This window comes from Henckelia pumila, chromosome 3, assembly GCF_033568475.1.
Source record: "Henckelia pumila isolate YLH828 chromosome 3, ASM3356847v2, whole genome shotgun sequence".
NCBI classification, from domain to species: domain Eukaryota; kingdom Viridiplantae; phylum Streptophyta; class Magnoliopsida; order Lamiales; family Gesneriaceae; genus Henckelia; species Henckelia pumila.
The window spans coordinates 57,201,761-57,272,814 of NC_133122.1; the positions used below are offsets into that span (position 1 = coordinate 57,201,761).

General features: G+C 37.2%; 9 protein-coding genes across 11 annotated transcripts; 5 read left to right on the plus strand and 4 right to left on the minus strand.

Annotated features, from left to right (window-relative positions):
- Positions 1-17,477: 17,477 nt before the first annotated feature.
- LOC140886898 (vesicle-associated membrane protein 721-like) lies at positions 17,478-20,390 on the plus strand. The gene is made up of 5 exons (XM_073293807.1): positions 17,478-17,833; positions 18,945-19,086; positions 19,164-19,284; positions 19,393-19,455; positions 20,071-20,390. The coding sequence occupies exons 1-5, from the start codon at positions 17,644-17,646 to the stop codon at positions 20,215-20,217; spliced, it is 663 nt and encodes a 220-aa protein (XP_073149908.1). The 5' UTR covers positions 17,478-17,643; the 3' UTR covers positions 20,218-20,390.
- A 678-nt stretch (positions 20,391-21,068) lies between these two features.
- LOC140892312 (uncharacterized) lies at positions 21,069-23,568 on the minus strand. The gene is made up of 8 exons (XM_073301161.1): positions 23,391-23,568; positions 22,869-22,949; positions 22,692-22,780; positions 22,457-22,531; positions 22,154-22,260; positions 21,998-22,075; positions 21,859-21,918; positions 21,069-21,673 (listed from the first exon to the last, which is right to left on the minus strand). The coding sequence occupies exons 1-8, from the start codon at positions 23,511-23,513 to the stop codon at positions 21,477-21,479; spliced, it is 810 nt and encodes a 269-aa protein (XP_073157262.1). The 5' UTR covers positions 23,514-23,568; the 3' UTR covers positions 21,069-21,476.
- A 602-nt stretch (positions 23,569-24,170) lies between these two features.
- LOC140892259 (uncharacterized) lies at positions 24,171-27,005 on the plus strand. The gene is made up of 2 exons (XM_073301099.1): positions 24,171-26,830; positions 26,911-27,005. Exons 1-2 carry the CDS (start codon positions 24,240-24,242, stop codon positions 26,921-26,923), a joined length of 2,604 nt encoding a protein of 867 aa, XP_073157200.1. The 5' UTR covers positions 24,171-24,239; the 3' UTR covers positions 26,924-27,005.
- Positions 27,006-27,213: 208 nt separating this feature from the next.
- LOC140888768 (serine/threonine-protein phosphatase 7 long form homolog) lies at positions 27,214-29,207 on the minus strand. Its single transcript, XM_073296466.1, has 4 exons — positions 28,573-29,207; positions 28,391-28,503; positions 28,223-28,310; positions 27,214-28,134 (listed from the first exon to the last, which is right to left on the minus strand). The coding sequence occupies exons 1-4, from the start codon at positions 29,146-29,148 to the stop codon at positions 27,214-27,216; spliced, it is 1,698 nt and encodes a 565-aa protein (XP_073152567.1). The 5' UTR covers positions 29,149-29,207.
- A 2,175-nt stretch (positions 29,208-31,382) lies between these two features.
- Positions 31,383-32,661, minus strand: LOC140888769 (F-box/kelch-repeat protein At3g24760). The gene has a single exon (XM_073296467.1). It carries the CDS (start codon positions 32,526-32,528, stop codon positions 31,383-31,385), a length of 1,146 nt encoding a protein of 381 aa, XP_073152568.1. The 5' UTR covers positions 32,529-32,661.
- Positions 32,662-32,997: 336 nt separating this feature from the next.
- On the minus strand, positions 32,998-34,517 carry LOC140888770 (uncharacterized). Its single transcript, XM_073296468.1, has 5 exons — positions 34,430-34,517; positions 34,262-34,346; positions 33,676-34,157; positions 33,188-33,467; positions 32,998-33,017 (listed from the first exon to the last, which is right to left on the minus strand). Exons 1-5 carry the CDS (start codon positions 34,433-34,435, stop codon positions 32,998-33,000), a joined length of 873 nt encoding a protein of 290 aa, XP_073152569.1. The 5' UTR covers positions 34,436-34,517.
- Positions 34,518-36,932: 2,415 nt separating this feature from the next.
- LOC140887042 (uncharacterized) lies at positions 36,933-38,970 on the plus strand. The gene is made up of 4 exons (XM_073294053.1): positions 36,933-37,071; positions 37,156-37,313; positions 38,307-38,373; positions 38,599-38,970. Exons 1-4 carry the CDS (start codon positions 36,940-36,942, stop codon positions 38,695-38,697), a joined length of 456 nt encoding a protein of 151 aa, XP_073150154.1. The 5' UTR covers positions 36,933-36,939; the 3' UTR covers positions 38,698-38,970.
- A 613-nt stretch (positions 38,971-39,583) lies between these two features.
- Positions 39,584-46,631, plus strand: LOC140887040 (sterol 3-beta-glucosyltransferase UGT80A2). Of its 3 annotated transcripts, none has more exons than XM_073294051.1 (14): positions 39,584-39,915; positions 40,134-40,242; positions 40,735-40,974; positions 41,189-41,300; positions 42,224-42,394; positions 43,063-43,126; positions 43,273-43,330; positions 43,442-43,619; positions 43,815-43,945; positions 44,518-44,620; positions 44,727-44,803; positions 45,172-45,219; positions 45,301-45,450; positions 46,142-46,631. In XM_073294051.1, the coding sequence occupies exons 1-14, from the start codon at positions 39,758-39,760 to the stop codon at positions 46,307-46,309; spliced, it is 1,767 nt and encodes a 588-aa protein (XP_073150152.1). In that variant the 5' UTR covers positions 39,584-39,757; the 3' UTR covers positions 46,310-46,631. The 3 variants fall into 3 exon arrangements, with proteins under 3 accessions (XP_073150152.1, XP_073150151.1, XP_073150153.1); XM_073294050.1 differs by having other exon boundaries at positions 39,758-39,905; positions 40,043-40,242; XM_073294052.1 differs by lacking the exon at positions 39,584-39,915 and having other exon boundaries at positions 40,073-40,242; positions 40,752-40,974.
- Positions 46,632-47,139: 508 nt separating this feature from the next.
- LOC140888771 (uncharacterized) lies at positions 47,140-48,643 on the plus strand. Its single transcript, XM_073296469.1, has 2 exons — positions 47,140-47,226; positions 48,113-48,643. Exons 1-2 carry the CDS (start codon positions 47,140-47,142, stop codon positions 48,641-48,643), a joined length of 618 nt encoding a protein of 205 aa, XP_073152570.1.
- Positions 48,644-71,054: the final 22,411 nt, after the last annotated feature.

The window sequence follows — 71,054 nt, forward strand, 5'->3', positions numbered from 1 at the left end:
CAGTCACACTGCCTACAAATCTTAGCAATGACACCCTTGCTAAGATAGTAATTAATCAGCAGTTATCTATAGATATGTACGAACTCCATCGCAGTCCAACTAGAGAACAAGATACAACACATTGTATCTCACTGGTCTAACGGTAACATCTCATCTCTTGATGTTATCGAAAAGCCCTAAACAATCGACCTAGATTCAACTCTCGGTCAAATCCTAGATATCCTTTTTCCAAGAACTCGTGTGAGTTACTTTTTATCACGAAGGATAAAATATATTTTCCAAAACAGTACCTTATGCGAATAGAAATGGCAGCTACCGGCCACCCGCTCGCAGAGCAATCGCACCACTGCACGCGACTCTAACCATTTGAAATCCTTAGAATAATTGTGATAAACCTTGATCCGAATCTTGCCATCGTAGATAGCATCTACTCGATTACATTAGTCATCCTGCCATGGATAACAACAAAATCCTGATAATTCCTGGCGTCATAGTATGTACTTTCAGTACTCACCCTGCCATTGGCCAACAAATGTTCCCAAAGAACAACAACTAGCAAACAAAGATTACTAACCCCAATTGTGATAAGATCCTTATACACAATTTCTTGTCTAAAAGCATTCTTCGAGGTCTTCGTCTCGAAATTCACTAACATCATGCTGAAACTCCCAGATAGACCACACCATCCTCAGCAGTAGTCTCAATCAGATGTTTACTTCCATATCAGAACTAGAGATAGTATCAACGAAAACGATTCCGGTTAATCCTGTTCCAGATAACCAAACCCTTGGCTCCCTAGCGGGGATAACCAAACTGATTTATCGCGATCCCGCACAGAATCTATCAATACGGATGGCAATTACGTTATCAAATCCTTTCAATGACACAGCATATCAGAACGCACTGGGATATCAGTGACAACAATCCTTCCAGACTCAGAAACACAAGTCTCAGCTGTTGTCTCATCCCATGAAACAACTAATGCTATCATGCTAATGCTCATTGAAATCCAAAAGCACTTGTCGAATTACCGCTCAAGAACAACTCTTGAGAAATCTGCTGGAAGCACCCAAGCTGATCATTCCGACTAACAGTCTCCAAAATTCGTTCACTGACAACCCTGGAACAATCACTGAATCCTTTTTCCGCAACTGAATAAATCATTGCTAAAACCAAGCAATGTTCAGATCAAAATCCGTCACTGGTAGCCAAAGAAACGTTACCAACAACTACGATCGCAAAAGAAAACTAATGACCACTTTCGTGATCCGCAGAATCCAAAAGTCTCGATTCCCGCATCCCTGGAGATTCCTTAGCGACTAAAGAATTTCTTAAATGCACTTGAATCGCTATATCATAGCATACCATACTTAGGTACTATTCCAGCACTTCTTGATTCACTATATCCCCATCAGTACCAATTGGAATATTCTGATCAATCAAGTTGATCTACTGTAGCTCTTGCTATGCCTGACGATACAAATTCTAATCAGACAATCACAGATCAAAGAAAAATCCCATGGCCGATCACTATCAATGATCTCAATGCCACACGTCCGCAGATTCCAAATACTTGAAATCAAAAGAATCACAGCTAATTCAATCACTCATCTTTGACAGAGTCAGACAACAGTTACAAGTAGTCACTAGTGCTAAACATGCATCAGTCTAGACATACTATCCACTGTCTATATTCATCCAAGATGATCATAAGGACTTGTTCAACTCAAGCCGCAATACAAGTCCGAATGATTTCAACTATCGTTGAACATACTCCTGATAATTATATCTCTTGCTAAGACTGCAACAAATCGAGACTGAGGTTGCTTGCCGCGGTGTCCCACCTGAAATCACCACCAAGTGTACACTGGCATAAATCACGCTATCCTCACGCCTCAAATCGTCATGTACAATCCTTAGCATCGGATATAATCTATCACTGAAGGAAACCATCAATGCTGAAAGAAATACTAATCCTCGAGTCAAACGTTATAGGAAGTTCACAAACCAAACTCCTAGTTAGCCCCTATCACCAGAGCATCCAAACACCGACTAGATCCACTAGTCTAGCAGCAACCAATAGTCTAAAACTATCTGCTCAGAGTACGCACTTGTCAAGGAAATCCCTCCAAGACTGGTCCTTATGACAAAATCCAAAGCAATATCTCTGACGACAGTCAGAAGATATCTAAACCACAGATACTTAACCAGCCAATATCTCTGACGACAGTCAGACGATATCTAAACCACTGATACCTAACCAAGGCAACTAATCCAAATTCATACCCCGTTGTGACTGTTACCACAACTCTAGACTAGTAGCCTTACCACCGCCAATCCTGAAGCACGAAGGCTTCCAGACATTCTCCAAAGTACGAAAGACTCCCAGAGTAACATTGGCATAGGGTCGCGCTCCATCATGTCTAGTCATGGTCATAGTCCACAACTCTCGGTATATATATACTCGACTTGGTATCCCGATGAAATCCCATCATCACGAAGTCTCAACCTATGAAGGTTAATCAAGTTATTGATCTACGGAAATCACCTAGAACGAAACTCAAAATTCCAAAACAAGATCAATAATCCCATGCCCCCAGATGAATCACCTCATCAATGGCACTAACCCAGTCAAATGACTAAATAGGTCAATCCTAGAAAAACACCTAGACTAACCACACTTCAATTCGTTACCGCTGGCTTACCCAAAATCCATGAGCTAACCTAGTTGATTACCAATCAACTAATTCCAAGCCAAACTTTATAAAATTACTTGCAATCAATCACGAATTGCTGAATAAATAAAACATGTATCATTACTTCAAGTTATGTACAATTTCCTTTATTACAATCCCATGTAATACATACAGTATTCAAAATACAACAAATGTACATCCAATAACTTGAACTGATACAACCACATTCTGACGATTTATTACAACTGAAATACTGTTTACAACTACAACAATACAGTATTTAAAATCATCAAATCTTGTCTTCGTTCCTTGAGCATGAAGCTTCCCATCGACACACGCATCGATACAAGCATACTCTCGTCCAAGTCTCTCTACATGTCCTCCCGCGAAGAACTCCGGAGAAATGGCACGCAATAGCTAACCAGCTATGCTCTGCGTCAGTGCATGTCGGTCGATTTCTTTTGCTCGCGATCTACCATCAGCGTTCTTCTTGTATCCGAATCATGCTTTTGAACATGAAGTTTCCCGTATGCCTAACAAAAGCATCAATGCAAGCATACCGGCAAAACCATGTTCTGCATGAGTTTACAGACCTTACGCTAGGAACCTGCCATGCCTTAGGCACTCGAAGCATTCCCTGGTAAAGATCTATCTGACAATCTCTCCAACTACGAGTGGAGAATATTCGAGGACTGGAACCACATGGATTATTAAACACCATTCGTTCCAAAAAGCCCTCAGAGGTATCTGACGCGATATACTCGATCTTCTCTTCCAGTCTTCCTTGGCTGGAATGCATATATTCTTCGATCAACATCCCAATGCATCGAATGATGAACTGTCCACAGCAGTCAGTCTATCTATCGATATGCTACTACTGGTGTTCTCATCACTGTTGCATTCCTTATAGTAAAGACTTATGTCGCAAACCTCGGCAATGAAGAACCAAATCTTCTTTCGCTGGGCCTCAATCAATCCTACAAGGATAATCAAGAAGACTTATTATCAATTTCCTAAGTCCCTTGCATGCATTGCTCTGATACCAATAAATGTAGCGACCCATCCCGGATCCACTACCTAATCAGAGATAAGAGCATAATAAAGCATGCATTAAATAACATCGTTGCGGAAGACTTAAATACAAAAAGACCGGCGGAATACAACCGGCTAAACAGATTCGATCATACAACCCAATCGAATAACTTTAAATAAAACCTACAGCTAATCCTGCTGTCTTCAAGGTCACTGATTACTCCAAGCTCCTGGTGCTCAAACCCTGCACCTAAATCTGCCCCGTCGAATAGGGTGTCCAGATATACAGAAAAGACTGAACGTGAGCTCTAAGCTCAATACGCAAATACGGATAAATGATGCATGCAAATGACAGGGTATCCATATCTGGGATAACTGTATACAAACTGCTCAGACTGGCGCCTGGAATATAAGCTCGTCACATCGGGGTAGCTAACCACTGTGTGCGACCACTCATTCCCAAATCCCGGACGCAGACCGCGGAGTCCTCTAGATATCAGTACCTAAGGGTACTCAATATCAAACGTCCTAACAGGGCTGAGCAACCCTAACTGGCTCATCTCGAAAGATATACAGATGTACAGGCACAAGATGACATGCACATGCCGCATAACAATAATAACATGCAAACACATAAATGCAACATATAAGCATGCATATCCGCTGGCAATCTCAGTCAGTACTTACGTACCTTTCTAAGGCAGTCCTAGTAGTCCCACTCTAGGTTCCAAGCCTATCATCAAGTCTACAATGCAAATACCCATGCATCATTCAATAAGCGCTAAAAGCCTTAACTAAGCTATTGCATACTCCTAAATAATTTAAGAAGACCATAGCTATACCTGCGTCCGTCGTCAGCCCACTGATGGCGACTATCCCGCAACTAGGGGCACACCCCTGCTGCAGCTCCACAGCCTCGAGCACTGCTCCGCTAAACGAGTACTGCTCAGCTACTATGTCAGACACTGTCTGACTATGCTAAAATATATTCTCTACTCCAACTCTAAAATAAGAGTACCCAAGGCCCTAAAATAGAGCTACTACTAGGCGAAGGAGAGGAACTCGGAATTGACAAGAAATGAGGAGCTCGGACCTCATATTTATAGGCATCGATCGGAAGCTCCGTTCCTCGATCGGAAGCTCCGTTCGTTTAGATCGGAAGCTCCGTTCCCCGATCGGAAGTTCCGTTCGCTACGTGTCAATTCGGTCCACATGCAACCACACACCTGTCACCGACAGCCATCGGAAGCTCCGATCCTGATCGGACGTTCCGATCTCCCTGCTTCCGATGTGGTTCCGAACTCACCAAGATCGGAGGCTCCGATCCTGGATCGGTGGTTCCGATCCCACTCGAGTCATGAAACCCTCTAAGCCATTTTCGAGTGTCCTGGATCCATTTCTGGAATCCGTTAACCCTTCTGGAATTTCCTTAATCATGTTTTACTTAATCCCGACATGATTATACGATTTAATTACTCATTACTCATTAGTTTTGGATACGGGCCACTACACAAACCCTTGTGAGAAGCATCACAGTATACAAAAAAATCACCCGTACCTGATGGAATTGTCAAGACAGGTGCACTTGTAAGCCTCTTCTTTAATTCCAAGAAACTAGTTTCACATGCTTCAGTCCAGACATACGGCTAATTTTTCTGAGTCAATTGCGTAATAGGATTTGCAATGCTGGAAAAATCTCTGATAAAGCGTCTATAATAGCCTGCCAAGCCCATAAAACTTCGTATTTCTGGCACTAATGTAGGTCTAGGCCAATTCAAGACAGCCTCGACCTTGCTTGGATCCACTGAAATCCCATCACCTGAAATAATATGCCTTAGAAACACAACTTTCTGCATCCAAAATTCACATTTCGATAACTTGGCATATAATTTCTCATTTCTCAACGTCTGTAAAATGATTGTGAGATGTTCAGCATGCTCATGTACATTCTTGGAATAGATCAAGATATCATCGATAAAAATAATGACAAAGTCATCCAAGTATTTCTGAAATACCCGATTCATCAATCCCATAAATACTGCAGGAGCATTGGTTAAACCAAAAGGCATGACGATGAATTCATAATGTCCATACCTTGTTCTGAAAGCAGTTTTAGGAATATCTTCATCTCGTACTCTCAGCTGATGATATCCAGATCGTAAATCAATCTTAGAATAGATAGCTGAACCCTGTAGCTGATCAAACAAATCATCTATTCTAGGAAATGGATATTTATTCTTGATGGTTACCTTGTTCAATTGCCGATAATCAATGCATAAGCGCATGGAACCATCTTTCTTTCGTACAAACAGTATCGGAGCGCCCCAAGATGAAACGCTTGGCATAATGTACCCCTTAGCCAACAAATCTTCCAGTTGATCCTTCAACTCCTTCAATTCAATAGGTGTCATTCTGTAAGGAGCTTTGGATATTGGTTGCGTACCTGGCATTAAATCAATACTGAAATCTATCTCTCGGACTGGAGGTAAATTAGGAATTTCATCAGGAAATACATCAGCAAATTCATGTACAACTGGAATATCTGTTACTGCTGGACTGGATTTCAATACATCGACTGCATAAATCAGAAATCCTTCTGCACCTCTTTGTAATAAACGGATCATAGATAATATAGATATCAAAGGGATCTTGGCTCGAGAACCCTTACCGTAGAATTTCCATTCAGATGCCATTTCTGGTCTAAATCTAACCACTTTCTGAAAACAATCTACAGTCGCCCTGTACTTGGTTAACATGTCTATACCAATAATACAATCGAAATTTGATAATCCAAGTACTATACAATCTATATCAATCACATTCCCGTCATATTGCAATGCACAATGTTGAATCATTCGAACAGAGATAATACCTTCACCCAAAGGTGAAGAAATACAGACAACAATAGGCAATGGCTCAGACGATAAAGAATGCATCATAACAAATTTTTCAGAGATGAATGTATGTGATGCACCTGTATCTATCAAAACATAAGCAGGATAACCATAAATAGAGCAGTTACCTGCTATGACATCGTCAGGAGCTGCCTGAGCCTGTTCCTCAGTAAGTGCAAATAATCGAGCCTGTTGTCTAGGAGGTTGAGTAACAGTCTGGCTTCCTCCTGCTATGGTCTGTTGCTGAGGCTGGAATGAATGCACTGATTGCCTTTCTGCCTAAGGTGCTGGTCGAGAAGAACTTTCACCCATAGCTCGTTGAGGACATACTTTGGCATAGTGACCTGGTTGGAGACAAATATTTCGATTACCTGATACACCTTTGCACTGATCGATAGCATGTCGTCCACCACACTTACCACAAAACACTCCTGATTCTCCAGTTCTCTGACCTGTACCAAACTGTCTCTGTCCACTAGAACTGGAAGAACTACTACCTGCCCGCTTAAACGGTTTCCCTTTAGGCTTGAAACGAAAATCCTTTCTGCCACTGCTTCCTCCCTCAAATCTGGGAGATGGTTGCTGAAACTGTGGCGGATTCTATGGAACTGATGCTGATACAAGCTGTGGAAATGGCTGGGGAATGAACGGTGTTCCTCGTTGTCGTAATATACCTGCTTCTGCTCCCTTAGCTTTGTTCAAAGCATTAGCAAAGGTATTAGGTCTTCCACTGTTCACCAATGTAAACACATCGGGATTAAGGCCATTGATAAACTGATCTGCTATTGCTTCATCAGTTGCTGCGATATGTGGAGCAAACTTCAAAAGACTTGAAAATTTGGCCACATATTCCTCAATATTCAAGTGCCTTGCCTTAGATTGGCAAATTCAGCACCCTTATCCTTCCTGTAGGAGACTGGAAAAAAACGTTGATAGAACTCAGTTTTAAAGACAGTCCAGGTGATAATCGTACCTCGTTGTTCCAATGCCCGTTTTGTTGTAATCCACCAACTTTTAGCAACATCATGAATTTGATGTATTACCAGTCGGATACGACGATCATCGGTATAGTCGAGTGATTCAAACAGCTGTTCTATATCTTCAAGCCAATTTTCACAATCAACTGAGTTTTTTGTTCCTTTCAATTTTGGCGGTTTGAATGACTGAAATCGCTTCAACAAAGTCTCCATTGGAGTAGCAGTAGGATCCAAAGGATCAGCAGATGTACTACCCTGTGCATTCTGGGGTTCAACCGTTGGCGGTGGTACTGGTGCTGGTTCAGCTGGAGGAACCACTAATGGCTGTCTAATGGCCGGTGCTTTACGGGGAGGCATATCTGATTGTCAAACAGATTAGTGCATAAACAATATCATATGCAGCAATTTATTCCATCCTTCTCTGATAAGCATTCTCATGCATTCTCATGAGAATTCAGGTTCTGACTGAGGATAATCTGGAATACAATTGCATATATAGCATGCAGTAGCAATGAAAGCACATAATCATGCAATCATGTAAATCTTGCAATATAAAGCATGCTAGCATATAGTGCACATAATCAAATACAACATGTCATCTCATGTCATAAGATCAAACAATCAGACAGACTCAATCTACCCCGCTCATTAACTTCTAACTAAATCCAGAAACTTACGCTCTGATACCACCTGTTGTGGGGACCCGGGTTGCTAATCTTATCTTAGGGCAATTTATTATAATTAACAATTAATCAAGCACTTAAAAGAATTAAAGAACCAAGAGCTAAAAAAAAAAAAATTTAAAAGTTACAATGTCTCGCTCGATCGGCGAAAGTTGCCCGATCGAGCGAGCTCAAACTAGAAGCTCTCGGGTCCAGGGAATTCTTGGCCTCGCTCAATCGGTGAACTTCAGCCGATCGAGCGGCCAAGAAAATCAACTCCTCTGTTTTGCAAAATACAAGGCTCGCTCGATCGGTGAATTTCACCCGATCGAGCGGGCTTCAATTCTTGAAAAATCTGCTGATAACAAAGTGTTGTCAAAGGTAGAAACAATAACCATAATCTCTTGTACAATCTACCAAATAAGATACATGTTATCTCATAACATCTAATAAGCTTCCATACACAAGCTAAGACATATTCAACTACTTATACAACATTCTTGTATCCTTTCTAACATGGTTCATCAACTCAAAGTACATGTCGTGCTGCTAAAACCCGTGTCCTCACATGCTAAGACTCTATCTCGAGCTATCCATGTCTCTTCTGACCAGCTCCTGCCCCACCTATTGCCATGCACACATACAAAACAAATCAATAGCCGAATACCTCCGGTGAGAATAAAATTCCAGTATAAACAACATAAAGCGCGAGATAATAAACGTGAATGCAATGCATATGACCAAAAGAGGCTATCAAGCTGATATCAATCGAATATAAGTTCTTTGGGATCCCGAGAAAATAAAATCTTTAACGAACACCAACTCACCAATCGAGGTGAAGTCAAATACTTTATTTTCTCTGACTTTGGTGCAACTATAGTGAGTCTGTAACGCCCAGAATTTTCTTAAGTGATTTCGCATGCATAACTAGGAAATAATTAAAGTAAAAATTTTGAAAATGGGTTAAATGACTTTATGTGAATTATGTGATTATATGTTCATGATTTAATTATTAGTTTTAGCATTTAACCCGCATTTATGCCATTTATGGAATTGTTTTTTTAGAAATATTAATTTTGATCGTGTAGACGGGACCGTGGAGGAACGAGAAGTTAGATTTTTAATCAAAATATTTTATGAGGATTTTATGAACCTTAAAATATTATTTTAAGGAATTATTTTCAGAAAATAATGGGTTATGTTTATATAATTATTTATGGAGTCAATTTTTACTAAAATAAGTTATTTTAAAGGCTTGTAAGGAGTATTAAAAATTCTTTAAAATAATATTACGAAAATTATCTGAAAATTTGTTAATTTTAAGAGTTTTATTTTTAATATTATCTTGCTATATTATCTACCCAAAATCTAGATAATTAGATAATATCAAAACTTTTATATCTAGATTTTTGTTATTCTCTTCTTCACGTCAAAATCTCTAGCCGCCATCTTCTTCTTCTCCACCTCTCCTTCACGCTTACAGTAGAAACTCACTTGCACGCACACGATTTATTTGAAGAATTATTTGAAGTTTTGTAGTCCGTTCGTCCCGGAGATCGTCGTACGCGTCGTAGTCAAGTTTTAATTCAAAAATCATCCAAGGCACGTTTGAATTCTCTCTTTTTACCACCATTCAAGTTGTATATTCAGATTTGATCATGAAAACACTGATTTATCATTTTATGATTTGTTTGCATGAAGTTTATGCATCTATTCATGAGCTGTCCACGTTTTTACCGTTTTACATGATAGATACTCATGTTTTTCTTGCATGACTCAGTGATGGCTGATGAATCACGTCTAGTTGGGTGCCTTAGGGTCCCTAGGGTCGAGCTAGGTCGGGTTTTGAGGCGGAGATAGGCTGGAAACGAAGCTTCCTTTGTCTGATGGTCATGGGCGCGCAGGTTAGGGTCACGGGGAAGAAGGGTTCGTCCTCCTTCCACGGGCCATGGTTCGGGGTAATGCTCGATGGGTTGGAACCACCTAGGTGTTGTCTAAGATTGAGAAGTGGTTTCGCATTCATTGGTGGTTGGAGCAGGCTGTACGAACCAAAATACAGACACTAATCTAGTCTGCGCGCGAGGAGGGAACAGCCCTGTTGCGGGGCTTCGTGTGAGCTGCATAGAGCACGATTTTAGGTCAGGTTTGTTGGGTTAGAAGCTCCTAGATGTTGGCTAAGTTTTCCAGGTAGTTTCACGGTCATTGATGGTCTGAGTGAGCGACACGATGGAAAACGCCGCAACTGCTTGCGTCTGCGGATAGGCAGAATTGCAGAGCTTCATTCTCACTCCATAGTCGATGGTTTGGTCTGGTTCTTAGCTTGTTGGAAATGTCTGGAAGTAAGCTAGATGTAGGTAGAGGAGCTCCAGCTAAGGGCGGGCGGAGCTGGGCGGCCGACGGCGAGTAGCATGAGCTGCTCGTGGCCAAGGGCAGCAGGGGTAAAGGGGATCGGGTTTCTGGTTTTTTTGGGCTGGGCTCAGGCCTGGGTGGTCCGGGTCGGGTCCGACATGTCATGGGTCGAGTTAGTTGGGTCCGGGTTCGGGTTAGGTTAGTTGGGCTCGGGTATTTTTAATTTAAAATAATTAATAGTCTAAGTTATAATTAATGGGCTTAATTAGATTGAAAAATTATTTGGGCCACTTAATTAAATTATTTTGGGCATAAATATTTATTTAAGTAAGTCCAATAATTTTTATGGGCCTAGGACCCATGGAAATTATTGGGCCAGTTTATGGGATATTGGGCCTAATGGGCCAGTCTAGATAGTTAATGGGCTTGGATTTCTTTATCGGGCCAGACATGTCTTAATGAGCTTAAGTTAAGTTATTGGCCAGTCTAGAATTTTATGGACCTAAGTCTAAGGAGTCAGCAGCCTGAACCAGTCCATGAAAAATATGCATGGTCCGTAAATATTTATTTAATTATTGCATGAATATTTTACGTAAGAAAAAGTACTATTTTTATCAGTATATATAAAATAATTAAATATATATTTACGGGCAATAAATTATGAAAATAAGACCATGAATGATTTTCTTATGATATGCATGATAATGTATGTTTATGCTTATGATAATGCATGTATATGTATGATGTTGGGCATAAAAATATTTTAAGGAAATTGAAGTGAGTGTGTGATAACCTACGGGATTGGAGATGGGTTGCCTAGGCTCGGATACCTTTCCATATGACACGGGACTGTGGGTCGGGATACTGGGGCCCGATTGCCTTTCCATACGACTATGTTTATGATTGCCTACGGGCCAAGAGGTGGATATTCCCACCGCCACGTACGTTGGTTAAGATTGATCAATCGACATGACACGTCACACAGCATGGATATAACCTTCGGATTTTTTTAATGCCCTAATTAATTGACGCATGATGATTATGTTATGTTATGTTATGCCAAGAGATGATCATGAGTAGTACATTTTAGGACATGCCTGAATATATATGTTAATTATTATATATCTTGCATTTATTATATGTTGCATCTTTTTAATCCTATTGTTATTATAAGATAGAACGTGTTGAGCCTCTAGGCTCACTAGACTTGATTGGTGCAGGTGAGCAGGTAGACCTTGATGTTGAGACTCTAGCTCCGACTGGCGGTGAGAATGTATGAGCTCCCAATAGTGGCTAGCCCGTGACCTATGCTCCAGTTTTTATTTCAGTGATTTTGAATATTATTATATTTTCCGCACAAGTATTTCAAAGTTTCATGATTTATCAGACTGAGGATTTTATGAAGTTTGAATGATGTTATTTTATTGCATGGATATTTTTATGGAAATTTTAATTAAGTTTATTTTCATATATGTATGGGCATATATGTATACGCTTATTTTTAAATTAATATACATAGCTATTTATATTTATTTAGCATCTGTATTTAAAAAAAAAATTAAGTAGTAGTAGGATCTAGTCTTTTCAGAGTCTTCTAGCTCTGGAAGTAAATCTACATTCCGTGTCACTCAACTACAGCCCTCCAAACGTCATATGCACTCTAGGCCTTTCAACCCTATGTGCTTATCTGGCTGGAGTTCAAGATGAATGCAACATGTTCTGTATGAATTTAATGCTATAAAACATCTTGAACAACTAATCACAAAGCAAGTAAAGCAACACAATCATGTAATCACATAAGGTACATAAGCAAATAAGTATGTGATTGACAAGGGACTACTCGAAACAATAACTATTTCGAGTGTTCTATCCTATCTGGATTAGCTGTCATTTATACCTTTCGATGTCGAGTCTGAAAGTACTTCAAATCTGTAAATACAATCAACAACAACATGTCAAAATCTGCTCAGCTTCTCAACTTCATTTCAAATACAATGCTAGCAAACCTTGCTTCAACTCCTTCTCGGTTCGAATCGGGATTCTCGAGTCGTCAATCTTCGAATGAAAGCTGAGAAATAACATATCAAATAACTAACAAGATCAGATGCAACTCAAACCATGCTCCTTTTAATCAATAATATCAAAGTCTTGACATTTTGCGAATCGACGGCGTAACGGCTACAAACCGGAAATCCAAACAATATCCAAAACAATCCAAAAATCAAGATCACTTATAATCTCATATCAATATCATCAAAAGAATCATAATCAGATATGGTAGGGTTCGAATTTTGCTTCATACAAACATAAGAAATTCAAACGATAGTCTTTTTTCCAAACCATCTGCGAATATGTAATCGGTACAGCTCATAAATGCTTATATCTTAAAATCATAAATTTTCATCTTCAACATACAAATAAAGTTTGAGAAAGATTAATGAAACTTGTACCAAAACAAAGGTCTCGGAGCGGTGATCGCAGATATATATTTATCTGGAATTTCTGATGACCGGAGCGCAAGTTATCGGAGCTTGAACGGGACAAAAATGGCGTCCAAAGGTTTCAGCCGTGTACTGACTCTCTACCCTTTTCTTCTGATGTTTTCCACATGAAAAAGATATAATTCAAGTAGAGAATTAGATATATATTGCATATTTGCACTTTAGTCCCTGAACTTTTGGCTATTTGCAATTCAGTCCCCGGAAAAGCGATTTAATTCAATTTCAATCCTTATTTATTTAAGAATATTAGAATTTAATTCTAAACTCTAAATATTCCCAAATTAAATATTTTCGGATTAAAATTAAATAACCCCGGCCTTACAGCATCTCAATTTGATTACTGGTTAATTCCATAGGAATCGCCATTTCCCTTCTGGATACCTTATAAATCAAATTATGTCTTCTTTGTCTTAGCCCTAGGTTTCCTAAAACTCTTTCAACTTGTCCTGCCGAAAATCCTTGGTACTTCTGTAGTGTTGGATTTTCTCTCATAATCCTTTGAACCATATTATGAGATATCGTGGTTTGACTAAAGAACCCAGCCAAACTTTCATGTGTTTCATGTCGAAACACCTCCTCTTTACTCTGATTCTGATTCTGTTTCATCCTCAGAAACTTCTTGACTAAATAATATCTCTTCTTCGTATATGCTTTCATCTGAGGGGATATACTCAAATTGATATACTTGGACTAGATCTTGAAAGAAAACCGCATCATCCATATCTGGTGTTGCTTCAAAGAGTTTGACTCTTTTTTCTCGTTTTCTAGACAATTTGTAGATATATGTTTTTTTGCTCCACATGTCCAGCAGTTGCAATCCTTGAAACTTTCACTTGCCCTTGTATGAGTTCTTCTGAAAGTTCTTCTTGATGGTGTTCTTCCCCTGCTTTGTGATGAGCCTGTTGTTGGGGACGTTCTTGTAGGTCCACTTCTTCTACCTGATCTATAGGATCTGGCTTTTTGTTTGGCCAAAACTTTCTTGGTTTCCAAGAACTCTTCATTCTTTTATTATAGGGATTATTTATGAATTTCTTCCTTTTAAATCCCTGTGTTCTGTTTCCAATGATCGTTGGAAGATCATTTTCTCTACAACACAAAGGTGTACGCTTATCTATACCCCTTATTTTCTTGTAGTTCTTTTGTAATGCTGCCATATGGCACCATTCTGCCAATTTTCTTTTCAAAAAGGACGCGTGTCTTGCCAATGTATCAAGATTACCTGGAACGTATTCTTTAATCAACATTTCTCTCCAGGGACTTGACATTTTTGCAAAAAATAGCTGAATAGCCACATTTTCCTCGACTCCCGAATTCCATCTGTATTTAGTGAATAACATAATGTATTCATCAACTAAACAGATATCATGTAACTTGAGGCTATACAGAGCTTGAGTATATCTTATCTTTTTCTCTGTATCTTGATTATTGAAATAGTCTACCCCTATGAATTGTGCTTTAATAGGGTGGCCATTCTTTCTCAAATCTCGCTGAGGGATTCTCCTGCTAAGATTGATTCCTTCGTATCTGGCATAGTCATCTCCCATGCGATCTTGACAGATCCCATTAGACTCATTTCTAGAAGTTTAATGAATCCCTTTTTATTGAGATCTAATGTCCCTGCTGAAATTCTCATAGCTGACGTCCAATCATCTATAAGATCTTCTCTGTTTTTGAAGTCCAAAACATCAAGGTTTAACATAATCCCATAAGGATGTATCGGGTCTAAAACAGTTTTTCCATAAGGAGTTTGATGTAGTGGTATTTTACTCCTTCTTGATCTGGTTCCTGCTGGATGTAAATTTTCTCCCACATGGAACTCACTATGTGGTTCTTCTGTTTTTACCACATATCTTGGGGGATTTTCCATGGATTGTTCACCCTCAGGGGAATTCATTTTTAGATCTACAACTTTGAGATTCGCAAAAGAATCCGCAAGATCTTGTAGATCCTCGAGATTTAATCTTTCTAAAGTAGTCATCAGATAGTGTTTTTCTCTGATACTGCTTTTATAAGATTAATCATCATTTCATCATTAGTTAAAGGTTTTTGAACCATTTTGGTTTTACCTTTCTGATGTAACAATGGTTCGGTACCAAACGAGAGTGGTAACCTTCCTCCTGTATTTTCCTTTCTAGAACCAGAAGTATGTTCTAGGTTTAGGATTTTATTTTGAAGATCCTTTAGAGTTTCAAGAATTTTTTCTTGTTTCTTAAGGATTTCTTCAATTTGCCGAGGTATTTCATGCAACTGATTGCTGTAATATTGTACCGTCTTTTGAATTTCTCTAAGATCTCCGGAGAGTTTAGAGGAATCTGGGGTAATCTTTAAAAATTTAGAGTTAGAAATCATTTTTATTTATCTATTCAAATTTGAGAGCATTAGTCGCAACCTGTTGTAAGTAATCTATTGTGAATAGATTAATTTGTTTATAGGATTTCGTATGAATAAAATCCTCTTGATTCAAACCTTCGTTTGAAGTCATCTTTTTGTAAAATCTTCTCCTCAACAAAGAAAAGCATGAATTAACGAATAATATTATGTCTGAATAATTAACCTAAAGCTCTAATACCATTTTTCCGCATAATTCTTTATACTGCAAATGAGCACAAAATCTCCAGATTCAAGCATAAAACCTTTACAAGTTAAGCATAGAACCTATAGATTTCAAGCATAGATTAGCATAAATCCAGCACAAGAATTAAATATTAAAATATTCAAGTTTGGTGGTCCTAGGAAGTTATAGTAAAGAATCTTTTGCCTAGGGAGTTCTAATAAAGTTAGGAAGGGTATTAGGGATTTTAGGACAATTCACTCTATATATATACATATATATATATATATATATTGACTGTTTTTATATTGGATTAATAGAAATAACCAGGTCTCTAATTCAATAATTTGGTTGTACTGATAATTAAGTTAGAATATAATCGTAAATCTAAATCAAATTTTATTAATTAATTAAAAATAGTTAATTAAAAAGATTGTATTGTTCTTGTTAAGATATAAGCTCAAATTGTGATAGATATATCTAGGGATGATCACGGTGCGGTTTGATGATTTTTCATAAGAAATTCAAACCGAATTGCCAATTGTGGTTCGGTTATATTTTATTTTTTTTGTTGCGGTTTTATATATAAAATCATTTTTGCGGTTTTCGGCGGTTTTAAGCGGTTGTGGTCGGTTTGCGGTTTTTTTTAATGATAGGCAAAATGAAAAAAAAAAAAAACTATTCTAAGTATTAGAATAATGAATAAAAACTATAATAAACAAAATAAAACTAAATAAAATAACACTCAAGCGACAAAATAAAGTTACTTAACTATAATATGTTTAAGCACGGTTGAAGATTAATATTTGTATAGAAAAGTAGGAAATAGATTATGAAGAGAGAAAGAGGAAATTTTTTTTTGAAGAAGTGTTGGGAGAGAAGAGAGTTGAGACAGCATATGATCGAATCTATTGTGTATATCATATACAATGTGCTATAAATATAACTCTAGCTAAATACTAATATACACGGCAGTGCGGTGCGGGGCAGTTTGGGCCAAAAATTATAACCGAACCATGGCAGCGGGGCGATTTCCATTTTTTTTTTTAAACCGCGGTTATTTCAAAAAATGAGATACGACGATGTGGGGCGGTGCGGGGTGGTCGGTTCGAGCGGTTTTTTACACCCCTAGATATATCGAAATTTTGGTATTCACACATTTCCGCTAATGAATTATTTAGTATCAATTTTATCTCATGTTTTACAAAATAGAAGGCATTTTTTTCTTAACAAGGAAAATTCATTAAATCTAAAATACAAACACTCATATGAATGCAATCCACTCTACACTAATCGAGAAAAAAATTCACGGAAACATCGATCGAGAAGCTTACAAAAGGTAATGAACGGTGGGAAAAGTAAGTGTGAGGAAAATTTGACCAATTAAAATCTAACCCAAAAAATTATATATATATATATATATGGAAATTTTGACCAATTAAAATCTAACCCAAAATTATATATATATATATATATATAAAAGAAAGAAAGAAATAACTAAGAAGTACGTTTTGTGTATAATTTAATAGCGCTTGAAAGTAGAATTTGGTGAGGTTGTTGAAGCATTGAAAATTATGGATTACCATTTCGAAAACAATTTTATATAGTTATTTTGATATGTTCCCAACTCATATTTTATTTGATGTAAAATATATCTATAAAATGAAATACTTATGTTAAAAATGGAACTTAAATAATATCATATTTTTATGGAATAAATAATATTATATTATTCACAACTCACTCACTAAAAAAAAGTTAGATTATATTATTAAAAAGAAAAACTATATATTATGAAAAAGCGATCGTCCCGGCAATGTCACGCTTCCTCCGCCTGATGCCTTATCCCTTTCTCTCTCTAGACTTTCCATTATAATTTTTCCAATCTCACTTTCTTCCATTCAATTCTCTCTCTACATTTTGCGTGAAACGTTCGAAAACAGATTCATAAGGTTCGGCCTAGGGTTTATCGGAGAGAGGAATGGGGCAGCAATCGTTGATCTACAGTTTCGTGGCTCGTGGGACGGTGATCCTGGCGGAGTACACTGAGTTCACGGGGAATTTCACCGGAATCGCGGCGCAGTGTTTGCAGAAACTCCCAGCCACCAACAATAAGTTTACCTACAACTGCGATGGCCACACCTTCAATTACCTCGTCGAGGATGGATTCAGTAAGCGCCGCTGTGTCTGATCTATTTGTTTCTATGTTTTTTTTCGTTTATTGGATATGATTGGATGCATGTTAGTTCTTTTATGCGTGCTCGTTTTGGTTGTTCTCCGATTCCGCTTGATTTGAAAATTTTAGGTTTGTTTGTGTGATTTTTCGGTGTGAGTTACCTTCAGTGACTTAGATCTTTGTTTAAGGTGATTGTTTTGGTCAATTGTTTTTGTGCTGTGGCGGCCACATGTTCTGGATCGGTTATTAAACGTTTTGGTGTACGATTTCGTTTGAGTGGATTAATCCCTTTTTGGTACGCGAAATTGGTAACAACTAATGAAAACGACTTTGTGGGAGAGAAAGGTCCTCACTCGGTAGAAATTTCAATTTGATTTTGCCTTGACATAATTTTTGAGTAATCAGTTCAAAAGTTTGATTAGTCTGAGAGTTATGAGTTGTTTTATTGTCTACTCTCACTTTATGTCAATTTGCTTAATTGTCCCATTTATGGATATTAATAAGCTTTAATATCTACAGGTATTTCAAATACCGTATCACATGTTGTACGCCCATGGTATAGATCTGTTTTTTTGAGCCACTTGTGTTGCTTGTTTATGATGGCTTGGGTTCCAATGTGTGTGATTTTGTGTTATATTGACTGAATTCACTGTCGCCCTTAAATAGAGTCTCTTGGGCAATAAAGCAATTGTGAGTTTGATCAGCTGTGACCTTATAGTAATGTGATTAGCCTTCTGTTTTTGAGGCACATCTGACTGACCCTGGACTGCAGGAGGCTTTTCCACTTTTCATATCCTCGCTTCAATTCATAAGTTTCATGCTCCTATATATACCAGTTTGCTGTCTGCTTCAACATAACGGACACCTACTGTAACGGTGACCCATGTAGTTTATGAGAACTTCATTCATCTTGTCTTGTGTGTTTGAAAATTAATTTCATCAAAGATTTCTTGATATTGATTGTTTGATTTGTCAGGAAGTGTGTACATATAAGTTGTTCGACTGCTGTATGATGTATATGATATACCTATATTTCTTTTGCTTACTATTTACTTTTACTTTCATACTTCTTTTGGTGGATCAACAATAACTGTTTTCGATAACAGCTTATTGTGTCGTGGCTGTGGAAGCTGTCGGAAGACAGATTCCGATTGCATTTCTTGAGCGAGTGAAGGAGGACTTTACCAAGAAATATGCTGGTGGGAAGGCTGCAACAGCTGTTGCCAACAGTCTGAATAAAGAGTTTGGGTAATATTCTCATTCAGAGGCAATTTTCTTTGCATTTCTATGTTCTTTAGATAAATTCTTATGTCGTCAAAACTTAGACCCAAAATGAAGGAGCAAATGCAGTACTGTGTGGATCATCCAGAGGAGATTAGCAAGCTTGCAAAGGTGAAAGCTCAGGTTTCAGAAGTTAAAGGGGTGATGATGGAAAACATTGAAAAGGTGAATATATAATCATCATAGATTGCTAATATGTGATCAGATAATGACGATGCATTTGGTTTCTGATGAAATGTGTTTGATTTAAACCTAAGATTTCTGTCTCGGCAGGTTCTTGATCGTGGAGAGAAAATTGAGCTTCTGGTTGATAAAACTGAAAATCTACGCTCTCAGGTGCGTAAAGTCCTGTCAAGCCATTGTGTATTGTCTTAAATTCAAAATATTGAATCTCTTGCTGTCACATATTGATTTGAATGCCATGTTTGCGTTTTATATCGATTTTGAATCGGATAGTTACTTTGAATTTACCCGAGGATTATACCTCTATTGTCAAAATGATTTAAATCTTTTAATTTTGCTCGTGATATAATTCTAGGAATTGATATTACATGGTTAGATTTGCAAAAATTTCTAAAGCAGAATTGCTGCTTATAGAACCTATTGATTATTAAAACTTAATCTAAACTAGTTAGTGGTCAGAATTTTGATCGGTAAATCGATGTGTGGTTCCACTTGTTGGATTGGATATTTAAATACCAGTTGATATGCTGAGGATCCTACTGAGACCTCTAGTCTTTGGTGCAGCTATAGCTCTATTCTTTTTTCTTTTCTGGTCAAGAAAAATTTCCAATGAACAGACTTTCCATTTTTTTATTAATTATTATTTTTGCTGCACTGTAGAGTCTCCTTTTATTATATCATTGGCTTTTATGTATATACTTTTAGAATGTGGTCTTTTACAATGGACTGAATATTAATCATGAGCCATCAATCTCCCTCCCATTACAGGCACAAGATTTCAGGACACAAGGAACCAAGATGAGGAGAAAGATGTGGTTGCAGAACATGAAGATAAAGCTAATTGTTCTTGCCATTATCATTGCCCTGATCCTTATCATTGTTTTGTCGGTCTGTGGTGGATTCAAATGTCATTAGCCTGTGTTTGGTAAGCCAGTCATTCAGGCTGCCCCTGTTGCATTATCCGTTTCACTTCAATTTTGGTGATACATCACGCTATTCACGTTGTATGATTTGTATCTTGTGTGACAAGTGTTGTATAGCTTGTATTCCCAAATTCTCTTAATATACACTAGTTGGAAGTGTCCTCATTGATTGTTGCAAGGAAATTTGAGATGTTTTGTGTGGTTACTCAATTCAAACCTTGTGCAGGTAGTGTGGATTGTGCTTGGACAATCTTATATCGGATTTGCTTGCTAAATCATCTCACTTTTCTGGATCAAATCAAATATTTTCCTGAGTCTAGAGTTATAGTTCAAGTAGAATTATTTCATATCGCGTCTCTTTAATCATTGATTCGAGCAAATGACACCGAGCAAACTCTTATTGTGCTTTAAAGGCAAAAGTACTTTTCAGCTAATGTTATATATTATCATCGGAGACTTTTGTTCATTGTTCCAGTTCTCTTGCTGTAGATTCAGTATGTGTTTTCTTAGAACCCAATTGATCAATCATACGTGGGAGTTTAAACATAGATTTCTTGTTCAAAACAGTACAGAAATAATAAAATTAACATTCTGCCCGTTAGTTGATATGCTCTAATATGGATACATCATATCTACAGTTCTAAAAAAAAAAAAATCTGATGTTCTTGGAAGAAAATACATTATATGTCAATTTTGTGGTAAATACAAGTCTTCTGATAAGTCATTACAGTGAGCGTCTTTTTAATAACTGAACGTGTATCACATTAAATTATTCCTACGATAACAATACATCCGAAAATATAATTCAATTAAACAGTAAATTTTATGCCGTTGGTGCAGCGCTTATTCAAAGTATATAGCATATAATGCTTCCTCAAATTTAACCATCACATTTACATGGAATATTTGGACTTGTATCCAAACGCTGAACACAGATGAGTTATCAAGACATAACAATACAATCTACATCATAATGGACCCCTCTTGTTTAATAAAAGAAGAAACAATTAAAGAATGATCTCAGTAAAAGTTGGTTGCTTGCCTTTGCTATTTGGCTCTATAATAACGCATATACGTCTCAAACAAAGCTTGCCCACATCCAGGTAGAGATATAAACATATCAGCTGTGCTAACAACCCTATGTAACAAGCCACAATTTCATGAAATAGAAAGCCAACTTTGAACATGGTAAAAACGAAGCCAAGCCAAACCAAGCATTTTCCATAAGCAAACAAGAAAACCAGCTCCCAGCTATACTTGGTAACCATCGCCTCTTGGACGGTTACCCATCCTTCCATTTCCACGGCCACGGCCATAGCCATAGCCATAGCCATTGCCATTGCCATTGCCATTGCCATTGCCATAGCCACTGCCATTGCCATTGCCATTGCCATTGCCTCTGCCACCTCTACTTCCACCTCCACCTCTCCCTCTTAAGTATCCCCCACCTAATAATAAATGGAAATTCTTGAGATGACAACCCCGCAAGCAAGAAAATAAAATAATATTAGCAATAGAAGCATATTTGAGAAAACATGTGACCATAAAATGAAACACCGAGTCTTGAAGAAAAATGAGAACAGTAATATTTCAAAATTCTAAAACGGAAAAAAAGAAAAAGAAAAAAGCTGACCATTATAACTCCAACCACCACGTCCACCACCACGGCCCCAGTCAGGATATCCACCATTATCTGTGAAGAAGAGATACTCCATTAGATGGATAACCAAGTTGCTTCAATTAGATGAAATCAGGCGGAAGGAAATAAATACCTTGGTAGTTTCCATATCCACCTCTATTCCAAACTCGCCCCCTCCCTCTGCTACGTCCTCTTCCTCGTCCATAATTATCTAAAACTCAAACATCAACTTTATGCCCAAGTAAAAAAGAGTGATGACTATAATATCGGATTCCAGTTACTTCTATACCTCTGTTATCGGTGTTGTACACCGCATGTGCTTGTCTTGGAGGTGGTTGTTGTGGCTGATAGATGTAATGCGGTTTAGTTTGATTCACATGCAACGGAGCTTGATACCTAGATCAGACAAACAATTCAGAACAGATAACAATGAGTGAAGGAACATACTAGAGTTTTGGTTACCAACAACCTCAATAATGAAGCCGAAAACGAAGAAGATACAACCAAATGTGTGGTTGTGAAATAATCATGCCCGTGTTTCTTCCTCAACAGGTGTTTACACAAATATAACTAAATGTGATTGTGAAATTACCCGGGAGAATTCTTATTAAGCTCCATCGAAGAAAGGGTGATTGAAATCATTGAGACATGACGTGTCTGCTCAACACTGTACCAGACATTGAAATCAAATTAGAGGATAAAAAAATAGAGATCATCTGCACATACTGACATGAGATTGATCCAATTGATGAGCATACCACATACATCAGTAAGGAGAATTCACAATGCTAGAGTAAAATCAGACGCCTAAAAATACACAAACTCACGTCTCAAGGCCCTCTTCAATGGGTTCAAAAGTATCAGTTACGCTCACTGAACTGATGGCCGTGTCCTGATGCAGTCTAGGAATCCTTCTCTGTTTCAAAGAAGAAAGAAAAGGATCGATTCCTAGGTACGGTATTGAAAATGGGAAACAAAAACACTGTAAAAATTAGCAAAGAAACCTTGATGATCTCTGCAATAACCACTGTCTTGCTTATAGCTTGACCCATTGCTTTCAAGACAATCTCCCTCACTCGTCTCTCCTGAAAAATGGATAAACAGTGCAGTTACCAAACAATGGCCCATGTTGAGCACAGAGTAACTTCAGCTCGGTAGTTGAACTAAATCCAGAGTACTGAATAACAATGGTGTGAGATAATGATGCGTCGCATATGAACAAGTTTATATATACACGCAAAACACATGAGCTTCAAAATCAAAGCTAAAAATCAGAGCTAACTGATCGACCACCACACGCGAACATGTAAACGTCAAATGTAAATCATAAAGCCAACAGAAACCACGAAACAGGCAACAAAAACAAAAACCGGCCACACGCAAGAAAAATCATTACGTACATACGGTTCATGGAATTAGTCCACAAAACTAAATTTTGAATCCCGAATGAACTGAAAAGCCACAACCAAACAAAATTCAGAATACTAAAATCGGAAGAAGAACAAATCAAAATGGGAAAATGGTACCTGGAGTAGGGAGGTTGCATAGCTGATGTAGTTACGAACCAAACCCTGAGAAGTGATTCGAATCTCATTCTCGTTGACAGGAGATTCAGACTTCGGCTTCTCCACTTTGTGGTATCTATCCATTTGCTTTACGATGGCGGAAATAGAAACCCTAAAAACCCTATATTGTTGGAGAATTAGCTCCTACTATTTTATTATTATATTTTTTGGGCATTTTTCCACTCTTATAAATATAAAATATTTGCTTTTATCTAAAATCTAAGGGTTTTTTTTATTTTTAGTGTAAATTAAATAATAAATTTCAAAAATAATGTAAAATTAAAAAAAATTTACAAATACTGTAAAACTCCAAATCTGACAGCGGACTTTCATTCCCACGTAAGCATCGTCCTCCGCCACGGGGCGCGGACGCTGCCTATTTGGCAGCGTCCGCGCCTCGTGGCAGAGGATGCTGCCTAGTTGGCAGCGTCCTCCGCCACAGGGCGCGGACGCTGCCTAGTTGGCAGCAGCGTCCGCGCCCCGTGGCGGAGGACGCTACTGCCAACTCAGACGCGGGCGCGGACGCTGCCTAGTTGGCCCGTTAATTAAATAAAACGCGTATTTAACGCGTAATAAATTTTTAAATATATTATATAACGCGTATTCAACGCGTAATAAATTTTTAAATATTAATTATAACGCGTAAAGAATTAATTTAACGCGTAAAGAATAATTCTACGCGTAATTGTATTACTATATATATGTTCACAAATGTTATTCGGATATCACTCATACAAATATTAAACTCTTTAAAATTTTCTCTTTCCTTTTATCCGTTTTTCATTTTTATTTCAAAAAAATATATCGAGAATGGAAAACATTGATATATTTTTATATTTTGGTGGTCATATTATTGTGGATAGTGGATCGATTGTGTATAGTATTCCTTATACTAGACCGATGCGAGTTCTACGTACCATTACTTTGTCCGAGTTGGTTGAAGCTGTGCATCAAATATTGAGGATTGATCCAACTACTTTTACCCTCAAATTGTCAACGAAATATTCTTTTATGGAAAATTCATCTTGGCATGAAATTCAAGTCAATCTTGTCGATGACAACGCTTTAGAGTTTATGATGCAATCTCCCAATATACGTATATTGCATTTGTACGTGGAAGCAAACCAAATTGACCATCACGTTGGTCATGTCGACCAAGAATCGGATATTTTACACGTCACCGAAGGAATGGACAACATGTATCTTTATCCTGAAAGTGGATCGTGGGATCAATATATCGCCGGCACATCAGAACCTGATCCTGCAAGTTGGCCGGAAAGTACACGTATTTGGGAACAAAATTATGGTGAAGCAAATTGGAATTCAGAAATTCAAAACTTTGTGCCACGTGTTGATGATCCTAGGAGTGAAAACGAAGATGTCCAGATAAGCGATACAGAGCCAGAGATGTCATACGGGGAGTCTGAGGAAGAAGATGATGACGATGTTGAAGATGTGAATGATGATGTACATGTGAATATCCATGCAAATACTGATGAGGGAACATCATCTCGTCCACCACCTCGTCAGAAATTACAGAGGCAAGATGTTCCTTTCTTTTCTACCACTTCTGATATGCCATCTTTTTTTAATACATATTTTGGAGAAGAGATTCCTGATTCTATTGGCGTACCTCATGACATGCGGACAAGATACTATAATGAGGAGAGAGGAGAACTATGTGTAAACATGGTTTTCAAGGATAAAAAAGATCTGATTGCATCTGTGAAGGATTATTCGGTCAGAGTTTCTAGGCGTGAATATCTTGTTGTTGAGAGCACACGCATTTTGTGGAAAATTCAATGCAAAAATGATTCTTCCACCGTCAGATGTCGTTGGGGTCTTCGCGCATCTTTCAAGGAGAAAACAGGTTATTGGAAAATAACCAGATATGGTGGGCCTCATACATGTATATCAACCAACGTCGGCATAGATCATCACAACTTGAATAGTGATATGGTTGCACATACACTATTGGGAATTGTACGATGTGATCCTTCGTACGAGATTAAATATATAATAGAGAGTGTGAAAGATAAATATGGATATCAAATCTCGTATACGAAGGCGTGGCGGAGTCTGAAACGTGCAGTGGAAATTGTTTATGGAACTTGGGAGAGCTCTGTTCAATTACTGCCAAAATATATGCGTGCTCTTTGCAAATACAATATTGGAACAATTGTCGACTGGAAGCATCTCAGAAACAATGAAGAAATAAAAACATTGAACTATTGTTTTTGGGCATTCAAGCCGTGTACTAATGGATTTCAACACTGTCGAAAAATCATTAGTGTCGATGGTACACATTTGTACACAAAGTACAAACACAAAATGTTGATCGCTGTCACTCTCGATGCTAACAATCAAGTTCTACCATTGGCTTTTGCAATTGTCGATGAAGAAACGTCTGATTCCTGGAAGTGGTTTTTGGAAAATGTTGGACGACATGTTGTATGTGGCGAAAATGGTGTGTGTCTAATATCTGATAGGCACAAGGGAATCGTGCGAGCCGTTGAAGATCTACCCTATTTCAAACCTCCACAAGGTGTGCATCGTTTTTGTTTGCGGCACGTGTGCTCAAATTTTAATTCCAGGTTCAAAGATGTGCATTTGAAAGATTTGTGCTGGGAAGCAGGTAGTCAACATCAAATTTGTAAATTTGATGCAACAATGGAGGCAATTAAGAACAAAAATATTTTGGCACACAGATATTTGGATGGAATATCAAAGGAAAAATGGAGTATGGCCCATGACGGAGGTTGGCGTCGTGGAGTGATGACGACCAACATGTCCGAGTGCTTAAACAGTGTGTTAAAGGGAGCTCGTAGACTGCCTATATCTGCAATAGTACACTTGACCCTTCTGAGATGTGTCCAATACTTCATTGAACGTGTGACAAAAGGTCAACGTATGGTTCAAGAAAATCAATTGTGGTCGGATTATGCACGGCGAAAGTATGAGGAATGGGCAAAGAAATCTAGTGAACATCGTGTTGTTAAATATGATGTACGATCACAAACTGCTCAGGTTGCAACCGGAGGAAGGCCAAGTCGCGGCCAACACATGCAAGTGGTGAGAATATCAACAACAGATTGTTCATGTGGTAAATGGACAATTTTCGGCATCCCGTGTTCTCATGCTATTTGCACCGCTAAATGGCACTCGTTAGATCCCACGACACTTGTGCAGTCATGGTACAATATATCGGAGTACCTCGCAACGTATGAAGGAAGATTTGAACCTCTTGCAGATGAAAGATATTGGGATCGTCCTACCTTTGAGTTGCAACACAACCCAGTTAGACGTGAAAGAAGAAGAGCAGGTAGGGATACAACGACTCGACTAAGAAACGAGATGGACATGCCGATAGCGAGAGAGAGACAACAACGAAGAACTAACAGGTATAAACTTTGAAAATTTAATTTGTTCCTAAAAATATGTATTGTAATATATTTTAATTTGTATATGTTTTTTTTTTCAGGAGTATCAGATGAACGTGGACAATTGATTGCTTGACGAAAAATGTATAACAAATAAATGTTTGTTGGTAGCATATGCGTTTTTATAATTGTGTCATATAATGTATGCATTGAATAAGATATGTATTTGATATTGGTTAAATGCATTGATCTATTACACTAATAGCATTTTTCTTATATTTTTTTTAATCAACTTAATAAAGTATTTAAAATAATTGTGGTGTAATAAAAAAAAATCATACGGAAAGGAAAAAAAATCACATGCATAACTAATTATCAATTACTATAACACAAAAAAAATATTATTATTGTTCATGACAATTGCAGTTATACAAATGACCACCGGTACCACAAGCAGGTGGTCTACGTCTACGTTGTCCTCTACGCACAACAGGAGCATCAACAATTTCTTCACTCCTCTCTTGTTGCTCATCTGAATAACTAGGGAATATTACAGGTGATGGAACGTTTCTTTCAGGAGCCAGAATATTGCGTTGACCAGTATTAAGCAGATCTGTAAAACTTTGGATATTTTCACAAAATGGAGTATGATAACCGGCATCAACATATGAACCAGATGGTCCTGCACCGTAAAATCCACCGAATGGTCCGGTATTGTACAACCCACTAGATGGCCCTGCGTTGTCGAACCCACCAGATGGACCCGCGTTGTAGAACCCACCAGATGGACTCGCGTTGTAGAACTCACCAGATGGACGAGGAGGAACAAACCCTGATGATGACTGCTGCGAATCAGAGGATGACACACTAAAATTTTGTGGAATATTACTGTGTCTGCCAATATCTAAATTCGGTTGATATGGCCTAAAACCAAGCCCAGTTACTGCAGGCGATATAAATCGTACAGTAATGCGATCATACCATGGAAAGTAATCATCATCGACTTCGCTAGATCTTCTGTAACGTTCTCCTCGGGCAACATTACTCAATTTTCCATTCCAAAGAATAATTGCATCTTTATGATACTCTCTCCAATCAGTGTTGCGATGACCTGTTCTATTAACATTGTGTAGGTTATCGTTGTCAAGTGCAGGCCTAGGAATAGATTGTCGCATTTTGAACTGCCTCAAGACCCGATTAGGACGATGCATCTCCACAATATCAAAACAAATCAGAGGACAAACACATCTCCAGATTCTATTATCGTATGTACTAATGATCGCTTTAACATCAACATCTTTCTTGTTGTAAACTATCCAATTAAACTGCATAATAATAATAATAAAATCATTTTTAATTAATAAATAGAAATTAATATAATTGCTGAAAAATTTCAATAATCCAATAACACACCTCGGCATTAGTCATACGATCGAAGCAATCCCTTATAATTCTAACAGCGTGCGTTGGTGAATGAGTGTAACTAAACACATTTGACCACCTACAATAAAAAAAGATTATTAAAATTATTACAAAATGAATTTGTAATTTATAAAAAAGCTAATATTTTTCAAATATTACCGTGCACCATAAGGAGCATATGGAATATCTTCCTCGAATTCATTTTGAGGCACAGTCAGAGATAATCCATTTATATCAGGATTAACAAATGTAATCCTGCTCCATGCCCATACCTGCCATCAGTAATAAATTAAATTATAAATTATTATAATGTGATATTAGATGCACTTAAAAATTTATACCTGTAGGATAAATAGAGGCCCGGATATTATAGCTTTTCTTATCCGTGTTGCATTGCATAACTCACGATATAGGAATGCTAGAACTGCACTTCCCCAACTATAAGATCTGATGCGTTCAATATCCCGAAGTAGTTGCAAAAAAATCAATTTAACAGATCCTCCTTGATAATCTGGAACCATGATTCCTCCAATAATCATTAATGCTACACAACGGGTATATTTTACGACATCTATTTCTGGACTATTATCATCGATATGTGCAGCCATGCAATGCTCATATAAAGCGGTCATCGATAAGTGACCACCTTTGAAATGCGACGTCAGTGGCGTAAATCCCAATAAATCCAAACATATATGCTGCCACTCTTCAACTTTGCGTGAAACATCTATACCAATTACAGGCTCACCATCAATAGGTAGACCCCAAATAATGGAAATATCCTGTAAAGTGATGGTTGCTTCACCACATCTAAAATGAAAGGTATGTGTTTCACGTCGCCATCGTTCAACCAAAGCAGTAATTAAATGATTATCATATTGCCGAGATCCACACAACAAAACACCATAAAACCCCATATTATTTAAATATGCAATCACACGACTGTGCAGACCATGCTCATTAAATAACTGCCAAATCAAATTATCGGATCGTTTGACTCGAACTATGTCATCAATTGTTATTGTGGAAACTTCTGACGACATATGTGTGGCTTGTAAATATAGCACACTGGAATCTATTGGTCCTCGATTTGTTGTCATCCTGACAAATATACTAACAATTATATAATGCAAACCAATAAACACATATTATAAAATTACATGGTTTACAAAACATAAAAATAAAATAAAATATAATAAATTTTAATATATGCATATAACAATATATGTCTATATATTGCACATTTTTAATATAATAACGATAACAATAAATTATATATATATATATATAAATAATATATATATATATATATACGTACATATATTATATACATATATACGTACATATATTATATATATATATATATTATATATATATATATATATATATATATACATACATACGTAATATTATATAGTATATCAATAATACAATAATATCACCACATGCATATATATCTAATATAATAACAACCACAATAATAAAGTTTATATATATAATTTTTAGTATTTTAATATATATATATATAATTCTATATTTATATATTATAAGATTAAAATAATAATAATAACAACACTTAACGTAACATAACTATTTTTATTATTAATACATTTAATTTTTATTATATTAATATAATATATTTAATTAAAAAAATAAGAAATTTGAAATATATACTAAAACAGATTATTAAAATAAACTCAAAAAATCAAAATAATGCTTAAAAAAATTCTGAAAAATAATTCATACCTTCAAATGGTTTTTTTAGTACCTGCGACCAACAATTAAACATATTTCAATTATAGTAACTCAATTAAACCAAAACACCCAAATTAAAAAATCATAATCTCGAATTTACCTTAATTTTGAAATAGAGCTCCAACCAACCAAAATATCTTCTTGCTAGTTTGAACAACGATAGGCGGTGATAAAAGATGTGAAAATGCTCCGCCTGTGGTCGGACGATGTTTTCAATACGGCGAAAAAAACTCAAAAAATTGGTGTAAAAAAAAACCTCTCGTTGTAAGGATTCCGAAACTACTTTCGGATTTGTAATTGGAGGAACGATTCTGGAGAAATCTAATGTTAAAGAAACAAAAAATTGAAGGAGAGAATAAGGAGAGAAAAGCCGATGATTTCTGCAGAAACAAATGAATAATTGAGCATGATAATGGAGCGGATGCTGCGTGGCGTGGGGTTGTGCCACGCACGCAGCATCCGCTGCCACTTGTAGCGGATGCTGCCAATGTGGCAGCGTCCGCTACAAGTGGCAGCGGATGCTGCGTGCGTGGCACAACCCCACGCCACGACGCAGCATCCGCTCCAAATGTTGGCGGATGGTGCCAACGTGTACTGAATATCCGCTGTCAGATTTGGAGTTTTACGGTATTTGTAAAATTTTTTTAATTTTACATTATTTTTGAAATTTATTATTTAATTTACACTAAAAATAAAAAAAACCCAAAATCTAATCTAAAATAAAATATATATATATATATATATATATATATATATACTACATTGTTTACCCTATTATAAGTTTAGTTAATTTACTTTCTTTATTTGACATAATTGCATTTGCATCAATTAATTTTTAGCATTTTTATATTTGTAGAATTTATTAATCTTTTATTAAAATAAAAATTGATAAATTCTACAATATTTATAAATTCGAAGATATAGATAAATATAAAATTTGAAATTTCTATCACATTTATCTAACGTTATCTATACTTTTCTGCTTTTATATATAAAAATATAATAGATAATAGATGTAGGATATATTATTTTAAATTTTAGATTTTTTCAATAATGACTAATAACTCAAAAAATATATATATAATCAACTCAATTGCAATGTATTTGTACACGAATAATCTCGAGTATTTATTATATTTTAAAATTAATTTAAACTTTACTTTATCTTCATTCGAGCATCCACTATGTCAAATGTAGATAAATATTCAAACTCCTCATTCTAGAATGTCATAAGTTTACTATTCGTCCATGAATCTTTTCATTTCTCCCGTCAAAATATTTGGCTGAAAAAGTATTAATTAAATTGCATTAAATGAACTTAACATTTGTGCGAATATTGTGATGGCCTTATAATTTTGGTGATCTTATAAAAAAATATATTTTGTTACATTATATTTCAGCTTTCCTGCCCGTGTAAAATATATTGTAAAGAAACATCGAAACAGAAGCTGACAGCGTTTTGGAAATTGGTGTTCACAGAATCTGGAAAACCTGGAATCCTTCTCCAGCTTCCATTTCCTGAATCACTCATCTCCCAAACACAGACCGGGAAATCCCCGGAAAATTCTTCGTTGAATACATATACGTAACGACCCGAACCCGCGCATTTCAAGCTCGAAAACATCTGTCCCGATTCACGATCGATCATAAAAGAAAGCAAATCCCGAGGCATGATTGCAATCTCGCTGAATTCCAGGGTTCTGTCATCGATATTCCAGATGATGAATTCCAGGCCACCATTATAGGTGCTGCATAATCCAGCTAAAACTAACCGATCCCGAATCGAGATCAGGGATGAAAGCAGGGTCCCTGGAGGCCTGAGAGTTTTTGGATTGCTCCAGGATCGTTTTATCAGGTCGAAAGAAGAAATGAAACACGAATATTTATCGTAGACAAAGAATTTTCCTTTGAACAGAGCTGAGCAGAGAGATTGAGCCGAGTTTCCGGGATGGAAGATTTCGTTTAAAGGCTGGCAAAGTTCCCAATAATTCTCATCAGGACTGTATATCTCCACTGCCAAACAGTCCTCTTGATTCAACAAGCTGATGCCACCAACTACTATGAACCTGACTTGTTTCGAGAAATCAGGTTCCAAGTACACATGGATCAAAGGTTTGCGTCGTGGAAATCGGAGAGGCCTCGTTTGGCACAAACGGCCACAAAAAACAGGCCTGAAACTGAATTTTTCCAGGCTAAGGGAGAAGATGAAACCACTGGACGCAACGAATGAATCACTGGAAAAACAGGTTTCTTTTGAAAATCGAATCCAACAATTGGATTCGGGATCAAAAGCCAATAATGGATGGTTGTTCTGTCCCAAAAGGAAGAGCCAGCTTGGAAATGACCCGGAATCGGATACCAGTTTTTCCAAGGAAGAAGAATGGATTGTCGAGTTCCATAGTTTACAGACTGAAGCAGCTCGGAGAATGGAAGCGATTGGGAGGCGAGAAAGAATGGATTCAATCAGGTCTGATCCTAGGAAATCAAAGCCTGGTGAGGAGTTGTTGGTTTTCTGGCATGGATTGGGATCAGATTCATTCATTGTAAAGGATTAGTGGATGAAAAATGGAATGTTTTGTGTGCATTAAATAAGAACAACAGGCGGAAAAATAGAGATGAAAACAGTGAATTTCCATTGATTGGCACGCCGCCCCTGTCTCCTTCCTATGTTTGGAAATCCCCGCAGGCATGCAACACATTTATATTTTATAATATACTTTGTTATGATACAAGATGTTTCTATAGTTTGGATTTTTTTTTAATCTTGATTGCCATCAAATTAATTATATGTACTACTATAATTAGGAAATAAATTTCCTATCATCTCCATTAAACAGAGCAAATCAGCAAATTAACATTTTGCATTCATTCCTTCGAACAAGAAATCACGAATTCATTCTCAAACATTTTATTTGGCATCTTTCCAAAATATATACAATATTGAGCCTAAGAAAGCATTTGGAATTTGGTGCCAAGCTGCGTCAATTGACAAATATTCTCCACTCCGATCTTCACAACTCCAGGACCACAACTGTCCAAAAACCAAACATAAAAATTAACAAAAAAGTAAAAAATAAGTGTGCGTATTTTAGAAAATATTGTGCATTTAGTTGTCCAAAATAACTTCTAATTAATGGCCTAGTAAGGATTTTTGTTTCAAATTTGGGAAAATATAGAAATTATGTAGGAAAAGAGGCTTACATTCAGAATCAGTGGTGATCCAGTTTCCTCTACCAGATCGATTTCTAGTTCTAGCATGTAAAGGAGTGGAGTTCACAGAAGCTGCTGCACTTGCAAATACTTGATCATTGATTCTCATCGAATAAGTCATCGAAATCGCATCCGAAAAGGCCGAATACGCAGAGGAAACAGTGGAGCGACTCTCCATATCCCATCTAAAACCGATCTTTGAAGACTCGTTGCTGAGTTGATCATAATCTGGCACGGTCTTTAAGGCCGATTTGTTCCGAAGATGCATCACCTGTAACATCAAGTAATCGTTCCGTTAGTTAATGTCGAATATCAACCTCGGATGAAAGAATACTTTGGGGCCGATTCTACACAAGTTTGAATCTACGAAAACAACCTCCACTTGTTAAAATATATAGCATTTTCCAATGTTAAGTCCAAGAAAACAAAATTTTGAGTCACTATTCAAACTGTCCCTTGTGTGTATGAGCAGATTGTACCTTTCTGCCAATGTATTTTCCTCCCTTTTCAGCCTTAGCAGCAGCAGCAGCCCATCTCAGCAACTCCTTCATCCTCGAAATCGCCTTCGTCTTTCTCCCGTTCGCCTTCTCTTTCGTGCACTCCTTGCTGCATTGATCATTACAATTCGCTGCAGAAGGTTGAGTCGTTACATCTGTAATGGGCAAGATCTTGCTCCCGACATAAGTTGTAGCAGAATCCGCCATGTGTGCTACGCCTAATCCTTGTGCGATTTCTCCGGATTTCATCTTCATGGAATGGACAGAACTCTGCCTTCTTTGAAAACTTGCAAGCCTCTTTAGGTGAAAAGTATGGTGAGACCAATTCTTGGGGATGTCTTTTCCTTGAAAGAAGTAGAAAAGATTCAAGCTCTTGCAGCACAACTTGATCCTTTCCACTCGCTTCGACCGCCTTCGTTTAAGTCCACGCTCGTTATGCAAAACGATCGATCCAATTCTTCTATCTGCAATGAAACAACAAGCAACTTTGAATTAATATTTCGGCTCCAGCTCGACTTGTTTCTTCAAACTGATCAACTTCTTTACACCAAACATAGCACATAATTACCTTGAAGTCTATTTTTCTTGGCAAGGGGACTAAAAGTTGCCACTTTGGGAGACTCTGAGGCAATGCTGGGGAGCCAATGAAGAATCTGCCACATTTAAAAGCAACAAGAAACATTGGTATAATTCCAAATTTGATATCCTATTGAAGAAAATCACAAAGCTAGCTCACCTGCATGTTATGTTGTTAATAATATTCAATGGAATTCAAATGACAGATGGTGTAGACATTATTCTTGGTCAAATGGACAGCACAGAAGAAATCTATCTCCGCTGTCTCTATATACACCAAAGATTCTCGAGTATTGGCTATTTGTGATATAAAATTTGGAATATTTTCATATGGGGAAGTTTGTGATTAATTAAACTTGGGGCTGAATCTAAGAAGATGTGAAACAACTAGGCTGTGAGTGGGGGATAGTGGTTGTCTTGTGATTGATTCCAAGTGCAAACGGATTCGTTGTATATATAGGCGAGAATGGTTTCTAGTCAACATCGAATTCATAAATCGGGTGTAGATAATTTTGTAATTTCAAATGTGATATGTAACCAATGTATAATCCTATATGTACATCTAACATTTTTCCTTTTAATGATCACCAGTAAATATGTAGCTAATCATGCAAATTTGATTTTTTTTTTTAAAAAAAAAATTAATAATTACTAAACATTTTGGAGATTGATGATGCTTAAATATTGCACTCATGTATTGTTGATTACTCTCTACTTTATTTATAAAATTGATGTAGAATATCGTTAACAAACATTGAAGTATAAATTATATTGGATATATATATATACAGTATCTATAATATTCTATAACTCGAGGTCAATAGAATAACTCTTTTTTTGATATGACCTATTACACGGTAAAGATTTAGCCTCAAATATTATATATTTATTTTATAATATACTTTTAACACATCTCACAAATATTTATCCACATTTTCTCAAACCATCGTTTAAAGATAGAAAATTATATCTAAGCAACAATAATATTTATAAATTTTATTATATGCACGCTTTGGCCTAATGATTTTCATTTCTTGAGGTTACAAGGCTTAAGGTTGTGCTCACCTTCGTTATCAAATCCATAATTTGTTTGTTAGAAATAATTTGGAGGGAAAAAACAAAAGGAAAAAAAATGACTCGATTAGTATATATATTACATCATAATATAATTTACTACATTTTCAAAGCACCCCCGTAAACTGTTATTTTAAAATTAAATATCCCAAGATATTTTGACTTGATGTGATGTACACAACAAAAAATATCTCATTCAAAAAGCAAAACGATACATACACTTTTTTTTTTTTTTTTTTTCAAAAACACAATTTTAGAAAACATATATCCGAAATGAACCTAATCATAGCCTGATAGTCCCACACGATCCACGAATAGTTCGTTTTGCGACATAATGCTGTCTGAATTAGATTGCAAGGATATAAATATGATATGAAATGAAAAGGTCAAAAATAGGCTATATTATCTCCCCTTTTATGGTCCAAACACACTCTTTTAGAGTGAAAACCAGACGTACTAAATGGTGAGGCCCGGTTTGAAATCGGACAAACTGGACATTATGTTGGGTGTGACTTGACCCAAAAGTCATGGTCCCCTTCTTTAGTGAGAGCGACCACATTAGATCACACAAATATAGAATCAAGATTAATCTATCTAATATCAAGATTTTAAGTTTGCAATCAGGTCTACTATTTGAGGGTCAATAATAACACATACCTCTCCCAAATGGAAAAAAATAATAAATAATCCGATAAGGAGGTTATCGGATATGATACCTTGTTTACCTAATCGTTGTAAAAATTGGTTAGGATATTCCAATCGACAAAACATTGATTGATTCATCCAAATTTTGGATAATTTTCTACATAGTAAGAATTAAAGGAAGATTATAATTTTGGTCCAATAATTTTGTCACTTTATGATTTCTGATCATTTATATTTTCAGATTTCAGTTTAGAACTACATCTTTCGATTTTTGACAATTTAGTTTTTTTCGTTGAAAATCTTGATGTGCCAACAAATATATGTCACCTTAGCTGCATGGTGCTACATTAGCATCACGTCGAGGAAAAAACTAAAATTGTTAAATATATATATATATATATATCTATCGAACTAAAACAGAAACATAACAACAAAAAAGACAATAGATATGGGTAATTATGATTCCATTGACCACATAATATATTTAATTTCATTTGCCAAGAAGCTGGCTAGCATACGAAAACATGGTCAGATTGCAAGAAAGCAAATACGAGGGACAATGTATGGAAATAGAGGACATCAACTCGGGCTTGAAAGTGATAAAAAGGACAACATTCCTTCTAAGGGGATATACCTGCATTATGTAGGCATTAAAGAACCAGCCTACATTCTCTGCATATAAAAAAATATAAATATTGAATACATAGGTCTCCATCTTGAGTTGGCAAGATTAGGACTAAGTTTATTGGAGTGCGACATTATTCCATGTGTTACTTTCGGACAAGTAAATTTTTTAGTTTGGATCAGGCCATAGCAAACAATGCTCCTCTTTATGGCCCAATAGTTTCATATCCAATAATCCCAAAGCCCAAAGCCCAAAGCCCAAAGCCCAATAAAATATGGTCATTTTTCGCGTCGCTTCTCAGTTTCAGAAGAATTGAAAGTGGAGCAATGGAATTTTTGCTACCAACACTCAGTCATAAAGGGGAAGTGGATTCGATGATCAGAGACACCATAGACAAAGTCCTCGTCCTCCGATTCGGCCGCTCCTCCGACGGCGTCTGCCTCCAGCTCGACGACGTTGTATGCCTCCGCCGCCCTTTGAATTTCTAGATAATTTGGTTGTGTTTTTAATTTGATTTCTCTGTATTCTATTTTGATCTCCAGCTGTATAAATCAGCCAGAGACGTGTCGAGATTCGCGACGGTGGCGTTGGTCGATGTTGATTCGGAGGAGATTCAAGTTTATGTCAAGTATTTCGACATTACTTTTATACCTTCCACGATTTTCTTCTTCAATGCTCATCACATGAAGATAGATTCAGGGTATGCGATGCTTTCTTTATGCACCATGCGTTACCTTTAATTGCTTTGTATCATTGTTTGGAGAAAACGGGAAGGAACAACTTCGATTCCTCTTTTAGAATATGATACTTGTTTTCAATCGTATTTTTTAGTTAATGCTCAATTTTTCATGAGGCCTATTATCCCAAAAGCTCCGAATCATGGAAGTTGGCTCAACACTAACTGTTTGACAAGTCATTTCACGGATAAGTTTGCCCTGAATTAACACACAAGGTGTAACCCTGTACGGTGATGGAGTACTAGCCTTGATAACCAGCCACCTATAATTTTTTGTGCTGGGAACCAACTCTCTAGAAACAACCATCTGATGGGCCGGTACTCAAAAACAAAAGTAACAAAAGTTTAGATATAACTAAAAGTAAATGATACCAGATATATGAGGTTTCGCCGACGATACCATGGCTCGAAAGTTTGTGTGTGATGACATCATAGAAGATTGCACGATCAATAATTTTCATAAGGTACAAATTAGAGGGTAGCTAAAAAAAATCTGGTTTGTTTTTAAATTTTTCCTTGCAGCAATGTAAAGAGGAATGTGTTTTCACCATCATGTTGACATACCATTTTCTTCATTCCTTTGGCAAGAGAAAAGATTAGCATCTTATCTGTAAATTTTTCTGAAATATAAATGCCATATTGTCATTCTGAACTATATTAAATATCTTGCTTGTGTTTACACCATTAGATTCCTGAGGGCGCTTTGAATCTATTGAAAATTCCATGGAGGAACTTCATGAGCAGTTTTCATATTTTTCTTTAGTTTGCCTTTTTCTTTTTGAGATTTGTGATTATGTTGACGTCCAAGATTACACTGAGTGTAATATGAATTTAGAGCAGCACAGTTTTAAGGTTGTCCTATGCTTTTCTCCTTGAGCCGGACTTGTAGTCTGTAGTTTTATCATGATTTGAATCTTGATGCTGGATTCATAATCTTTTCTTCCACAACTTCTGCAGAAGTGCTGATCACACTAAATGGGTTGGTTCATTTCGGACAAAACAAGACTTCATCGATGTTGTGGAGGTATTCCTGTATTCCTCTGTTGGATAATTATATTGGTTAAGGAGTGTTCTTGATGCGTTAAGTACGTATTTTCTCATTTCAGTTTATCTCAGATTGCGTTTAAGATCATTGCGATTTAGTTCCTTGGGGAATATATTATTGCTGGTGTTACGTTATCTGATCTGAGAAATGAAGCCTTAGGTGTTTGGGTAAAATGTTAATGCTTGCTCTATCTGATTATTGCAGGCAGTATATAGAGGGGCCATGAAGGGCAAGCTCATTGTTAGCTGTCCACTCCCTCCCGAAGGAATACCAAAGTTTCAATTGCTCTACAAAGATGTTTAGAAGGTAGCTTTATGACCTTAGTGTCTCTAAAACTACCCTGATATTTAGAAGGAGAGTTGACGGATGACGATTGTTATTTAGTTAGAAATTTGAGAGAGAAGGCATGATATGAGATAATGGTCCATGGATTTTCTTCTTATAGGATTTGTAACACACAAATGAAGGCCACTTGGTTACTTGTGTTTTTGATTAAGCACAAAAAAATCCTATGAGATCGTGTCACAAAATTACATGGGCTTGTTCTTTTGGCAGAAGAAGTTTCTAACACTAGCTATTTTCCAACGGTGTGTAAATTGTAATGTTGAAGAAAGTAAATTAAATTAAATTTAAGAAGAAAAATAAAACAAGGAAAAATATATGACACAATATGCTCCTTATATAAATTCAAGCCAAGAATTAACTTCTAGATAAGACATTTCCGATTAATATGTGCATTTGTACGTATTGATATTTTGATTGACTTAATTTAAGATTTTTAATTAGTTGTTTTGGTTTAATAATTTTGCCCAATCGAGTCAATTGTTTGTCAATTCTCCCTAGGCCCTAGCTGATGCCACAAATCCACAATAAATCATTGCAGATGGAGTAAAATAATTATTTGAATTGATAATAAAATATATTTTTTATAATTACTGTTACTAGTTATTTTCTTATTAATAATCATAATTTAATTGACTCTTTATTTTGAGTCTAAAATATAAATTAATCTCGGGTCAACAAAATAAAATTGTCATTTCCCAAGGAGGCAGGCAAGGAGCCAAAAGCCCGGCCCCCGTATGAAGCGGGGTCTCCGGGCCGTCTCCCGGTCCATCTGTTCACATTGAATTCCTACGCGCCGAACCGCGCGTGGATTTTCTTTCCCCTCCTACAACTCTACAAGAAATTCTCCAGACACAGAATCGAAATGTTCGAGCAGATTCTTTTACCCCCACTCTTTTGGAACGTGGCTCCTCCAGATCAATTCCTCCTCACTACACACACTATCGCCATCAATTTGTGTTCTTCTGTGAATTATACGTAGTTGCTCTCTGTAGATCCAAGTTCAGCGGTGGCGGAGCTGATGTCGAATGCGGAGGGAGCTAGCACTGCTTCCAGTGCACTTGATGTTGCCATCCACTCCCAGGAAGATGCTCCGGAGAGTATTTCTGCTTCAGTTGATACAGCCGCCTCAGCTCCTCCGCTTTCTAATGGCAACAGCAACTCTTCAGGTAAATTAGGGTTTTGTCATTTTTTTTGTCTTTACCTTTTTTAGAATTGAGTGAATGAATGGTGAGAAAGGAGGGAGGGAGTAAAAATTTCGTTGAGGTTGTGTGATGGGAGCTGGTTTTTTTATTAATGCCGACAGGGAGTAGAGGGGCGAGTTTTGTTCGAGTGAATACGGTGCCTCCGGAAATTCTGAATTCTGAGAAGATTGAGGTTCCCTCGGGGTTGGAAAGATCGAAAACTGAGAAACATCTTCCCAACGCTGAGAAGCAGAGACGTAATAATATACTTGCCGAAGAGGCTGCGCAAATATTTGATGACCGAATCTCAGTACAGCAGAAGGTAAGCATTATTTGCATATTGTTGCAGCTTGCTTTAACATTTGTTCTGCCGTGCTTAATTCCTCAGTTCTATGCGAGTCTGCACCATCTTATATATTCGTAGATCTTTATTGTATCTTGGAAATTAATTTTACCCATTTGTGCTGTTTGTCTGGTGAATTTTATGGCATTTGAAATGTGATACGCCAACTGTTCATGAAGTGTTATTGAGTAGAAATGCTTACATTGTGGAAGATGAATCTATTCGAATGAGATTTCTAAATGATTTGCTTATGCCTATTGAAGCCTCCCATGGAAGGCTTTGTTGATATATGTGTTGAAGCAGTTGGCCGCTGACTTCAATTGACCCTCTGGTGAACTTAATGTATTTTTGCAAAGTGATTTAATTATGGTTGTGAGCCTGAGATTTTGGTTGACATAGTTACATATGCAGTTTAAATTGTTAAATTGAGGGCAGGCCTGGGGTTTTTGTTAAATATTTAAAGCAATGCAGCTCAAATTGTTGAACAGAATTGCTACTGTCAAAGATGATGGAACCGTAGAATTTGAAGTTCCTGGAGATGTTGAACCTCAAGCCCTTGGTGTTGGATCAAGAAAAACATCTGGTGAAGTTGATGAAGAGTCGCTCGATGATTCGGACCTTCAGTATATTCCTCCTATGCAAATTGTGATGCTTATCGTCGGAACACGTGGAGATGTACAGCCATTTGTTGCTATTGGAAAGCAACTGCAGGTACGTGAATGTAGATTTCTTTAGATGCTACAGGAATGCCCTAAACGTTAGACAACATTAAAAGATGTCTGACAAAAAAGTAAAGATACTTTGCATGATTTCCCTTGAAGAAAAAGAGATTTTTTTAACTATTCATTTCCTCTTTTCTACTCTCTTTGCCCTTTTAAAATTTTTCATGCTTTGTCAAGTTGCTTATGACTATGATGGGGTGCAGGATTATGGGCATCGTGTTAGATTGGCTACTCATTCTAATTTTAAAGAGTTTGTACTGACTTCTGGGCTGGAATTCTATCCCCTTGGTGGGGATCCAAAAGTTCTTGCTGGATGTAAGTTTCTAGTTCTTATAATTTTCTTTTTCTTTATGAATGTCTGGCAGGCAAGATTGAATGTCTGTATTTTTTTTAATTATTTTATCCAATGAGCACCGAGCCTTACATCTTGGTGATTATATACTTTTATTCGTTGGTAACTTAACTTTCTTAATAAACTTCTTGCTTAGTGCTTTCATAATATGTTTGGGTATTTTAGAATTTCGAAATTTTGAGCATTTCTTGTTATGGAAAAATACTCTCTAAAGTTATACCGATGAATAATCTGTTTGTATCACCACAAAAAATTGTAAAAGTCTTAGATGTTACACTTGCATGACATAAAGAATTGATTTCATTGGTATATGTGAAGAATATATGATGTGCAATTTAAGGGCTTTACAATTATCTGCACCTAGTCCCTTTCATATAATTGCTTTGGTCATAGTCCTATGTATTCGTGCGAATAACCAAAGGTTTCATTTAGCGGTTATAGTTTTTAGGGCAATAATTATTTCATTGCAAAGTTGATTTAGATGTTTTTGTAATCTAGTTATGATAAATTCAATTGTTCAGATCGATGATCCTCTTGCTTAATATATCTTCTGAAAATTATGGCCGACAAGTAGAATGCATAATGGCACTAACGTAAAATGTCGCCTTCAAATTTTTAACCAGATAAAATAGTCTCAATTTAAAATTTTGAAGACTGTTTGATCGATGTTGACATGCTATAAAACCATTTGATTTTGGTATTTAATTTTATAGTTGAGGTAATCATGGCGCAGAGAAATCTACTTGAAGGCATTATTTCCTTATCAGTAATTGCATGAGTTGATCCTGAACTTGAGTTCCTTTCTTCTTGGCAAAGTACATGTATCAAGTTTTCATTTATAAATAAATCAAGCAATAGCAGAGAATTTTACATTTTTCTTCTCCAGATATGGTAAAGAACAAAGGGTTCTTGCCTTCGGGGCCTTCAGAAATACCGGTACAAAGAAATCAAATAAAAGAGATTATATATTCCCTACTAGCAGCATGCAAAGAGCCTGACATGGACTCTGGTATTCCTTTCAAAGCAGATGCAATGATTGCTAATCCTCCAGCATATGGTGAGATGCGTGATCTGTGCCTTCTCATATCTAATTTGGCTTTTGTAAAAATTTGGATTCTTTATTTGTATATTTGATGTTGATATATCTGCTAGTTTTCATGTCATTTTGTATAACTTGCTGCTTCAGGTTGTGGAGTTAGGTTTTGTATAATACCTTTTGGAATATTTTGTAAATGAAACGAACAGTTGTTGTCTACTTTTGAACTTTACGGTGATCATGACGCGAAGTAGAAGCTGCGAAATAAGCATAGCTGCACCTAACACTTGATTGGTTTATTTGGCAATTTCAAGAACTTATATTTCATGCAATTAAAAAAAAAAAAAGGATTGCAATCAGTAAATTTTTGCAGGAGTGGAGTTTTCTCCCGACTGCATCACAATCCCAATTTGAAAATGTCGCTTCTCATATAATATCACGCCTCTATTCATTTCTGTCATTAAGTGATTGTTATTAATGCTTAATTGCTGGTCAATAGTTTCTTAAAAACCCAACCACCTTGATATTTAATGAAGGGGCCTGTCAAGAAAAAATGTTTCTATGGGAGGTTTAAGCTGAAGGTATTCTGGAATTTATGCTGAACCTCTCACAGAAAGTCATTCTGTTGTTATTTTTATATTGGTGGTTATTGAACAGAGGCCTATCTACTAACCTATAGATCTCTTCAGGCCACACACATGTTGCAGAGGCACTGAAGATCCCTCTTCATATATTTTTCACAATGCCATGGACGTAAGCTCTTATCTAGTTGTGTTTTGGCTGTTATTAATTCCTTTTGGTTTATTAAGAGATGAAAATTGGTTGCAATGTTAACGGTTTTCTAGTTTTTATTATTTTTCTTCTTGTCTTTCTAAAGGACAGTTTTTTTTTCCTGCCAGGCCAACCAGTGAATTCCCCCATCCTTTGTCTCGTGTTAAGCAGCCAGCTGGATATAGAGTGAGTTTGAAGAATACTTTTCATCTATATTGCTTGCAATTTTGTCGTTGTTAAAAGTACTTGTGTTTATATTTGCACCATTTTAAACCTTTTTCTCAATGAAATTTACAGTTATCATACCAGATAGTTGACTCCTTGATATGGCTAGGAATTAGAGACATGATTAATGACGTTAGGAAAAAAAAGCTGAGGCTACGCCCAGTCACTTATTTGAGCGGTTCACAAGGATCCGAGGCAGATATTCCGCATGGCTATATATGGAGTCCTCACCTTGTTCCAAAACCAAAAGGTGATCATTTTTCTGAATTGTCTTTTTCCGAAGAATCAAATGCTTTTTCCTAATGAAATTTTTTGTGTCATATCTAAATTATTAAGCTAGTCGGTTGTCATTGCCATGATTTGTGTTACAGTTATGAGAATCTTTGCTTGTTTATACTTGAAAGATTGATCATTGAACTTTATAGTCATCAATCTTTTCTTTCAGATTGGGGCCCTAAGGTTGATGTGGTTGGATTTTGCTTCCTTGATCTTGCGACAAATTATGAACCACCTGAAGCACTTGTAAACTGGCTTAACTCTGGCCCAAAGCCTATTTATATTGGATTTGGCAGCCTGGTGAGTATCCTTGGGTTCCATATCCTGACTGTACCCACCCACCACCCTTCTCTTTTCCCCGAGATGATAAAAGGGAGAGACTGTTTTTTCACTATTTTTTGTCGGTACTTTTTCTTGGTGATAAAAAACTTCTCCTTGGTTTTTTTGGCTTTGAAGATTTTTTGGCGTACTAGGTAGTCTTTCGTTTGTGATAGTGGTGGCCAAGCTACAGTTTCTTGGTATACATGTAGTTTAGTGAATCATGGATCACCAATTTACATTATGGGACAGGGTTTTCCGGTACATGGAAATCCAATGATGGATATGAAATTATTGGTGGAAATTACACTTCATAGTAGATTGTCTATATATTTACTTGTGCAAATACATGAAACTATTAGTTCATGCATTTTTACTTGTGCAAAGACTTTTTTCTCTTTTTTCCCTCCCAAACACCCTCTCTCAACACCATCTATGCTGACTTTTAATCTTGTAACTTTCCCTAAATGTTTTCACTCTTTATCTTCTCTGAGTTAGCTTCTCTCTTTAAAGGAGCCATTGTTTCATATTTAACTTTTTTTCCCCTTGCACAGCCTGTTCAAGAGCCAGAGAAAATGACGAAAATAATTGTTGAAGCTTTAGAAATAACTAAACAAAGGGGTATTATCAATAAAGGCTGGGGTGGCCTTGGTGACTGTGAGTTCCCTTTTCCATTTTTGATCGTCGTTCTATTTACACATGATTTCTGACGTTCACTTTCCATATAAATCAACCTCATTCAAAATTTAATGCTTCTTCTTAGTGGCTGAAGAAAAGGACTTTGTATATTTGCTGGATAACTGCCCTCATGATTGGCTTTTCTTGCAATGCGCAGCCGTGGTAAGTGCATATTTGGACGAGCATCTGGATATTTGTTGTTGTCTTTTGTTACGAGGATTCTGTGTTTATCCAACCCATCTATTCTTGATCTCTATTTATTGGTGTAGACTCGAGTAAAACTGAAATAATATATTAGTAAGTTACCGAGTGTTATCATTTGTCTTGTGCTATAGTTCCAAAGGGTAAATGGAAATTGTTATACAGTGTTTTCCAAGTGAGCCAGTGGCTGATGTTTCTGCGATTTGCTTGGCGGTGTATCATCGATATCCAGAACTCACAGTTCTGTGTGCATGCATGACATTGGATGACACCTAAGTTGTCTATTTATAGTTTCATAACTTGTTTTTGTTGTTTTACACTTATTTTAGGTGCACCATGGAGGAGCAGGAACAACGGCTGCTGGTCTTAAGGCTGCGGTAAATGTTTTATACATGTTTTTCTCACCCGGACTTTTTTCTTGACAATTTCATTATTTATTTGTTTCTTCTGCAATACAGTGTCCCACAACAATCATTCCTTTCTTTGGGGACCAACCTTTTTGGGGAGAAAGAGTTCATGCCAGAAAAGTTGGTCCTCCACCGATCCCAGTCGATGAATTTTCACTTCAAAAGCTTGTTGATGCAATCAACTACATGCTAGATCCCAAGGTACATGAATAGAATTTTACTTTTATTTTATTTTAATACGATATTTAGTGCTCCGAAATCGAAAAGAGTTTGTTAAAGTTCTTTTGAGTATCAAACATAGGTGTAAACGAATCGAGCCGGTTCGCGAGCTTTTCGAGCCGGCTCGATAAATATTAGATTTGTTTTCAAACTTATCGAACTCGAGTCGAATCCGAACATTTTCGAACTTTTTTTCGAGCCGACCTCGAGTCAAAATTATTTTGTTCGATAGTTCGCGAATAGTTCGCGAGCCTTAATATTTTATTAAAACAATATAATTATATAATAAATATATACATTTCGAACCTTTTCGGACATTTCGAGCTTTTCGAACCATAATATCCGAGCAATAATTCGAATAGTTCACGAATAGGTTCGAATATTTCGAGTCGAACTCGAACTTCATTTCGAGCTCGAGCCAAAATATTTGAACTTTTCGAACTTCGAATCTAGCTCGAACTCGAATATACTTAATTCGAGCCTTAGATTTTTATCATAATTCAGACATGAAGAAAAGCTTTTCCAAATGAAATGAAAATTGGAGTTGCCTGTGGTGGAAAGATCTCCCATTCTAAGCAACTTTGTGAAAGAATCTCGTCTCAGAAAGCAGTTAGCGACAACTATGAGAAGAATATTTTGTAAGTTGAATATGAACTAGATAGACTATGTGCAGGTCAAGGAGCAAGCAGTTGAGCTTGCGAAGGCCATGGAAAACGAAGATGGTGTCACTGGAGCTGTAAAAGCGTTCTTCAAACACCTTCCGCGCAAAAAATTTGAGCCCGACCAAGAACACTTGCCATCAAGTATCTTATCAATAAGGAGATGCTTTGGGTGTTCCTAGATGAACAAGGTTGTCCTCCCAATGTGTATGCTCTCTATTGGTAAACGGAATTATAATCCTTGTATTGCTAGAGAATGATATATTGTTGTTAATGGTGCTTCCTCCCAACATAGCCAAAACGGATTGTTCTTTCAAGGTTCCTAGTGTTTATTCTGTCCTAAAGGTTATTTATTCCGGAGTATCAGACTCCTTTTGTGTGAATAGATCTAGTTAGTGACCTTAGTTTCATTGTATTCAAAATCTTGTTTCGCTCACCAATTCTTTCCCGGTTTCAACCACAGAACAATCGAAAAAAGAACAATTTTGTTCTTGTATCATTGTATGGTTACGGACCCTTTCTGCCTATTTGGATCATCTAAAGGTTCTTTTTCAGATTTATGCATAAAATTTGAAATTCTATGTATGTCCCATGTATGTTTGCAAGTTTCCAAAAACCAAATATAAAACTAGGTGCGGAGTTTGGTCACGCAAATATGAAATTGCAAACCTTTCTTAACTGTGAACCTAGTAACATGCCAAGTTTGGGAAAATGGACCACTGTGTTTATGTTGCCGTTATGTGTGGCATACATGCAAATTCAGCAAATAAAAAGTGAGCGAGTTGTCAGGGGATTGGCGGTGTAGAATGTGGGGTGAATGAATGTGCAGTGGGTTTGCCCCCATAACCATTTATTGCACTGAATTGCAGTGTGCCGAGTAAAGATCTTCAGTATATAGGGGCAAAGTCATTTGACTCACTCGTGTTTATATCTATGATACACTAGCCGTAGCTGGACTTTCAAAATCCAAAGTTTTCAAGTTGTAATAAGCTCTTAAATCGTGAGATACATTATGGATGTTGAATTTTACTCTTATTTTCCTACCATAGTTTACCATCCAAAATTCTGCAACAAGACGAAAGAAAAAAAAGAAAGAAAGGTGGGCCATTTTTCGTGTTTGCTATTGAGCATCGACCTAAAAAAAATTACATGATGAAATATTCGACAAGTGCTTTGAGTATGTGGCAAACTTTTAGATGTAATACATGATATAAAATATAGTAATCAAACAAATATGAAACGTGGTGACATCAATATAAAAGTTTAAAACTTGCTGTCCTTCACTCGATATGAATAGTATAAAACATGACAAAACCTACAAGGAATTGAATGGAATGCACCAAACTCAACCAATTCTAGTCTTGTAGACTGAATGAAGACATAAAAGAACCCAAAACTTAATAAATAAACCATAATATTGCCTGCAAAAGTAGAACACCCCAGTGTTCCTTACTGCCACAACCAGATACATGGATGATCCCATTTCCCAATATACTCATTTAAGCATCTCTTTTAAAAAAAACCAATTTAACATCTCTCCAATCACAGTCTTTGCCTCAGTATCCAAGAAACCTATTGGAACATTACTTGCAACACTTATCTTTACTCTTATCTTTTCTGCATACAAGCCCATACATCTCACAACTTCTTCTGGCATTTGGCTATGCACTCTTTTCTATAAACTTAACTAGTATTTTCATACAATAATTAATGATCCAACAGTTATAAATAAAGGGTAAAGTAAAATGACACTCTTTCATAGTTCCACATTTTCATTACAGAAGCAAAAAAGAATCCAAGATTGAACTCTGTAGAAATTGTACTTGCTCTGTTACTTCATATATACTGGCTAGCTAGACTCTGTGCATTACTATTTCAAAGGTCCGTCTCTTCAACCTTTTCAGCTTATATATAGTGAAAAAAAAAATACATTTCATAAACAATTTCTTTATTTGTTTGATCTCATAATTTCTATTTGCTTGCAGACAGGAATGGAGGGTGAGAATAATAAAAAAGAAGAGGCAACAAAGCCCTTCCCCTGTTTATACTGTTCAAGAAAGTTTCACAGTTCACAAGCATTAGGTGGCCATCAAAATGCACACAAGAAAGAGAGGAATTCAGCAAGAAAGAACAAAAGGGTGTGCCAAAATACTTTCAACGGCACCTTTCATCCACTCTCCCCACCGCCGCAGCCATTGATGTTTCCTCCAAGCTATCATCAACTCGGAGTTTTCGGCCCTTCGGCTTATATCACCGCACATGCCGCCAGTCTTCGCCAGTTTCCGGGGCAGGAATTTGGATCAAACGGCGCATCCCAGTTCAATAATGTTCTGTTTTGCCGTGGGAAATTCTTGAATGAGGTGTATGAAAGTGGGATCGATGAACAGAGCTATGCGAATTGGCGGAGGAGCCAGAGACTGTGGAGTGGATTTGGAGAGGAATGCGAGAAGATGGAGAGTTTTGGCGACGATGAGAGGGAGAAGGAGAAAAATCTTGATCTGTCTCTTCATCTTTAGGATGATTTTTGGCTTTGTAACAAAGTTTTTTTCTTTATTATTTTGGTTGATATTTGGTAAGTTTGCATGGTTTTTTGAATAAACCGAGAAAGGGGTCTTCTTATTATTGTTGTTATTATTATTTGTATCGAAACCAAAGTGATGGAGTTCTTTTGTTTGGTACCCCTTCATCGATAGTGTCTATACTAATACAACACGCGTGCATAAACTGGTGAAGGCGAGCGTGGGATGTCTTGTAGTTTATGAATGTTAAATATGAAACGAGTTCTTAGATTCAAGAACTTAATTACGTCGATGGGTAGCTAATCTGACATCATTGTTTTAAATTTGAGATGAAATCGTAAGTTTGTAACAACTTTCTCTACAAAAAAATAAGAAAAAAAAAATAATTTTAACGAGCTCTTTCTTACAACTCGAATAAAATGGTGAAGAAGGGATTCTCTCATTACATTTCCAATTTTAGCTCTATTTAACAAGAAAATGTAGTTGAGTTATTTTTTGATATTTTTAGAATAAAAAAAACATAGATCAAATGTGTAATAAATCAGAAACAAGGAAAGAATAAGAAAAAAAAAATTAAAGTTAAAATTATTTTTAAGAATAGTTGTCCAAACTCCTCCGTAATTATTTTTAACTAAAAAAAAATATTTTTACAGCATAACTACTCAAACACATTTATTCTTATTATAACTACTTTTGAAAACGGAGTATATACTTTCCAATTCCAATGGACTAGGGCCTAAGATAACCATGATGGGCTGTTTAAATTAACATATAATTGGGCTTGGGCTACTAAAGACGTCATTTTGCTTCCCAAATGACTACTTTGGTTGGTCGTGAAACGGCGGACAAAGGGAAATTATCTTCCACATAATAGCTCACAAATCAAAGGTGTTGACTTATTCATTATTTATTTATTTTAAAATAAAAATATATTAAGGTGGATTTTCCAAATTCTAGAATACCAATATGGACAAGACGTATGCAATGAATTATTGGAATTTTGACCCCAAAATAAGAACATTCGAAAACAAAAAAAAATCACGATAAAATATCAAAACAAAAAAAACGCTACAACTATCAATATCCTAAGTTCCTAACCGATTCAATATTTTTCATTATTGTAATCTTTCATCATCGAATATATATGTATTATGTATAAATGTCTTGAATGTCTCCACTTCAATTTTTGCCGTTTTTTTCGTGTTGACCCGTGAGACGGTTTTATATGAATTTGTGTGATGCTATTGTGTTTAATATGAAATCTATGAAAAATCAAAATTCTTATTGAGTAAATAAAAGTAATCCTATTTTGAAAATGGCAATTTTGATTTGCAATCAATTAATTAACAATGACGCCATTATCCGAAGTAGTTATGGGCAAGAAATGGTGTAATGGGCCAACCCATAAGTGATTCACATGAATTTCTTTCTCCAAGTACAAGGCCTTTAAGTACAACCAAGTCCACATCATTATCATTTTAGGACCATTCACTATTGTAATTTAGGACCCCTACTGGACCAATTCCATTGACCCAACTGCCAAATAATAATAATAATTTTGGTCCAATTTTCATAATTCCTCGCTTCTAGTCTCCCTCTAGAATCATTCAAGATCTTGATAACCATCAACTCGATATATTTTGAGATCAAACTTCTGTTTTCTTGAACAACAGATAGTTAAATTTTTAAAAAAAATTATTCGTGAGTTGGAACGGTCTCTTTTCCATCATTTTGAACCATGAAAACACGAGGAAAGAACCGACGTTATCGACATAAAGGGTACAAGTTGCTAAAAAAGAGTCAAAGTAATCCAATTCCACGGATTGTACAACGAACTTTAATTCGTGTGGGAGTTAATACACTCGTTTTTTATTTATGTGGATTGGAGCTTAAGTGATTGTTCACATGCTGTATTGGTCCTTGGGCTACATTTGAAGGTCCCCCTAGATTTGGAGTCAATCTCAGCCCTTTAGCTGGCACTTTGAAATTGTACCAACTTCATTTACTCGTGTACATCTGCCATGGTGTGGCTACAAATATCAATCAAGAATGGCCTAAACAACACTCTAAAATACATACTTTAATTAATTATATATATATATATATATATATATATATAATTGGTCTTGAACTCGAAACCTTATCTTATATTAAGAAACTGAGTGGCGAGATAATATATTTGTATATATGAAATAACAAATTAAGTGGCTCCCTTACTGAAACGACCCTAACTCTATAATGAATAAATATGCGGAAAAAATTTTTTTTTTTTTTTTTTTTTATTTATACTTACTAAATATAATATGTACATATATGCCCATACATATATGCACCGAATAAAGGTATTTAAAATGAATAACCAATTAAATACTTAAATAAAAATGCATTCTTAAAAATATAATAATAAATATCTGAGTCAAACATTAATTAAAAATATACTGCATAAATAAATAAAAGTTTGCATGCACTGAAAATAATAAAAATATGTATCATGCTGACAACACAAAAACATGCATAGCGACTCAGAATATTTCACGGTCACGGGGCCACTGCATGCATGCTCATACGTCCTCGCCTCCGGTGGGTACAACGTCATCCTCAACGTACTCACCTGCACCATACCAGTGTAGTGAGCCTAGAGGCCCAACATGCTAACATAACAAGGGTTTAAAATAATTTAAACCAATTTAATACTAATACATACATATACATGAATGAGCATGCTTTAAAAATTAAATAATATAACTTACTTAAATAAACATACATAACATATTACATAACATTATTGAGCAATTCATTTTCTAACATCGCATGGTTGTATCCGTAGTGTAACCTTAAATCATACATTAAATACTGATCAGCGTGGAAACCTACGTACGTGGCCGGTGACGAATCACCTCTTAAATTGGCAGTAAACTGCCCTTCAATCATATGGGGACAAGTCCCCCTTAAATTGTCACACTACTTCAACTTCCAACATAAAATATTTTATTGCTCAACTTAACATTAAATCATGCATAAAATAATATTTCATGAATGCATGCACTTGAATAAAATATGTGTCCATCCTATATATTTAATTTAATTTCTTACTAACATATAAATATAAAAATAACTTCAATGCATAAAAATAATTAAATATATAATCAGGACACATGCAAATTTTCTCATGGATGGTCCTGGACTGCTGGCCCTACACTCAAGCCCATTATCTTAAATCTGGCCCATTAACATACTTAAGCCCATTATTTCAAACCTTAAGCCCAAATAATTATTCTAAGCCCAATTAAATTAATAAAGCCCATTAAAATTTCACTAAGCCCAATAACACTTAAACTGGCCCATTGGGCCCAAAAACCCAAAGACTGGCCCATTAACTTTTATGGGCCCAAAAGTCCATAAAATAAATGGACTAACTTAATTAAAATTTTAAAAGTCCAAATAAAATTATTTGGGAGTCCAAATAATTTTATTTCAATTTATTAGTCTCAAAAACACATAATTTTGTAAAATACTTAAAAAAATAAAATACTCGAGCCCGGCCCACCAAACTCGGACCCGAACTCACTGACCCGACCCACTACCTAACCGACCCGACCCGGACCACTCAGACCCGACCCGGACACCTAAACTAGCCCAGCCCGATCCCCCTCCCCCCCTTGCCTCTCGGCCGTGAGCAGCAGGCCCTCTTGGCCTGCTGCCGGCCGGCTCCGGCCGCCCCTGGCCGGAGCGCCGCCGCCCGGACGTAGCCCACGTCCGGGCGGACCTAACCCAGTCGGGCCCCAGTCCCCATGCAGCCAGGAACCCTGAACCCGAAGCCCCTGAACCCGTAACCCTAAACTGTGACCATCTTGGGGCCGATTGATGTAGCTCGGTCATGGCTCCATTCCAGCCTGAACCGTCCGACTCCAACCGACCCTAAGGCTCCTTAGGAACCTCTTGAACCCTAGCCAACAGCCCTTGACCGATCTATATCAACAAAACGTGAACATGAAGCAAGGCCAGGAAAAAAAATCGAACCCTTCAACTCTTTTCTAAAAAAAATTCGAAAGATTTAATGCATAAACCATCAACACAATATAGATATCTGATTGGCACGAAAAGTTGAAAGAAAATCATGCCTTTCACCGATTTGTAGAGTTAGAAACGTGTACGACGGACTTCGGGACGACGGGACGACAACGGGGTACCTTGGCCTTGCTTGGAACCTTCGAATTAATTGGCTATGGGGTCTTGGAGGTTGCTGGAGCGTTGGAGGGGATGATGAATAGTAGGAGTGGCGGCTAGGTGTGTGATCGGTAGGTTGAGGGATGGGTTTGGGTAGATTAGGTTTTTAATATATAAGGAAATAGGTTTTTAGGTTAATTAATAATACTAGAAAAATATCATATAAATTTAAACATCCTAAATACACGTTCAAATCATAAAATTAGATTAAAATTTATAAAATCCCGAAATAAAAAATTAGGGGAATTTTAAAGATAAGAAAAAGTCATTAAAATGGCTTAACTTTGAATAAAAAGGACTCCTAAAATTATATAAAGTTAAATACTTAAAATTTTGAGATAATAAAACTCAAAATAATATTTTAAGGCTCTAAAAAGGCTCATAAAATAATTTGGATGGAAAGTTGTCATCTCGTCCGTCCACGGTCCCGTCTACGCAATCAAATAATTAAATATCCTAATTATGCAGGCGGATTTACGTAATTAAAAATACCGGGTGTTACAATTCTCCCCCCTTAAATTGAATTTCGTCCTCGAAATTAAGGTACTTACCCGAACAACTCCGGGTAGCGAGTCCTCATATCAGCCTCGGTCTCCCAAGTAGCTTCCTCCTCCGAGTGATTCAGCCACTGGACTCTGACCATCGGTATTACCCGCGTCCTAAGCCTCCGCTCCTCTCTAGCCAAGATCCGCACTGGTCTCTCCTCATACACCAGATCTGGTGGCAACTGTAAGGGCTCAAAATCCAACACATGCGACGGGTTGGAGACATATCTCCGAAGCATGGATACATGGAATACGTTGTGCACTGCCGCTAGCCCTGGAGGTAGAGCTAAACGATAGGCCAACGTGCCAACTCGCTCCAAGATCTCAAATGGCCCTATGTATCTCGGATTAAGCTTGCCTCTCCGCCCAAAACGCGCTACTCCCTTCATAGGTGACACCTTCAGGAATACGTGATCACCTACTGCGAACTCCAAATCGCGTCGTCTGGCATCTGCATAACTCTTCTGCCGACTCTGCGCTGTCCTCATCCTGTCTCGAATCTGCGTCACAATGTCAGCTGTCTGCTGCACAATCTCCGGACCCAACAAAATCCTCTCTCCAACCTCATCCCAATGCACCGGAGATCTGCATCTCCTCCCATACAGTGCTGCATATGGAGCCATACCTATAGACGACTGAAAGCTGTTGTTATAGGTAAACTCCACTAATGGCAGTCTAGTCTCCCAAGATCCTCGAAAATCGATAACACAAGCTCTCAAAAGATCCTCGAGTACCTGGATCACTCTCTCGGACTGACCATCTGTCTGGGGATGAAAAGCTGTACTGAACAAGAGTCTAGTCCCCAAAGCTGTGTGCAGACTCTTCCAAAACGCTGAGGTGAACCTCGGATCTCTGTCTGACACAATAGACACTGGTATGCCATGCAGTCTAACAATCTCTCTGATGTAAAGCTCTGCATACTGTGTCAAAGTGTAGTTAATCCTTACCGGCAAGAAATGAGCTGACTTGGTGAGTCTATCCACAATCACCCAAATCGCTGTACACCCTCTCGTACTCCTCGGTAAGCCAACTACAAAGTCCATCGTAATATTCTCCCATTTCCATTCCGGAATAGGGAGAGGTCTAAGAAGTCCTGCTGGACGCTGATGCTCTGCTTTGACTTGCTGACAAGTCAAGCACTCTGACACCACTCTCCCGATGTCACTCTTCATCCCGGGCCACCAATACAATAGCTGCAAGTCCTTGTACATCTTCGTACTTCCGGGGTGAATGGAGTACGGAGATGCGTGAGCCTCTGTCAAAATCTCAGCTCGCAACTGATCGACGTTCGGTACCCACATCCTCCCACGGTACTGAACGATGCCATCCTCCACTGTATACAAGAGATTTCCTCTAGCCTCATCTCTCTGTCTCCATCGCTGTAACTCCTCATCAGTGGACTGCCCCTCTCTAATCCGATCTCGCAGAACTGGCTGCACCGTCAACACTGACAAGCTCGGTGCATGGCCACTCGGATAGCACTCCAAACCAAATCTCTGAATCTCGGTCTGTAGTGGTAACTGCACAGTCAAACATGTTACCACTGATGACTTCCGACTCAAAGCATCGGCCACTACATTAGCTTTACCCGGATGGTAGCTAATGTCACAATCATAGTCCTTCACCAACTCCAACCATCTGCGCTGTCTCATGTTCAACTCCTTCTGGGTGAAGAAGTACTTGAGGCTCTTGTGATCGGTGAAAATCTTGCACTTCTCGCCGTAAAGATAGTGCCTCCAGATTTTCAAAGCGAAGACCACTGCTGCCAACTCCAAGTCATGCGTCGGGTAGTTCTGCTCATGAATCTTCAACTGTCTCGACGCATACGCAATAACCTTACCACACTGCATAAGCACTGCGCCTAAACCAAGTTTAGACGCGTCGGTGTAAACCACTAACTCCTCGTGTGGTACTGTCATCGCTAACACTGGTGCTGTAGTGAGTGCTTCCTTCAGCTGATCGAAACTCCTCTGACAGTCTGAACTCCATATAAACTTCGCATTCTTCTTGGTCAAGGAATTCAAGGGTACTGCAATAGAGGAAAAACCCTTGATGAACTTCCTGTAGTATCCGGCCAAACCCAAGAAACTGCGAATCTCTGAAGCATTCTTCGGAATGCCCCAATTCTGCACTGCCTCCACCTTAGACTGATCGACTGCAACTCCATCCCTCGAAATAATGTGGCCAAGAAATGCCACCTGCTCAAGCCAAAACTCGCACTTGCTGAACTTGGCATACAACCGATGCTCCCTCAAAGTCTGCAATGCGGTCTGAAGGTGCTGTCTATGCTCCTCGATGCTCCTAGAATAGATCAAAATATCATCAATAAAGACTATGATGAACTGATCCAGATATGGCTGAAAGACTCGGTTCATGAGATCCATGAAAACCGCTGGAGCATTGGTCAACCCAAATGGCATCACCAAGAACTCGTAATGCCCATATCGTGTCCGGAAAGCAGTCTTGGACACATCTGCATCCCTAACACGCAACTGATGGTAACCAGATCGCAGATCGATCTTGGAGAACACTGAAGCTCCCTGCAACTGGTCAAACAAGTCCTCTATCCTCGGCAGTGGATACTTGTTCTTCACTGTGACTCTGTTAAGCTCTCGGTAATCGATGCACAGTCTCATACTGCCATCCTTCTTCTTCACAAACAACACCGGAGCTCCCCAAGGAGAAAAGCTAGGTCGAACGAAGCCTTTCTCTAACAACTCCTGTATCTGCTCCTTCAACTCTTTCATCTCGGTATGAGCAAGCCTGTACGGTGCCTTAGAGATAGGCACGGTGTCTGGCACTAAGTCAATACTGAACTCCACCTCTCTCACTGGTGGAATTCCTGCCACATCCTCCGGAAAGACATCCGGAAAGTCACGAACCACCTCTAACTCTGATAATGATCTGCTAGATGGCTCTGAAGTCGTGACAATACTCGCTAGAAACCCCTGGAAACCCCGTCTCAACAACTTCCTCGCCTGAATATAGGATATCACCTGAGGAATATCACTGATCTGAGATGCATGAAAAGTGAACGGGTCGCCCCCTGTAGGTCTCACTGACACTGATCTCCGACGAAAATCAATCGAAGCTCCATTGACTGTCAACCAGTCCATACCCAAAATAAGATCAAAACCACTCAAAGGCAAGACTACTACATCTGCTCGAATGGAGTGTCCCTGAAGCTCTAACTCCAGTCCTCGAATAACCTTCGAGGTAGACATAATCTGCCCTGACGGCATAGTAACATCATACCCACTGTCACTACTCTCAGGTGTGATGCCTACCCGCCGGATAAACTCCAGGGAGATAAACGAATGCGTAGCTCCTGAATCTAGCAACGCAAATGTGGAGTTGCCTCCAACTAGAATTCTCCCTGCACGCAGAAAATTCCCAACAGTTTCATACCACTTCTAATTTTTCCCAAACGAGTCACTACAAGTTCTTAATTCTAATCACAAGTAAAACATGCTTCCTATTCTAACATGCTGTTAAATGTCCCAAATAACAAGAACTTCAAATTAAATACTAAATCTTTAACCAAAGGAGAATTATTAAAATACTAGGGATAGGATGTACCGGTGATCAAGGAGGTGTCAGGATCGACCTCCTCAGTCTGCATCACGAACACCCTACCAGCGGTGTTCTTCTTCCTGGGACAGTTAGCAATCTGATGCCCCGGCTCTCTGCAGTGGAAGCAAACTCCTGCTCCCAATAGGCAAGGTCCCGAATGCATCTTCTGGCACTTCGGGCAAGTGGGATGAGCCATAGCATTAGGGGCCCCGCCCCTCTGCTGCTGCTGCGGCCTCTGCTGCTGATTCGGGCCCTTAGCCGGCCCTGTATACTGCTTCTTCGCAGGTGGCTGCGAAGATGGTCGCTGATATGCAGCCTGAAACTGCCTCTTCCCCTGCTGCTCTAGCTGGATCGCTCTTCGACCCTCCTCAGAACGCAAAGCCCGGCTGACTGCAGACTCATATGTAAAAACGTCTGCCATGCGTACATCGTGCCTGATCTCTGCCCTCAGGCCCTCAACAAACTGTCGCAGCTTCTCCTGCGGACTCTCAGCAATCATGGGCACGAAACGACAGCCCCTCTCAAACTGGCTGATGTACTCCACCACTGATCTGTCCCCCTGGCGGAGACTCATGAACTCCCGGATCATGCGGCTGCGCACGTCCTCAGTGAAATATTTGGCGTAGAAGATACGCCTAAACTCAGCCCATGTCAGAGTCGGTAGATGGACTCCTCTAACTGCCCCCTCCCACCATGAGGCTGCATCGCCTCGCATCATATAAGTAGCACAGCTCACCCTGTCGGCGTCTGTGATCCCCATGTAGTCAAAGATGGACTCAAGTGAGCGAATCCATCCCTCAGCCACCAACGGATCGGTGGTCCCCAAGAACTCCTTAGGCCCCTTCTTCTGGAACCTCTCCGCGACGTCCTCCTCGTGGGACAGTCTGGGACGGGCTGCCTGCTGCTCCAGCAAGGCAGTAATACCCGCCATCATAGTGGCACTGGCCTGCTCCAGTGCTGTAATAGGGTGCTGCTGAGGTGGCGGTGGAGGTGGAGGTGGATGTGGAGGTCTCCCACGTCGATTCACCTGTCTGGGAGGCATTCTGCACCACCACATATTTGTTTACGTAAATCGCCATGCATAACTAAGTGTTTTAAAATTAATGCTAACTTAAATTCTAGAAATTTAAATCATACTATAAACATTAAAACTTACAGACCGGTAGCGTGGATTTCCGAGCTCGCAAAGCAGTAGTGACCCCTCCAAGGACCGTGCTCTGATACCAACTGAAACGACCCTAACTCTATAATGAATAAATATGCGGAAAAATTTTTTTTTTTTTTTTTTTTATTTATACTTACTAAATATAATATGTACATATATGCCCATACATATATGCACCGAATAAAGGTATTTAAAATGAATAACCAATTAAATACTTAAATAAAAATGCATTCTTAAAAATATAATAATAAATATCTGAGTCAAACATTAATTAAAAATATACTGCATAAATAAATAAAAGTTTGCATGCACTGAAAATAATAAAAATATGTATCATGCTGACAACACAAAAACATGCATAGCGACTCAGAATATTTCACGGTCACGGGGCCACTGCATGCATGCTCATACGTCCTCGCCTCCGGTGGGTACAACGTCATCCTCAACGTACTCACCTGCACCATACCAGTGTAGTGAGCCTAGAGGCCCAACATGCTAACATAACAAGGGTTTAAAATAATTTAAACCAATTTAATACTAATACATACATATACATGAATGAGCATGCTTTAAAAATTAAATAATATAACTTACTTAAATAAACATACATAACATATTACATAACATTATTGAGCAATTCATTTTCTAACATCGCATGGTTGTATCCGTAGTGTAACCTTAAATCATACATTAAATACTGATCAGCGTGGAAACCTACGTACGTGGCCGGTGACGAATCACCTCTTAAATTGGCAGTAAACTGCCCTTCAATCATATGGGGACAAGTCCCCCTTAAATTGTCACACTACTTCAACTTCCAACATAAAATATTTTATTGCTCAACTTAACATTAAATCATGCATAAAATAATATTTCATGAATGCATGCACTTGAATAAAATATGTGTCCATCCTATATATTTAATTTAATTTCTTACTAACATATAAATATAAAAATAACTTCAATGCATAAAAATAATTAAATATATAATCAGGACACATGCAAATTTTCTCATGGATGGTCCTGGACTGCTGGCCCTACACTCAAGCCCATTATCTTAAATCTGGCCCATTAACATACTTAAGCCCATTATTTCAAACCTTAAGCCCAAATAATTATTCTAAGCCCAATTAAATTAATAAAGCCCATTAAAATTTCACTAAGCCCAATAACACTTAAACTGGCCCATTGGGCCCAAAAACCCAAAGACTGGCCCATTAACTTTTATGGGCCCAAAAGTCCATAAAATAAATGGACTAACTTAATTAAAATTTTAAAAGTCCAAATAAAATTATTTGGGAGTCCAAATAATTTTATTTCAATTTATTAGTCTCAAAAACACATAATTTTGTAAAATACTTAAAAAAATAAAATACTCGAGCCCGGCCCACCAAACTCGGACCCGAACTCACTGACCCGACCCACTACCTAACCGACCCGACCCGGACCACTCAGACCCGACCCGGACACCTAAACTAGCCCAGCCCGATCCCCCTCCCCCCCTTGCCTCTCGGCCGTGAGCAGCAGGCCCTCTTGGCCTGCTGCCGGCCGGCTCCGGCCGCCCCTGGCCGGAGCGCCGCCGCCCGGACGTAGCCCACGTCCGGGCGGACCTAACCCAGTCGGGCCCCAGTCCCCATGCAGCCAGGAACCCTGAACCCGAAGCCCCTGAACCCGTAACCCTAAACTGTGACCATCTTGGGGCCGATTGATGTAGCTCGGTCATGGCTCCATTCCAGCCTGAACCGTCCGACTCCAACCGACCCTAAGGCTCCTTAGGAACCTCTTGAACCCTAGCCAACAGCCCTTGACCGATCTATATCAACAAAACGTGAACATGAAGCAAGGCCAGGAAAAAAAAATCGAACCCTTCAACTCTTTTCTAAAAAAAATTCGAAAGATTTAATGCATAAACCATCAACACAATATAGATATCTGATTGGCACGAAAAGTTGAAAGAAAATCATGCCTTTCACCGATTTGTAGAGTTAGAAACGTGTACGACGGACTTCGGGACGACGGGACGACAACGGGGTACCTTGGCCTTGCTTGGAACCTTCGAATTAATTGGCTATGGGGTCTTGGAGGTTGCTGGAGCGTTGGAGGGGATGATGAATAGTAGGAGTGGCGGCTAGGTGTGTGATCGGTAGGTTGAGGGATGGGTTTGGGTAGATTAGGTTTTTAATATATAAGGAAATAGGTTTTTAGGTTAATTAATAATACTAGAAAAATATCATATAAATTTAAACATCCTAAATACACGTTCAAATCATAAAATTAGATTAAAATTTATAAAATCCCGAAATAAAAAATTAGGGGAATTTTAAAGATAAGAAAAAGTCATTAAAATGGCTTAACTTTGAATAAAAAGGACTCCTAAAATTATATAAAGTTAAATACTTAAAATTTTGAGATAATAAAACTCAAAATAATATTTTAAGGCTCTAAAAAGGCTCATAAAATAATTTGGATGGAAAGTTGTCATCTCGTCCGTCCACGGTCCCGTCTACGCAATCAAATAATTAAATATCCTAATTATGCAGGCGGATTTACGTAATTAAAAATACCGGGTGTTACACTTACTTCTTGAGCTAATAATAAGATATAGAGTTTTACATTACCGTTTTTCAAAAAAAACTAATCGTTCTCGTAGACGTTATTTCAAATTCATTATTCAAGTCCAACACAACTTAAAGTTGATTTAGTTCTGAACTAAAATTTCAAATTTATTATTAATATGACAGCACATCTCCGTGTACATTTATAAACAAGTATGATATATATGTACACATTAAATAAAAGTTGTTTTCATCCATAACTACTAGCCAAAGTACGTATCTCAAAACTTAGTTTAATTCTATCCTATTTTTTCGAAAAAAAAATATATGTTAAATTTGTCTTATATTGGTGGCTGATGAAGAATGAAGACAAATTGTATGAAGTCCAAGTTAGTCAATTTCAATTCAATTATTATAGTTGGTGAAGGTTGCTAGTGTTAGCTACCTACCTATTTCGGCAAACTCTTGTATTTATGGTCTTAGTCATGAAATTCAAGTATTTTGGACCAGGAAACTTCATCTTTATCCTACGAGTTACGCTGTCTAGATTATAATCTTAATATGATTTGAATTGAATTTTTTTTTTAAATAATCTATCTCAAAACTTATAATTAAGTCTAATATTTCAAATCATGTATGTTTCGATTTCAGCTGATGTGAACTTGACGTGTGTTGTACACTTGTACTACATCATTATTTTCGAAAAAAAGATTAAAATTGCGAAAAATTAAAACATACATGACTAAAACTGAAATATGAAAATATTAATGACCAATATCACAAATTAACAAAATTACCGAACCAAAATTACATTTTTTTTCCTTCCATTAACGAGTCACAACGATCTTAGTTATAATTGATCTCACAACAATTGATGCAATAATACCAAAATTAACTTATCTCTACTTACACCAATTTTAGCTTAACCCATGATTTTTTTTTCTAATTGAGAGATATTTATGTTATCAACATGCATAATGACAATATAATAACTTTTAAACTGGTGTTCTTGGTTGTGTGGTCAACATGTATACATTACACGTATAATTCAAAATTGTGATTCATCAAGTGATTTTTTTATGGAAAGAAACAACTAGATTTGGCATTTTGATGTGAGAATGAATGGGGCCTTTTTCATCAAATTTATGGAAAAAAACAAATCAATCACTATGCAATTAAACGGTTGTCAAATCCGTGTGATTTTCTCCAAAACGCCAAAAAGTTTGGAGGCCGCGAGATTCCCTAACCAGAAAAATACAACATGAAAATCAAGAATTTAAATCAAATACATTTTAGGGGATGAGATGACCATCAATTTTGGTAAGTGATGAGTTGTAATCGCATTTACTAAAATCGTAAATAAAACCCTTTAAGAAAAACAAATTTGAAATTATCGATCTATATGTTAGCTTATTTGCAATGATTAATATGATAAAATAATCGGAATAAAATGATTTTTTTTATTTATCCATTTAAAATATTTAAGAATTGCATCATACAAATCAATAGATTCAATGCTTGTTTCATTAGCGCGCTCATTCATGTTTCAGTCTTATCTTGATATCACAAGTATGATTAATTATGTGCGTCAAACCTTTAAAATTATACATCTTTAGTATTAGGTATAACCTTGTTATTACAATGTAATATTATATATAAACTTGTAATCCATGTGGCGCCATGTTTGTTGGCAAATATGAAGATAAATTAATAGAGTTTTATAAATAAATGAGCCCAATTAATATAATAGTGGCAAATACATTAAATTAGGACGGTTAAGGAAACTAATAAACCTGTAGCTAAGGCAGGCCATGGGAAGTGCTCACCATGTGCTAACTTATATATATACTGTCTCGAAAACATAATAAATAAAGCATACGAAAATTTTCAAATTATTTATTTATTCCATTATGGGTCTCGAAAATATGAAAAGTTTGTGTCTGGTAAAACGTAAACTGCATATGCATGCATCTAGCTAGTTTCATCGAACTCAAAAACCATATGTAACGAATTAACACTATTTTTCTGAAATTCTTGGGTTTTGTTTACTATTAAACTTTCGTTATATCTAGCGATCATGTGCGCATGTTTCTGCGTATAAATTAAACTGCTATTTTTGTATCATATATATACATAGGTTATGTTTGTTTTCACGTATAGTTAAGAAAATTACCAAAAAAAATTTTACGGATAAAATTCTCGTTCTAACTTCTACGGTACCTTTATTTAACAAATGTTTATATATATGATGTAAAAAATTTGTTGGAACTAACTACTAATCGTATATAAATACCGATACTGAATTATACATTTGAGACAGATAAAAAACGAAGTGTGATATTTATATTTGAGACGGTTTCTAGACTTTAGTATATAATATGATTCATCTTGATTTGAGGGCATTAAATCAAAATTGAAAAAACAATATATTGTGATTATCTTGATGTATGAAAGTGAACTTGGTTTTAAAAGTATAAAGATGAAAGTGAAAATGATTCTACAAAAACATAAATTAATTTGATTTTAAGTGATGCAGTGACTAAAAATAGTACTTTTGGGCGGCACCTTGATTAATTAAAATCATTTTTTTAAAATATATATACTGATCTATAATTCCAACGGTATTACCGACCTCGTCAAACCAACCTCGTTATTTGGGACAGTCACTGCTAATTAATTATTTATTAATAAATTAAGGGGAAAGTCATTCCATCCCGATGGGGAATCCACATTCCAACAACATGGTGCATCAGAAGCTAGAGATCAATCGAATATATATATATATATATAATATATATATATATATATATATTATTTACTTAAATTTCGATAAAATGATAAGCAATCGAACAAAAGGTTAATGTGTATTTTGATTTTAATGAGTATAAAATTGTTGAATATTTTTTTTTATTGTAAGCGCCGGAGATATGTGTTATATTTATATATATATATACCCAAAAAAAAAAAAAAATTAGTGGCTTCTCAATAATTTTGGTATTCTTTTTAATAAACTTTAATGGGTTGTGCTCCATTTTTTAATATATAATAAATTGGCTTCTCAAATAAAATAAAATAATTTATTTTAAGTGGCGATCAAACTCTTTTTTTATGGGATATTTGATTTATTTTTTCTATTCGACTCTTCCGAGTGGACGACCAATACAGTGACACACAACACCCAATTAAGATTTAAGGGCGTTTTGCCTTAAAAAAAATATTTAAGGGCATTTCGTAAATGATTTTAGGTTTTTTTGTGTATTTTTTTTTCATATCGTGTATTTTAAATCATTTTTTCTCAAAAAATTAGGTTTTGGTTTCTTGAGAGCATATATTTCTTAATTATTCTATTTATTTTTTTCTTGTTTTAAATCTTTGTTTCATTTAAATATGGGACAACACATTCGATATCAATGTTAGAAATACTAAAATTTATTGTAAAAAATAAAATTAGCATTGTTAATTTTTGCATTTTTGATTATTTTTGTTTGACTATTTCTATATGTTGAATAATTGGTCGAAAATATTTGTGGATAACAATGTATTTTTACTATATTCATGAATCATAATGTAATTTAATTGATAAAGATAGAATAGATAGTGTTAAATAAACTAGCAGAAAATTGAATGCAATGAATCTCATTTTATCTACTAAGTTTTATCCAAAAAACTTTGCAGAACATGAGATGCTGCAATTTAAAATCCAATTTGAGCATTTTGATCATGTTCGACAACTTTATTATATTAGAACTCACTTGAAACTTATTTAATTATTTAGATCTTGAGAGAGGTTTGAGCTTATCCACCCCCACCCCCACCCCACCCTACCCTACCCTTCTTGTTTTTCTTTCTTTTTTTTTTTTCATTTCTAATAATATCTCTATTTTTTTAAAAATAAAAAATATATCATGTTTACGCTTTCGGTTCTTCTTCGTTAATCGTTGGCCCCCCCTCTTGCGTGATCCTGGCTCCGCTCCTGGACGTGGGTAAATAATTTGGGGAAAAAAACTGTTATATCAAATTTTGAGGATAACATATTATTGTTGAGATGAAGTTGAGAGGGTGAGTGTAACCACCGGTCCCTCCTTTAGCTTCGTCTCTATATTTAAATATTTTTTGGAAAACATAAAATTTTGGATTTAAAAAAAGTATTTAAATAACAAAATTTTACGCTATGAATACAATAATGTGTTTCTTTTTTTTTAGGGTAAAAATTAGAATAACAAGAATGTGTTTCCTTCTATAAGGAATGCAGTTTGAAATTAAAATGAGGCATGTTCTCTACCATGTGGTCAATATAGTCCAATCCAGAATAATATTATATTCGATTTCTAGCTTATCTCCATTTTATTGTTATTATTATTCAAATGAATACTCTTTACATATATATATAACTATTTGAATTAAACAAACACTATATACAAGTTATTCAATTATTAAGAGCAAGTTTGACTCGACTTAAAATATGTGAAACCTATTGTAAAATGTTTATGACTTATGAGCATACCATATAATTAAGGTATCTCTAAGTATCTTAGGGGAGAGTTTATTATAATTAAGTCTGAAACTCCAAACTTTGGTATTAGATAAACCACAATCATGAGCGTTTTAATCCACATTTTAAGAATTCAATTCAAAATAAAATATAAATATTTATTAATTATCAAAACTTATGTTATTGCAAGATATTAATTAACATGACTTTAGCTAAATCGACTCCAAACTATATTTAGGAACATTTAAACCACTTAGATCTTAGAAATATTTCTGACTGTTGAATACGACCCTTTGGATTTGAAAATATTTCAATGTCTTTTTTTAAAAAAATTATTATTATTTAAATTTGGTTCTTTCCAGAGATTCTCTTGATGTCATGTGCTATAATAATCATTAAAAAAAACTACATTATCGTATATGATTAATTCAACGTGTTTTCATAGGTACATGTGTATTATCATGATTCTTTTAATTAATAACAACAATAATCATAGCTCTTGTGTAGGGTAGGAATATGGTCATATGGAATATGTATGATATTGGTTATACTGCGATAAAATAAAATACGTGGCATCATGAAGAAACATTTTACATATAAAATCATTGCGAGTGAGGTATATAAATAAATCCAAAAATGTCATCACAACTTGGGATTAAATAAATCTATATTATTCATGAAGGGCAGCCGGTTTTGGCGTTTGAAAAAGTGCTTGATAAGCCCCACTCTGTTACAATGGCTGAACTCCTCGCCATTCAGGACGACATCCTTATTGCTAGACAGTACAACAACCAAATTCAACGAATTGCTTCAGTTTCTCTCTTTGTCGGGCAAGCAGTCATTAGGGCAGAAGAGGATTTTAGTTATGTGTGAAACGAGCTAACTCTCTAAATGTAAATAAATATGCGGAAATTTTTTTTTATATACTTACTAAGTAAAAATATGTACATATATGCCCATACATATATGCACAGAATAAATAGATTTAAAAATAAATAACTTAAATAAAAATGCAGCCTTTAATAAATTAAATATCTGAGTCTAACATTTAATAAAAAAACTGACATAAGCAAAATAAATAAAATTTGCATGCACTGAAAATATTCAAATAAGACGAGTAATAATAACCACCACTGAAAATAAATAAAAATGTATAATACGATAAAATATTCGAAACATGCATATAGACTCAGACAACGGTCACGGGGTTACTGCATGTCCGCTCATAGGTCCTCGCCGCCGGTGGGTACTACGTCCTCCTCTACGTACTCACCTGCACCATATCAGTGTAGTGAGCCTAGAGGCCCAACATACTAACATAACAAGGGTTTAAAATAATTTAAATCACTTTAATACTAATACATAACATATACATGAATGAGCATGCTTAAAAATATCACGAACATAACATAAACTTAAATTAAACTTGAATATCATAATAATACATAAACATTGTTGAGCAAAGTATTTTCTAACATCGAAAGGTCGCATCCATAGTGTAACCATACATACATTAAATACTGATCAGCGTGGTAAACCAACGTACGTGGCGGGGACGAATCAGCTCTTAAATTGGCAGTAAACTGCCCTTCAATAGTTCACATATGGGGACGAATCCCCCTTAAATTGTCACACTACTTCAACTTCCAACATAAAAATTATTTTCTTTTGCTCAAACTTAAACATTAAATCATGCATAAAAATTATTTCATAAATGCATGCACTGAAAATATGTCCGTAATATATATTTAATTAATTTTTCATAATATAATATACTTATACTTAAAATAGAATTTATGCATAAAAATAATTAAATATATATTTCGGACTTATTTATTTTTCATGGGTTGGTCCAGACTGCTGGTCACTCACTCTAAGCCCATTAACTTAAATAAAAGCCCAATAATCATATCTTAGCCCAAATAACTTAATTAAACTTAATTGGGCCTAAATAAAAATATTTAAGCCCATTAACTTACTTAAACCCAATAAAATTCTAGACTGGCCCAAAAATACACTGACTGGCCCAAAAATTCCTATGGGCCCACGAGCCCATAAAATTTATTGGGCTAACTTAAAAATAATTTTAAAAAGCCCAAATAAAATTATTTGGAAGCCCAAATAATTTTATTTCTAATTAATTGGCCCAAAAACCAATTAAAAACATCATATATTTAAAAATTAAAATACTCGAGCCCGGCCCACCTAACCATTACCCGGGCCGACCTGACCCAACCCACTACCCTACAGACCCAACCCAGATCACCCAGACCCGACCCAGACCCAGCCCCAGCCCAAAACCCGACCCCCTCCTTTCCCAGCCCTCCTCGGCCGCGAGCAGCAGGCCTTCTTGGCCTGCTGTCGGCCAGCTCCGGCCACCCCTGGCCGGAGCGCCGCCGCCCAAATGTAGCCCACGTCTGGGCGGTGCTAACCCACCATGGCTCAACCCGAGCCATGGCCCCTAGCCCCTGACCGATCCAACCTTCCACAAAACCCTAAACTGCCGACTCCTTTGACCAAACCATGCATCAGATCAAACCCAGCCCACACCAGTCCGAACCAGCTGCTCCTGCTCGACCCTAAGGCACCATAGGACACCCATTGACCGAGCCCTAGCCCCTGGACCGAGCCATGCAATTAAAAACGTGAACCATGGCTAAGAAAATCATGAATATGATCAAGAATCACAAGAACGAACGCATAAAACCATAACAAATCTCGTTTTTCTGAAAATTCTTGAAGTAAACTGATGCTCACGCACACACACACGTATAACTCTGATATGGCACATTAAAATGAAAAGAGACATGCCTTGCACCGATAAAAGAAGAGAAGAAGGCGCGTAGAACGATTCCGGGACGACGGGACGACGAGCAACCTTGAAGCTTCGAAGAAAATCGGCTATGGAGTCCTAGAGCCTGCTGATCGATGAAAAAGATGAAGGAGAGGTGGAGGTGTCGGCTGAGAGCTTGGAGGCGTGAGGGTTGGGTAGGTTTAGGGTAAGGTTTTAATTAAAAATAGGTTTTTAGGATAATAAAATATTAATAAGGATTTTTTAATTATAAAATATATAACTTAAAAGCTCTAACTAATAATTAAAATCTGATAACTAATTTAAAAATCCCGAAATAAATAATTAAGAGAATTTTAAAGATAATAAAAAATCATTATTTTGGCTTATTTTGAATAAAAATGGACTCCTAAAATTATATAAAATTAAATACTAATAATTTTGAGGAAATAAAACTCAAAATAATATTTTTGGGCTCTAAAATGCTCATGAAATAAATTGGATAGAAAGTTGTCATCTCGTTCGTCCACGGTCCCGTCAATGCGATAAAATAATTCAATTACCATAAATCATGAAAATCTCTAATTATGGGTTAAATGCTTGAAAATCAATTAAATCATGCACAAATAATTCACATAAATATTTAACCCATAATCTAAATTTCAAATAAATAAATTTCCTAATTATGCATGCGAATTTACGTATTAAAAATATCGGGTGTTACAATTCTCCCCCCCTTAAATTGGATTTCGTCCTCGAAATTAAAGTACTTACCTGAACAACTCCGGGAAACGAGTCCTCATCTCTGCCTCGGTCTCCCAAGTAGCTTCCTCCTCTGAGTGATTCAGCCACTGGACTCTGACCATCGGTATGACTCGCGTCCTAAGTCTCCGCTCCTCCCTAGCCAAGATCCGCGCTGGCCTCTCCTCATAAAGTAGATCAGGTGGCAACTGCAAGGGCTCGAAATCCAACACATGCGACGGGTTAGAGACATATCTCCGAAGCATGGATACATGGAAAACGTTGTGCACTGCTGCAAGCCCTGGCGGTAGAGCTAAACGGTAGGCCAACGTGCCAACTCTCTCCAAGATCTCGAATGGCCCTATATACCTCGGATTAAGCTTCCCTCTCCGGCCAAATCGTACCACTCCCTTCTTAGGTGACACTCTCAGAAATACGTGATCACCTACTGCGAACTCCAAATCTCGTCGTCGAGTATCTGCATAACTCTTCTGACGACTCTGAGCAGTCCTCATGCGATCCCGAATCTGGGTCACAATATCAGCAGTCTGCTGCACTATCTCAGGACCCAATAGGATTCTCTCTCCAACCTCATCCCAATAAAGAGGAGATCTGCATCTCCTCCCATACAAAGCTGCATAAGGAGTCATACCTATAGACGCCTGAAAGCTATTGTTATAGGTAAACTCCACTAACGGCAATCTCGTCTCCCATGAGCCCTGAAAATCGATGACACAGGCTCTCAGTAAATCCTCAAGAACCTGTATCACCCTCTCAAACTGACCATCTGTCTGGGGATGAAAAGTTGTGCTGAACAGTAATCTGGCCCCCAATGCTGTATGCAGACTCTTCCAAAATGCGGATGTGAATCTCGGATCTCTATTGGATACGATAGACACTGGTATGCCATGCAGTCTAACAATCTACTTGATGTAAAGCTCTGCATACTGTGTCAAGGAGTAGGTAGTCCTCACCGGCAAGAAATGAGCTGACTTGGTGAGTCTATCCACGATCACCCAAATAGCGGTACACCCTCTAGTACTCCTCGGAAGGCCAACTACAAAGTCCATCATAATGTTCTCCCATTTCCATTCCGGAATAGGAAGAGGTCTAAGAAGTCCTGCTGGATGCTGATGCTCTGCCTTGACCTGCTGACAAGTCAAGCACTCTGACACAACTCTTCCGATGTCTCTCTTCATCCCGGGCCACCAATACAATAGCTGTAAATCTCGGTACATCTTCGTACTTCCGGGGTGAATGGAATACGGAGATGTGTGAGCCTCTGCTAAAATCTCAGCTCTTAACTGATCTACGTTCGGTACCCACATCCTACCATGGTACTGAACAATTCCATCCACAACTGTATAAAGAAGACCACCCTTGGCCTCATCTCTCTGCCTCCAACGCTGTAACTCCTCATCAGTAGACTGTTCATCTCTGATCCGATCTCGTAGAATCGGCTGCACCGTCAACACTGACAAGCTCGGTGCATGACCACTCGAGTAAAACTCCAAATCAAACCTCTGAATCTCACTCTGCAGTGGTAACTGCACTGTCAAACACGATACCACTGACGACTTCCGACTCAAAGCATCGGCCACTACATTAGCTTTACCTGAATGGTAGCTAATGTCACAGTCATAATCCTTAACCAACTCCAACCATCTCCGTTGCCTCATGTTCAACTCCTTCTGAGTGAAAAATTATTTGAGGCTCTTATGATCCGTGAAAATCTTGCACTTTTTGCCATACAGATAGTGCCTCCAGATTTTCAAAGCAAAGACCACTGCTGCTAACTCCAAGTCATGTGTCGGGTAGTTCTGCTCATGAATCTTCAACTGTCTCGACGCATAAGCAATAACTTTACCACACTGCATAAGTACTGCACCTAAACCTAGCTTAGACGCGTCGGTGTACACCACTAACTCCTCGTGTGGTACTATCATCGCTAAAACCGGTGCAGTAGTGAGTGCTTCCTTCAGCTGATCGAAGCTCCTCTGACAGTCTGAACTCCAAATAAACTTCGCGTTCTTCTTGGTTAAGGAAGTCAAGGGTACTGCAATAGAGAAAAAACCCTTGATGAACTTCCTATAATATCCTGCCAAACCCAAGAAACTGCGAATCTCCGAAGCATTCCTCGAAATACCCCATTTCTGCACTGCCTCAACCTTCGACTGATCCACTGAAATCCCATCTCTCGAAATATTGTGGCCAAGAAATGCCACCTGCTCGAGCCAAAACTCGCACTTGCTGAACTTGGCATACAAACGATGCTCCCTCAAAGTCTGCAAGGCTGTCTGTAGATGCTGCCTATGCTTC

Bases quoted from the DNA above. Each gene is read 5' to 3' on its own strand.
- LOC140892259 (XM_073301099.1), top strand. From the start codon at position 24,240: ATGGAAAACATTGATATATTTTTATATTTTGGTGGTCATATTATTGTG.
- LOC140888771 (XM_073296469.1), top strand. From the start codon at position 47,140: ATGGATGTTGAATTTTACTCTTATTTTCCTACCATAGTTTACCATCCA. The intron at 47,227-48,112 runs GTGGGCCATTTT...ATTTGCTTGCAG, and splicing joins AAGAAAAAAAAGAAAGAAAG to ACAGGAATGGAGGGTGAGAA.
- LOC140887040 (XM_073294050.1), top strand. From the start codon at position 39,758: ATGTCGAATGCGGAGGGAGCTAGCACTGCTTCCAGTGCACTTGATGTT. The intron at 40,243-40,734 runs GTAAGCATTATT...AAAGCAATGCAG, and splicing joins GAATCTCAGTACAGCAGAAG to CTCAAATTGTTGAACAGAAT. The intron at 44,804-45,171 runs GTAAGTGCATAT...CACTTATTTTAG, and splicing joins TCTTGCAATGCGCAGCCGTG to GTGCACCATGGAGGAGCAGG.
- LOC140887042 (XM_073294053.1), top strand. From the start codon at position 36,940: ATGGAATTTTTGCTACCAACACTCAGTCATAAAGGGGAAGTGGATTCG. The intron at 37,072-37,155 runs GTATGCCTCCGC...TTTGATCTCCAG, and splicing joins GCCTCCAGCTCGACGACGTT to CTGTATAAATCAGCCAGAGA. The intron at 37,314-38,306 runs GTATGCGATGCT...CAACTTCTGCAG, and splicing joins CACATGAAGATAGATTCAGG to AAGTGCTGATCACACTAAAT.
- LOC140888770 (XM_073296468.1), bottom strand. The intron at 34,158-34,261 runs GTAATTATGTGC...GTTTCATTGCAG, and splicing joins CAAGAAAAATAGACTTCAAG to ATAGAAGAATTGGATCGATC. The intron at 33,468-33,675 runs GTACAATCTGCT...TTGATGTTACAG, and splicing joins GAAAATACATTGGCAGAAAG to GTGATGCATCTTCGGAACAA.
- LOC140892312 (XM_073301161.1), bottom strand. From the start codon at position 23,513: ATGGATAGATACCACAAAGTGGAGAAGCCGAAGTCTGAATCTCCTGTC. The intron at 22,261-22,456 runs GTAATTTCACAA...TGTCTGATCTAG, and splicing joins CTTAATAAGAATTCTCCCGG to GTATCAAGCTCCGTTGCATG. The intron at 21,674-21,858 runs GTCAGCTTTTTT...ATTTATTATTAG, and splicing joins TGGTGGTTGGAGTTATAATG to GTGGGGGATACTTAAGAGGG.
- LOC140888769 (XM_073296467.1), bottom strand. From the start codon at position 32,528: ATGAATGAATCTGATCCCAATCCATGCCAGAAAACCAACAACTCCTCA.
- LOC140888768 (XM_073296466.1), bottom strand. From the start codon at position 29,148: ATGGGGTTTTATGGTGTTTTGTTGTGTGGATCTCGGCAATATGATAAT. The intron at 28,504-28,572 runs GTATAAATTTTT...TACTGATGGCAG, and splicing joins GGCCTCTATTTATCCTACAG to GTATGGGCATGGAGCAGGAT. The intron at 28,135-28,222 runs GTGTGTTATTGG...ATTATTATGCAG, and splicing joins ATCGTATGACTAATGCCGAG to TTTAATTGGATAGTTTACAA.
- LOC140886898 (XM_073293807.1), top strand. From the start codon at position 17,644: ATGGGGCAGCAATCGTTGATCTACAGTTTCGTGGCTCGTGGGACGGTG. The intron at 17,834-18,944 runs GTAAGCGCCGCT...TTTCGATAACAG, and splicing joins CCTCGTCGAGGATGGATTCA to CTTATTGTGTCGTGGCTGTG. The intron at 19,456-20,070 runs GTGCGTAAAGTC...CTCCCATTACAG, and splicing joins CTGAAAATCTACGCTCTCAG to GCACAAGATTTCAGGACACA.